Source organism: Phyllobates terribilis, unplaced genomic scaffold (assembly GCF_046119375.1).
Source record: "Phyllobates terribilis strain yellow unplaced genomic scaffold, ASM4611937v1 Scaffold_2__4_contigs__length_985480577, whole genome shotgun sequence".
Lineage (NCBI taxonomy): Eukaryota > Metazoa > Chordata > Amphibia > Anura > Dendrobatidae > Phyllobates > Phyllobates terribilis.
The window spans coordinates 854735925-854808013 of record NW_027362762.1 but is presented as its reverse complement, the minus strand read 5'-3'; the positions used below and the strand labels follow the sequence as shown (position 1 = coordinate 854808013).

The following is a 72089-nucleotide window of genomic DNA, read 5'->3' as shown; positions in this document are numbered from 1 at the left end:
CTCCATATTGGAGGAGGTGCTTTAAATAGGGGAAGGGAATGGCCAGGGACTTTTTAGGACGGCACGCGCGGCCCCTTTAAGAGGGAGGGAGCGCGCGCGCACCCTAAGCACAGTGCCCGGGAAGCTGCGCGCAGTGCGTGCCACAGTAGCTGCAGGACGGGAGCCGGAAGACGCCGGACCAGGGCCGTGGCGGTAAGGGGAACGGCGACTCTGCCCGGCAGGAGGCAGAGACGCTGATGCTACAGTAATCATGGAATCAATGGCTTATTTTTTAAGTTGTGACATGACAAAGTTTTTGGCAGCACAATAGAGTTGAGCAAAAAGATTTGCAAGAATCTGGTCCAGTGGCCAATTGTTTTGTCTTTGATTGCCAGAACTAAGCACTGTGAATCTTCTGCTCTTCTGCTACCTGCTGGCATATGTGTGTTGTGCTACAATGATGATATTGTGCCAAACCTACTAATCAAAAGAGATCAAATGTAGGAAGAAGTTTACGTGGCTCTGGTACAGCATCCACAGACTACCGATATCTTTTTGTTAAACTCTACAATGCAGCAATAAAATACTTCCATCCCATCCCAAAGAAAGCCCCAAGATAGTATTCATGATGTTTTATAACAATGTGAAACAACACGGGGCTCCAACAGACCCAGACCAGTGAGTAAAATTTTTAAGTTTTTATTCCTCTTTCCCTTGTTGCAGCCTTGTAAGCATTTTTTTCAATCAAATTATTATAGGAATGGCATAGTTGATGCCACAGTTGTCGCATCTAACAAATTTGAAAGTCTCTGCGAAGCACCTCAGTTGGTGTCACGCATCTCTCATCACCTGCCAATTGCATATCTCAAGGTAACACAAGCTCCAGTTTCACTGTTGCATGACATAGTCAGTCACTACCTTATGTTGCTTGTACAGATGCTCCAACATGTGCAGAGTTGAATTCCATCACGTTGCAAAATTGCAAATCAGCAAATCCTAGAGACTGTTCTTTGCCATGTAAGAATGGTTGAAATGATCACACATTCTCCTGACCATAGACACCACTTTGTTGAAGTGGGTATATTTGTTTAAAAAGTTTGCATATTGCGCAATTCATTAGAGAATGTGTGTGTTATGCACTACAAAGAGGGACCCAAAAAGACTGGCACCAAACCAGCAAAGGCTCAGTCACACACGCAGTTGGCAAAAGCTGCCCAGCTAGGCGAGCCTTTGAGGGCCGGGAATACTTCACCCATTAAATGGAAGGGGAACTTTGGCAGAGCCCTTCCCAGGCCCACTGTCGCCGGAGAGCTGGCAGTAGACATGGAACGCTGTCTCTTTAAGTTTTGGATTGGTTTATTAAAAAAACTGCATAAACCAATCTAGAGTTAAAAAAATAAACACAGCCCATCCGGCAAAACGGCAAAACAAAATAAAAAGATACAGCACAGTCCTTATGTCGGCTGGGTCCGGCCACTCAGGGTTGACCACACACAGTTCAGGTTTAGCACACAAATGCACGCTCCTCTCTCTGGAGCTAGCCTTTCCAGATACTGAACACTACATGACTCAACAGACTGGGTATTTATATCCCAGACCACACCCCGAGGTGGAGATATGATGAACAGCCTCCCACCCACTCTACAGCTGTTCACATAAAAACTGGCCCATTAAAAATGGCTGATTAACCCTCTCAGCACATAACATGCAGGAGAAGACTTCCAGGTTTGACATCACTGAAGCTAATAGCCTGAGTGAAATATATCTCTCCTCCAGCACTCTGCCAGTGACCTTGTCACAATATATATGGCTGTTTATTCTGTTATGCGCTGGCACCAAACCAGCAAAGGTGCAGCCACAGACTCACTTGGCACAAGCTGCCCAGCTAGGCGAACCCTTAAGGGCCAGGAATACTCTTCACCCAGCTCCCATTAAATGGAAGGGGGACTTTGGCAGAGCCCTTCCCAGGCTCACTGTCGCCGGACAGCTGGCGTCTGGTGACGTGGCTGGCGCCAAGTCTAGGACCAGGTGAGTACCTCTGCTTGAACCCCAGAAAGTGTAACCAGAAGAGAAAATGAGAAAACCCTGTTGCAATAGCAAAACCTAATGCTAGCATCACAAACCACCAAACACATGGGAAACTGCAATAAACAGCAAAGGACTTAGCAGGGAGCAGGATTATATAGCCCGCCTAAAGATCAGGTGCTGACTACCTCCCAATCATCCCCAGACAGCTACTCCCTGCTATTTTCAACAACAGGCTTGACAAAATCCCACCATTGCTTATTGCCAAACAAAACGGTGTCGCACCCCCAGGGCAATGGGGTACTCGGAGTCCATGCCGATAGATACTGGGGGAAAGGGATATGTCACAGTGGCTGGCCCGGTCTGTGGCCCATGGCGGTCAACTAAAAGGGGGAAAATTTATATGGGGCTTATAGTTCGTTCATGACGCCACCTGTGGTTTCTGGTAATTTGTACCAGCGCTGCTGCAGACCTCTGAGGCAGTTGATAAGGCAGCTGGGATGGAACAGCTCCCCACAGGTGGAGCGGACCTCAGGGCAGGGTAGAGTTTGATGGTGGGTGGTGATGCTGGGACCTGTAGTGCAGGCGGAATGGCGCAGCAGGAGTAACTGACAGAGACAGGGGATTCGCTTCAATACCTTTACTGGTGCGGATGTCAGGTACGGTCCAGGGTACTCAGTAGGATGGGTGCACTTCAGGACTTCTCCCTAGTGAGCGGGTATAAGGCCTCCTGGCCCGTGTCTGCCTCTCTGTATGCTCCAGGTCAGCCTGCAACTGGGCCTAGCTTATGTGTCATGCTGTTCCTTCACCTGTCGCTTGGTAGTAGGACCTTGTGCTGGCAACCACTATCCCTGGTAACGCTGGGGCCTTCGTGGTTCCTGATCCTGTTAAGGGTTTAGCTTCAGGTCGGCCAGGGACTTGTAGTTCTCCTGGTATGCCGGTAATCCCTACTGGGTATAAAGGACCCTGTAGGTGTGGACCCGGTGTCCGGTTTGTATATTCGGGGTGAGCCTATGATGCCCCTTGGCCCCCTCAACTCCTCTCTCCTCTCCTCCTCACCATCGGCCACACTCGGGGCCCTCAGAACACAGCAGCAGACGTGCTGCATCTTCACTGCTCTCAGTGGCAGCACACTCTTTCTAAACACTCTGACTGAACTGCCTGGTTCCACCCTCCATATATATCCCTAACGGGCTCCCTCTGGTGGTATGAGGTGGAAGGGTGGAGGTGTTTGTATGTAATGAGGGCCTCTTGTGGAGAAGTCCATCCATGCACCCTGGGTCCTGTGGTACCTGTGAACAGCAGGGTGCCACAACAGCATCCTGCGTTGCTTGGCAACCAGGAAAGACATAGTCCCATCTTGCCTGGGCAGAGAAATCAGTGAGGGACACGGAGTCCACTTGATTGGGACAATTTCCCTGCACATGTGGTAACTCCGCCTCTCAGGTCAGGACAATGGTGGTGCCTGCGACCAGAGTAGTACCGCATCGGACACGTTCCATTACCAGGTGGGAGCACAGAACTACGATTCATAACAGTGTGCCATTTATGGAATATGTGTTACTTTGCCCAAATGCCAGTGCACCTGCAATGTTTCTAGCATTCTTTCTTACTAATTTGTTACACGCACGCCGCTAGGTTCAGATAGGGCGAGACGGGTTTCATGAATTAGTTGGAATCCTGGGGGAACCGTTACCCAGGGTGACCATAGGCTGCAGCTTCTCTCACGCACACGATAGATTCAATTGCTGACTAGACACATCTGACAAGAATCTTCATAAACAGTTGAACAGTGGAGTTTAATCAAGTATGGCCAGTACTATTTAACTCTTTGAAGCAACAGGCTTCGCCACAGTACAGTCTATTAAAGCAGGCCCAGTAACGTCAGTCTCTTCAGTCGCATAATTCAGCACAGATTAGATCTCTTTGAAGCACACTTCTATGCATACACAACCATAGGTTTTTCCTTCACAAGGACTCAATAATGCACAGCATTCTTTATCCTGCATGGAGATGGAGGGGGGGAGGGGTTGATGAGGGAGATGATCCCCGTGATCCCTGTGTGAAGATGATTCCTTCCAGTCCTTATCTTTCTACCCGATAATACTCTGCACTGTTAGTTCAGGGAGTCTATCTGACCCATGTTTAGCTTCCCTCCTGACCTGAATTCTGTTCACTTGCCTTCTGTGAGATACAGATCACACACCACCTTTCTCTTAGGTTCCAGCCAGACTAATAAACAAGTTTCCCATAATCCCCCTGGGGCTCTGCTAAATACTCCCTGTCTCCTGTGACTGTGTTAACCCCTCTAGCTGCTGGATGCTTCTGAAGCACTACACTTCCTGTCTTCCTGTCAACAGCACTACGTCGGCATGTCACAAATTGCCCTATTGTAGTTGACATCCAGCCATCCAGTGTGACACTTGCTACTCAATGCAGAGAAGCTGCTCCACCGCCACATGGCTTTTGTCGCCCATGCTCATAAGATGAACAAAAAGACATTAGGGAATGGATGCAACATATTTGGCTAGCACACTGAAGACAATCGGTTAGGACTCGAGCGTGCTAGGATGACGCCTTATCCGAGCACGTTCGTGCAACACTATTCAAGAAATAATGGTGGCTGGGTATCATTCATCAAGGCTGAGCACATGCCATCACTCATCAAAAGGGCGTAATAAATAGGTGATATTTCAGCAACTGTGGTGAACTTGGATATGTGTGAATTGAGTTTCTACACAAACGGATGAATTGACAAATCTCCTCATTTATCTCTTTTTGCTTCTATTTCCAAATGTTTCTAAAATACTTATACAGCTTAATGACTTTTCACCTAAAAATTTAAATACACTGTATGTTTCCCAGAGCAACATCTTATTATCCTTATGTCTCTGAGACTCTGAGGTAGTTAAATCTTGAGCATTTCCACATTTTAGTTTGGTTTTAGACTACACAAATAGCTGTAAAAGTCACTCTGACCTACAAACAGTGTTTGCTCTAATTATTATCTATTATGGAGTGGTTTATTATTATTTTATAGTGTATTTTATTCATTAATATTTACAAGCAAACCATTAAAAACACCAATATACTTCTAGTTTGCAAGATGTACAGTAGGTTTATGTGCAAGCCTATAGTGTGTGTGTGTGTGTGTGTGTGTGTGTGTGTGTGTGTGTGTGTGTGTGTGTGTGTGTGTGTGTGAATTTTATGACAATGTTGCATATTAATGTTGTATATAATCTTAAGTAAATAGTCTGTGTAGAGCTATGTGCACATAAATACCTGATTCATCTAGACTGCAGATTATCTAGCTGCTCTTGATGAATTGGGGCCCTTATGTGCACAAAGCTCTACACTGACTGTTTGCTTGTGATTATATGTAACACAAATTAATGCAGAATGCCCAACATTGTCATGTGTTAGGAATTGTGATTCTGTGCTCCCACCTGGGATTGGAGCAGGTCTGATGGTGCGCTACTCCGGTCGCAGGCTCCGCCATTGAACTGATCCTGGAGGCAGAGCTACTACGTGTGCACGGAGACTGTCCCAATCTTTTTGAGCATTTGGTGTTATGGGATGTGTGAGGACACGGGACAACGTGTCTGTCATTGATTTGCCTGGTTGCCAGGCAGCGCAGGACGCTGCTTTGTCTGGTACTAAGCTATGGTGGAATTGTGTTAATTTTGCTGTGCGGGCTAGCAGGGAGTGGCTGTCTGGGGCTGATTGGGAGGTATTCAACACCTGATCATTAGGCGGGCTATATAATCCTGCTCCCTGCTCAGTGCCTTGCTGTTTATTACAGTTCCATGTGCTGTAGTGCTGAGTGGTGCTAGTGACGCGCCCCTGGGCCTGTGTCGCGCTGCGTTGCGCACGCGGGAGCTTACCCGGAGCCGGATCTCTTGAGGGTTGTAGTCTCGTGGTGGTGACCCGGTCCGTGCCCAGGGAGTCAAACTGAGCGGCGATGTAACAGCGGTAGATGCAGGACGACTACGCCACCCGTTGAATGCAGCTATGGAGCTGCCGCTGCCCGACAGTCCGCTGAGGCCGGTGGATGGATGGTGCAGCGTAGATGGTATAACCCCCAACGGGAGGGGTATGGCCTCAGGGCAGCAGATGTGGATGATGGGGGTAGCAGGAACCACTCAGAGACGGTGCGGTGTAATTCAGGGTCTTTACTGGTAACAACGATAGACCCTCCCGGAGTACTTGCTAGTGAACGGGGCCTGGTCAGTCCTTGAGCAGATGGGATCTCCCCTGGCCAGGCGGAGTTGTAGGCCTCCCAAACTGACTGTACTCTTCTGGCTACCTTGCTAGAAGCGGATATAAGTAGCCCACGTCCCTGAGTGTACCGTGTGGTGCTCACCCGTATGGCCGGTGACTCGGGGCCTTCTAATGGCTTCCGCTCCACGATGGCGGTGCTGGTCCCACGCGTGTGACCGTGCCTTCGGGTTTCTGGGCCTGAGGACCTGAAATCCCCTGCCGGTCGGCTTCTGCTGCTGGGTAAGAGTTAGTCCCCACAGCCTCGGACGCCGGGTCCGGTAAGAAAGCTTCTCAGTCAGGGCGAGCTCTGCAGCTGCCAGCCCCTGACTCCTTGTAACACTGCTCCCACAGAGCTCCTGTTGTTTCTTCCTATGCTGCTTCTCTGTCTCTACTTCTGGCAGGGCCCAGGAGCTGGGCCCAGCCGGAGCCACAGCTCCCTGCCAGCCCTCCTGGCTGAACTCTCCCTCTCAACTCTCTAACCCTGCCTCAGCCCCAGGTTTATATAGGGGAAGTTCTTCCCCTCCCAGGACTGGGCAGGAGGTGTGGCATGCATAGGATTCCTGACCAAGAGACCTCCCACCTGCTCTCAGACATAACACTGCTGTTACTGTGGAAACCAGACCCCTGGGGTGCCACATTCTCCCCTAGTGAAATTTAGTACTCCGGGACTAAACATATTTTAGAAAAACATAACAAGATATAACAATAACAATACAATAAAGAAACACATAAAGGTGGTCACGGCATGTCCGTAACCGGGTGCAGTCTTTGAAGAAACAAAGGTGTCCATTTCACCAAAACAGGGAGACGTAACCAGGTAGGGGTCTGTCCTGCCCCGAGTCCTTAACAGTCTTTTAGTCCATCCTGGGTTACGCTCCACTAACTGTACAAAGGATTCCCGGTAAATCCACCAAGGACTCCTATAAATTACTAGAAACACATAATTATTTACAGGATATGGCCGCTCTCAGTCCTCGGCCAGTGGGGATAAGGAATGGCTGCTCACAGTCCTCAGCCTGGTAAGGGATAGGGGATGGCTGCTCACAGTCCTCAGCCTGGTAAGGGATAGGGACACACGGGGAACAATTCACTAATCCCAACGGGGACCATATTTTAATTAGCAGCAGTCCTTGTACCCTTACGGGTAACTATTTACAGCTCTTTATTCACGCTACTTCCCTTCAGTAGCTATGTCCTCTTTGTGCTCCCTCCTGAGGGTAGTCCTCAGACCCGTCCGGGTCCTTTTGGCTTTCCTCGTATTGGTAGTACTGCAGCTCCTCCTCGGTTAGCTGGGTTAGTATCTCTGCGACAGTCCTCCTCCCAGGTGGCCAGGACTTTACCTCCCTTTGGGCTGCCCCGGTTAATTGGGCCACCAGGATGCTCACTTTTTGCTCCTCTGTGAGGGGGTACACCTGGAAGAGGCTATCCAGCTTTTCTCTAAAGTCATGCAGGGTATGTGACTCCCCTGAGTACTGGGGTAGCCAGGCTGCCCCCGGGATATAGGGCATGGTGAAAGGCATGACCGCAACAGCGGTGGCGCTGGCGGGGGTTGAAGCGGTGAAGCTCTCCTCCGTATCCGACATCCTTCTCCCCCCTAGTGGACCGTGGCCTACCTTGCGATGATCCTCTTCCGTAGGCCGCGGCTCCGCAGTGGATCGTCAGGGTTGAGGACCTTCCGTCGCGCTCCTGTGATGTCGGCGTCTGCTGGGCTCCTTCCAGGACCTTACGCAACGTCCAGACGTGAGGCGGGGCTTCAGTTCTCGCGCGCTTTCGGAGTCCACGCCCCTCTTCTTCCCGCGCGGCGTCCTCAAGATGGCGTCCAATGGTGGGAAAACTCCACGTATGGCGGGAAGAAGGCCGAAGATGGCGCCGGATGGCGGGAAAACTCCACCGATGGCGGGAAGGAAGCGGAAGATGGCGCCGGATGGCGGGAATCTTCACCACAGGTAAGTTTGAACAGTCTTTTTCAGGCACGCAGTACCCGGTGGTTGCGGGCACGAGATCCTGCCGACTACGCCAAAAGTTGACGCGCCCCTGGGCCTGTGTCGCGCTGCGTTGCGCACGCGAGAGCTTACCCGGAGCCGGATCTCTTGAGGGTTGTAGTCTCGTGGCGGTGACCCGGTCCGTGCCCAGGGAGTCAAACTGAGCGGCGATGTAACAGCGGTAGATGCAGGACGACTACGCCACCCGTTGAATGCAGCTATGGAGCTGCCGCTGCAGGACAGTCCGCTGAGGCCGGTGGATGGATGGTGCAGCGTAGATGGTATAACCCCCAACGGGAGGGGTATGGCCTCAGGGCAGCAGATGTGGATGATGGGGGTAGCAGGAACCACTCAGAGACGGTGCGGTGTAATTCAGGGTCTTTACTGGTAACAACGATAGACCCTCCCGGAGTACTTGCTAGTGAACGGGGCCTGGTCAGTCCTTGAGCAGATGGGATCTCCCCTGGCCAGGCGGAGTTGTAGGCCTCCCAAACTGACTGTACTCTTCTGGCTACCTTGCTAGAAGCGGATATAAGTAGCCCACGTCCCTGAGTGTACCGTGTGGTGCTCACCCGTATGGCCGGTGACTCGGGGCCTTCTAATGGCTTCCGCTCCACGATGGCGGTGCTGGTCCCACGCGTGTGACCGTGCCTTCGGGTTTCTGGGCCTGAGGACCTGAAATCCCCTGCCGGTCGGCTTCTGCTGCTGGGTAAGAGTTAGTCCCCACAGCCTCGGACGCCGGGTCCGGTAAGAAAGCTTCTCAGTCAGGGCGAGCTCTGCAGCTGCCAGCCCCTGACTCCTTGTAACACTGCTCCCACAGAGCTCCTGTTGTTTCTTCCTATGCTGCTTCTCTGTCAGCTCCCTGCCAGCCCTCCTGGCTGAACTCTCCCTCTCAACTCTCTAACCCTGCCTCAGCCCCAGGTTTATATATGGGAAGTTCTTCCCCTCCCAGGACTGGGCAGGAGGTGTGGCATGCATAGGATTCCTGACCAAGAGACCTCCCACCTGCTCTCAGACATAACACTGCTGTTACTGTGGAAACCAGACCCCTGGGGTGCCACACTAGCATTAGGTTGCTATCTTTTCAGGAGTTTTCTCATTTTATCTTCTGGTTTTCACTTCCTGGGATTTTTGCAGAGGTTCTCACCTGGTTCCTGAGCAAGTACCAGACGCCAGCTGTCCGGTGACAGTGAGCCAGGGAAGGGCTCTGCCATAGTCCCCCTTCCATTTATCTGGGAGCAGGGTGAAGAGTATTCCTGGCCTTCAAGTGCTCGCCTAGCTGGGCATCTTGCGCCAAGTGCGTCTGTGGCAGTGCTTTTGCTGGTTTGGTGCCAGTCTTGCTGGGTCCCTCTGCAAAATGCATAACATCATGAAATTAATCTTCATGAATCTAGAGTATCTGATGAGTGGCATGCGACCACATGTACCATGTAATATACAGGGTGGTCCAAAAGTAGGTGGACAGAAAGTGTAATAAGGTTATGAAGGGGGAGATTTATCAAACACTAAATTGCAGCCGCCTGTCTGGATCATCCTCCAATAAACCATGAATTAGACGTGAACAATAAGCTTTCCACCCAATAGATTTCAGGATTCGCATGATAGAAGCTCATGAAATTCCCAATTCCAAAGAGGCTCTTCTGGTGGACTTTTTTGGACTCTGAACAAATGTTTCCGCAACAAGTTGTTTATTATCTTCTGTACAGACTGTTTTGGGTCGACCAGTTTTTGGAGCATTAAGGATTGAGCCAGTGGCATTGAATTTGTCACAAATGCGGTAAATGGTTTGTCTCTTTGGGGCTTGAGTACCAAATATTTCAACCCAATTTGCTCTAACAGTTTCAGCATTTTGAGATTTCCAATACTCTGTTAAAATCAATTTTCTTTGATCTGTATTTAAATTATTTGCCATTATGTGTTATCTGAATTATCTAAAAAGAAAACAGATTTGGGGGAGATCTATCTGTGAAAACTAGATCTGTGAAACTGGCTCAGTTGCCCTTAGCAACCAATCAGATTCCACCTTTCATTTTCCAAAGAGTCTGTGAGGAATGAAAAGTGGAATCTGATTGGTTGCTAAGGGCAACTGAGCCAGTTTCACTTTACAGCATGTTTGATAAATCTCCCCCTTCATAACCTTATTACACTTTCTGCCCACCTACTTTTGGACCACCCTGTATATTACACCAGTACCAGACTGGAGTAAGATTTCTGGTGTAAGGAATGACACATCTCGTCATGAATTAGACAAGTATTGGCGCTATGCCTCCACTGCATCCCTGTCCAACCTCAGCTTTACCTATGTTGGCGGAGCAGGGAGAAACTGGCATGAAAACACCAAAAGTTGTAAGATTTTTGTTCAACTCTGAGTTGCTCCAAAATTTAGTGACTTTTCAAAGTAATTTTCCGGCAAAATTCTGGCGAAATTGCTTGGAGAATCGAGGCCACTTTCTTTTAAATTGCGGTGCTTTTTGTGATATTTTTAAAACACTACGAAAGACGTCAGGCATCTTATATCTGTCTTTTTGGGCTTTTCGTATTCTTCTTTATTTAGTATGTGGCATCTTCCAAGTGGAATGGACATGTAAGTTCTTTTAACTGCTGCTTGCCTTTTTAAATCTGAATCATTTAACAAACCGTAAAATGACTAAGCATACTGGTAAACAGCAAGTTATTTTGACATAGAAATGCATATGTTCAACCTTTTATTAGGTCTCTTTTGCAGATTTCAGAGTGGACCACCCCACCACCGCCTGATAAGACACAGGACCTAATTCATCCTAGAATACTAGTGTAAAAAGCTTTGTAAAATTGCATAATTTTGGTGCAACTCGAAGTTGTGCTAACACTTTGCAGCTTTTAGCTTTCTCGCTCCATTTTTGCCCAGTTCTGACAAAGTGGGACAGGGGTGTGGCAGTCGCTGCTTGTCCAAATCATGACAGGCAGCAGTATTCACTACGCCACAAATATTGTTCCAGCAGGGACGGGAGTAGGATTTGTGGCAGGACGCACACTTAGGTGTACGCCACTTGTCCAACTCACCTTAATTAAAGAGGCATCAGATCTCCTCATTAAGACTGGTGTGAACAATGCCGGTCTTGATGAATTGGCCCATAGTATGAATATACCCTAAGGAGACTGAATACCCCACCTCTATATCCTGAGTTACTTCAATGCTTACCTGCAATACCTGAGAATGGCCACTAAATTGAGTATGGAACTATGATGCCTAGGGCTATACTCTTAGCTGCACAGGGCTCTGTGTTAAGGAGAATGTGTCATAAAAAAACTTTTTCCGTTGTTTTTCTGCATGTGGGCTTTTTTTTCTTTGTGCGGGGGGCGGTATATACAAACTTTTGATCGCTTTTATTGAATTTCTTTATAGAGGGTGAGGTGATGGAAAAAATGCAATTTTCGCATTTTTGATGATTTTTCTGTGTATGCCATAGGGAATGTAACATACCTGGCGGCGTCCTTGCATAGTGGTCCATCTCCCACTGTGCAAGAGCACGCACTTGATCTCCAGTCCAGAATGTCTCTCTGGCTTCCCTCCATGCTGTCTGTTTGCTTCTGTGTGCTGCTGCTTAAGGGCGGCACCCGATCACTTCCTGCTTTTTGTACCTGCTGCAGGCACACCCCTTGTGCGTCCTCAGCCTATTGCTGTCTGTCACCTGGTATTTAAACCAGCTGCTCCAATTAACCCATGCCTGAGCATTGTGTTTCATTCAGTGTGGTCTTTCACTCTGAATGTGCCAGGTCCCCTTCTGTGTTCTCTTGTCTGCCTATCCTGGAGGCTGTATTTCCAGGCCTGTCTGAACACGCTCCTAGCCTGTTCCTCCCGCCTTCTAGGGGCTGCATTCCTAGACCCGCTCCTGTATCTATTCTATCCTGTCTGAACACGCTCCTGGCCTGTTCCTCCCGCCTTCTAGGGGCTGCATTCCTAGACCCGCTCCTGTATCTTGCTACTGTGTCTGTTCTTGTCTGTATACTCTTCTAGCCTGTTTTCCCATGTTTCTCTATGTCCGTACCTTTCCTTTTTCTGCAGAGTCTGAACTCGTACCTAACTCCTGCCCGTTGTCACTGTACTCCTGTTTGTGAGTTTGTGGTCCACTCGCTACTTCACTGCAAGTACCCTGTGGGTATCTGGTTCTGCCTTTCCCTTCCTGTCTGTTCCGTGTGAACAGAGCCCTGTCCCCCCTGCTCTGCCTTTGCTCACCGCTCCGGCGGTTCTAGCTTGCTCTGCCTTTGCTCACCGCTCCGGCGGTTCTAGCCTGCTCTGCCTTAGCTCACCGCTCCGGCGGTTCTAGCCTGCTCTGCCTTTGCTCACCGCTCCGGCGGTTCTAGCCTGCTCTGCCTTTGCTCACCGCTCCGGCGGTTCTAGCCTGCTCTGCCTTTGCTCACCGCTCCGGCGGTTCTAGCCTGCTCTGCCTTTGCTCACCGCTCCGGCGGTTCTAGCCTGCTCTGCCTTTGCTCACCGCTCCGGCGGTTCTAGCCTGCTCTGCCTTTGCTCACGGCTCCGGCGGTTCTAGCCTGCTCTGCCTTTGCTCACGGCTCCAGCGGTTCTAGCCTGCTCTGCCTTTGCTCACGGCTCCGGCGGTTCTAGCCTGCTCTGCCTTTGCTCACCGCTCCGGCGGTTCTAGCCTGCTCTGCCTTTGCTCACCGCTCTGGCGGTTCTAGCCTGCTCTGCCTTTGCTCACCGCTCCGGCGGTTCTAGCCTGCTCTGCCTTTGCTCACCGCTCCGGCGGTTCTAGCCTGCTCTGCCTTTGCTCACCGCTCCAGCGGTTCTAGCCTGCTCTGCTCTTGCTCGTCCTGCTCGCCGCTCCGGGCGGCCTCGTCCTGCTCTGCTCTTGCTCGCCGATCCGGGCGGCCTCGTCCTGCTCTGCTCTTGTTCGCCGCTCCGGGCGGCCTCGTCCTGCTCTGCTCTTGCTCGCCGCTCCGGGCGGCCTCGTCCTGCTCTGCTCTTGCTCGCCGCTCCGGGCGGCCTCGTCCTGCTCTGCTCTCGCTCGCCGCTCTATGCGGTCTCGTCCTGCCCTGCTCTTGCTCGCCTCTCTGGGCGGCCTCACTCTGCTGTGTTTGTCCGCCACATCTGTGGTTCTGTTCCTGAGTCCCTGTGTGTACTGGGTCCTATCCCGCCTGTGTTCCTACCTGCTAGCGCCTCCCTGTCTGCACTCTAGCCGTGCTTGCCTGTACCCCCCTGCCTGCATACCCGCCTGCCTGCATACCAGTCGTGCCTGCCTATACCCACCAGTCTGTGTGCCAGCCTAACCTGTCTGTTCCTGTATTCCCCTGTGTGGGTCAACAGCCGTGTCTGGGGTCTGTCCTGGAGTAGCACCTGGTCCCTCTGCTCGGTTCCTCCTTGGTGCACTGGCGTCGTATGCCGTCGTGCGACCCTGGTCGGATCGGGTGAATACCTAGTTACACCCCTCCTGGCATTCACTCTCCGGCACGGTCCAGTGGAATCACATGCACACGCCGCTCAGCCCGGGCGTGTGCATTACAGGGAAGACTTAATTTTTTATTTTGATAGATTGGGGTTTTAAAGGTGTGGCATTGCCACATGTGTTTATTTTTTATAGACATATTTTGTAGTAATATATATTCCTAGGAAAGCTGTATACTGGGGAAAGCTGGTCCCAGGAACAGAGACTTGGGCTTTCAACTGCCGTAACAGAAAGGAAAAACATTAGGGAGGCGCTGGGCTGCTCACTGTGCTTTACAGAGATCTCCATGGGGTAGTCAGATTATTGCGGCTGCAGCACTCGGTACACAGTATTTACACAGTTCAGCAGTCAGTAATACATACAATAGGATTAGATACATAGCTCAGTGACTGTATTACACATTAAACGATTAGATACACACCTCAGTGGACGGTATCACACATTACAGGATTAGATATATGGTTCTGCATATTGCATCACACACGATACAATTAGACACAATGCTCAGTGGATAATTACTATGATCTGAGAGGAGCAGTCATGCCATTGCATCGCTCAGATCATAATAATTACTGGTGAGAGCTTACAAGGTCTGGGCATCAACATCAGAGTATGACACTTACACACAGCAAATGTGGCAGCCTCAAGCCATAGAATACTGTGGTTGGTGACTGACCGTCATGTCCCATGATTTGGGAATCATACAGTATTGTATTGTTGTGTTGCTATGCAATAAGGTTTGCCTCCCTAGCTCTGACGTCAGCAGCACTCCTTCTTCTTCCTCATTGTGAGTTTGGTAGCCATCTTATGAAGCCATATGTCTTGCAGCTCTGGTTCAGAATAGTCTTTTTCACCTACTGCAGCTTTTACAACTACTGTTATTGTAAGGCTATGTGCCCACAATACGAGTTTAATGCGTTTCCATGGCTGCATTTCCGCTGCGGAAACGCATTAAAAACGCTTGTTAAGTTGTCTGCCATGTTTCCCAATGATAATCCGCGTGTGCTGTGCACATGCTGCGGAAATTTCCGCTGAGGAAAAATCCGCAGCACAACCATTAATTGTGCGGAATCGCGGCGAAATCGCCGCTATTGACTTGCATTGGACTGCATAACATCCGCATGACTACATTTACACATTATGCAATTCAATGCGCGGATGGTACCCGGGTCTGGAGAAGAGGAGACTCTCCTCCAGACCCGGGTACCATTGTACCTGTAGTTAAAAAATAATTTAAAAAAAAAAAAAAAAACATATACTCACCTTCTGATGGCCCCCTGTCTACTCCCGGTGGCGCTGTTGGCTCTTCAGCTGCTAGCGGTGGTGTAAAGGGACCTTCCATGACGTCATTTAGTCATGTGACAGGTCACGCGACCTCTGACATCGGCGGTCGCGTGACCTGTCATGGAAGGTCCTTTTTAGAGGACCGCGAGCCGCCGAAGACACTGAACGCACCGTAGAGGAGACTAGGGGCCATCGGAAGGTGAGTATAGTGTTTTTTTTAATATTTTTCAACATTTTTATTCTTTTTTTGCAGCATCGTAACTTGGTCACACAACATAAATCCATGCCGGTTGCATGGATTTATATAGTGTGACCAAGTTGTCAAGCACTTTCCAAGTGATGCTAAAATCGCTTGGAAAAGCGCTTGACAACCCACATGCTTAATCGCATGTTAAAAACGCTTCACAAACGCTTCTACCTGGCATAAAAAACGCATGTAAAATCCGCATACGTTTTTTTCTGCCAGGGAGATGCAGAAACGCTCAGGAAAAATCCGCAGCATTTCTGCACCATGGGCACTTAGCCTTATTGTGCATATTACAAGAATTCAGTTTGAAAGTAAACCTTCTTCTGGAATCTTCATACGTGCCTCTTGCTGTCGAGTCAAGCTATCTGATGGAATCTCTTCATGTGAGTTATTGAACATAGAGACAGCCATATTAACTGTGTCTCAAGCACCATACACTTGCAGTCTAGTAATGGAGTCAGAATAGTAAGAAAGACTTCTGCCAGATACACCTGTCAAGCCTGATTGCAACTTCTATAAAGATACTGCACAGACATCAGAATGTCTGCTCACAGCACACAAGAAATCATCAGTGTGTGCGTGTGTGCGTGCGTGCGTGCGTGCACGTGTAAAGCAATCACAGATCAATCTCAGCATTCACCCTGCTAGAATCCAGCAGCCCACATTACTATACAGATCCATTCTGCCTGTGAAGCATAATGGTTGAGGAAAAAACTACATGGTCTTTGCAAGATCTACAGTCAGATGAAGTGTAGAGTTTAATCCTGAGTACAGTGAGAAAGCTAAAGGCTCTACAAAGCTCACATGGAAAGTTAAAGAACACCTTGAAACCATTAAACATGAACTCTCTTGTACATATCAGACTTATGGCAAAAATTGCTGAGTCACATCATCATCATCTCAGCCTGCTTCTCATGAACTACCATTAGAGTGAGCTCTAGGATAACTGTGTTCAGTTTATGAGCTTTATAACAGAAAGGCTCATAAATATGTTACGACTCTGAAGAAGATTAATACACATGATTCTCTTGAGGAACTGCAAAGTTTCCAGCAACTTAATTCTGAGAGAGACTGCACAGTATGTAATATTAAGTCCAAGACAGATGAAAGAATTGCACAAATACCATAGACGTCATCTTGCATTTCTGGGTTCACCAAGCAATCGAAACTATAATCTAAGACACACTCTTCGATATATTCAACTCTCAGTGAGCAGCTTATAAGGACACATGGAGAAGCTGAGGCTACTAAGATACAATCCGCCTTTACGCAAAAGAAAACTGAGTTGGAAGTGGAAGCAGGTTGAAAGAAGGCAGAAATGGAAGCGAAAGCAGCACACGAGAAGGCAGAAATGGAAGCTGAAGCAGCACACGAGAAGGCAGAAATGGATGCATAGGAAGAGAGTTCAGCAGCAGAAGCAGCGTGCAAGAAAGCGGAAATAGAAGTGAGTGCAATACGATGAGGGCAGAAATAGAGGCCATAAAGAAGGAATGCGAGCATGGCACAGCCATGGCAAGGTTAAAGGTCCTGGAACAAGTTATCAATGGGAGTCAAAGAAACAGCATCGGTTTAAGTGATCTTGATACAGAAGACCCTCTTAAGCCCATAAAAGACTATGTACTAAGCCAAAATAGTACACTCCTGACTCCGAAAATTGTTCCTGACGAAAGTGCAGACATTCCTCCAAAGCAACAGAACGCAGATTATCCCCCAACACTCTGCATTCAAGGTCAGTACAATGCATAGCCAAACCCTCATCCTGAACCTCTTTTGTGCACCAAAACATACCAGGCCCCTGCACCTCAGGAAACCCAAATGAATAACATTACTCAGCCAGAAATTGTCTTTCCAAAATCAGAGAAAACTGACATGTCTGACTTTGCAGGGTACATGGTTTGCTATGTACTTACTAAGACCTGTCTCACAAGGTTCAATGATCAACCTGAGAATTATAGAGGTTGGAAATGTGCCTTTAGAACCATAATTAGTTACCTAGGCATTACTATTGCTAAAGAGCTAGATCTGCTGATCAGGTGGCTCAGGCCACAATCCACAGAGCAGGTCAAGAGACTCCTTGACCCAGCGGCCCTGGTTTATCGCATCTTAAGTATGAGAGTCCATGTTCTAACAAAAGAAGCCGCAGAGGTCCAGTGTCAGTGAAAAAGACTGATATTCTTCCCACACCTACATGAGCTCCAGACAAGAGCAACAAAGGTAAAAAGGTTGAAAACCCTAATCAACTGTGTTCCATTTATAAGTAGCCACATCCCCTAAAGAACTGAACTGAATACTTTGCTAAAGACGGTAAAATTACTATAAAGTGTTTGGAGTGTGACAATGAGGACCATGCCCAAGCGCTCCATCCATCCCAACCTAACTCTGTACAGCTTACACCTGCCTTACCCACCAAGAGTCATGGTGGGGAGGCTTCAGAACAAGTAACAAGTCCTACCACAGTATTTTCTTCATGCACAGAAGTCTGTGAAGAATACCTTTGTGACAAGTCCTGTGTGAAGATATGTTTGGTGAACATGCATCCCAAGGGTCAAGCAGAGAAAACCGCAAAGGTGTAAGCCATGCTGGACGATCAGAGCAACCAATCACTTGCAAGGTCAGAACTCTTTGATCTGTTCAACTTAAAGGGAAATGCTTACCTTTATACCTTAGGCACCTGTAGTGGTGTTACAAAAGTCTCTGGGAGAAGAGGCAATGGACTTATAGTAGCCTCTCTTGAGAACACTGTGGAGATACCCCTACCCACTCTGCAACCAGATACCATCCAATGGGAAAGAGATCTTAATACCAGAGACTGCTCTTTATCACCCTCATCTAAAGACTATAGCCAACAAGATACCATCCCTTCACAACAGTGTAGATATCCTGATTCTGCTTGTCAAACTTTCTCTGGCTGCACAAGGTACATCAGCAAATCAACTGACCATACGCTTTTGTGATGACACAGCATTTAATCTTAATTATGCAGACGTTTATTTTCAGTAAGCCAGGAGATATAGGCTATTGTCTGAACGTTGACTATTGAATTTATGTGTTTTTCTTCGGTTGGTCAAAAAACGTGGACTATTATCATATGAGTCTGAATGTTGACACTAGAATTGATGTTTGTGAAATTTCTGAATGGCTGCTGTTTACCTCTTATATCAGCTCCTACAGGTTATTGTCTGCAATCTTTGCAAGACAGGGATGCAAAGTCATTGAACAATTGATGTTTGCTAATATGTTGATTACATATTGTACCAGGCCTATGAAAATTGATTGAATATTCGAACAATGAGAGTTGACCTCATTCAACCTTCCCTCTGACCTGTGCATGATGGCCTGAATGACAGTTGTGAACTATAAAAGGAGGATCTGCCTCTGCTCCCAGGGAGACTCTGCAAAACAACAGCCAGGACACCATGGCTCCATCAAGGGGAACTTTACAAAACCACAGCCAGGAACACGCTACAGGACAGCTGCCAGGACACAATGGCTCCATCAAGAGGAACACAGATTTGACATTCTACAGTATGCCAGCCTACGGGACCACGGCCCTAGCTGGAAGAATACAGATCTGCTCTATTGACCATCACTTAACCCATGGAGATGTTTTGGATGCCAGGATTGGGACCCACCGGTCACCTGCTCCCATGGAGATGTTTGGAGAAGACAGGTTGTGACCCTCCAGTCACCTGGCCCTTGGATACGTTCAGGGAAGCCAAGATTGGGACCCACCGGTCACCTGGCTCCATGGAGACGTTTGGAGAAGCTAGGTTGCGACCCTCCAGTTACCTGGCCACGTGCTTCAATGAACTGTAAGTTTCCTAACTTTGTCGTTACTTCCTCTCCGTGGGTGCTCACCAAAAGCAGGGTGGCACTGGATGGGGTAGTCGGCCATCGAAGCCCCGAAGTTGCAGCTGCTCTAATCCTGGCGAGTCAGTGAAAAGGTGAGACTCTGTAATTTTCACCATCTTGGGTATTTGCTGGGACTGTTCTATATGTTATTGTCTGTTTGGTGGTTCAATAAAGTATTGCCACAGTGTTTTACATTCACCTGTGTTGTCTGAGTAGTATTATGACCAAGGTAAAGGAGAGCGGACGTTCAGTGGGATGAGCCCTGGTCCATGCGGTCTCGGGCCAGTGGACGAGAGCACCCACTGACCCCCGTGTCTCCATAGCTTTGATCTAGACTGGTTTATTAAAGGTAATAGCTGCATAGATAAGATGAAGAGGCCTACAAAGATTTCTTCATGTAAGACTCATATCTTAGCAAATGGTTGCAGCACTTACTTTTAGCCATGCCCACATCATTACTGGGTGAAGGAGAAGCTGAGTGACATTAAGGTGCGACAAGAACCCCTTGACAACATGAACAGGTTCCTGTCCTATGATGACAGCCTCGGGTCAACGGTGTTCAATTCTACAAATCAAGACAACAAGTTGACATCTGCAAGAAGGGCAAAGAATTCATAAAGGTTATGGAAAAGTAATTCACTCAGGATGATTCCAACAGCTGTCTAGCACCATTACCTTTTCGTTCTCCAAGAACAAAGTTGCCAAACAATCTGCAGCAAGCAAACTAAGCCCAAAATCTACATACTCTGTTGCAAGAGTTGAACTTTGTGCTGCTGTACTGACAGTGGAATTTGCCAAAGTGACTCCTGAGAAGAGGCACCACATCTCCACTGGCCTGGGCCAGATGATTGACCAGGGAACAAAACTCTTGGCTGCATCTAGGCTTTGCAACAACACATGGCTGTCGCTACAAAGATTCATGCATGAGGATCTTTGTTCTCTTGATTCCAGCAGAAAATATGAGGTGGAAGAACAGGATGCTGATGGGGAGATCAGACCAGCCGTCTCTACATGCCAAACTTCTGTAGCACCAAGGTTGAAGCTGAGGCTTCAATGCTTTGGACGCTTCTCGAGTTGGTCATCTGCCTTGCAGGCTGTTGCTCATCTAACTCTCATGACAAAAGGCATCTCAATGAAGGAAGACATTAGTACAGGACACAGCTAATGGTGGGGAGCATACCTCCAGCTGTGTTACAACATGGAACATTCACCATTGGATTACTGGGTTGGTGGAAATTTTGCATGTTGCGACTTCCCAAATCCGAAGATGGGTTTCCAACGGAACTTGGACTTATCTTACTGTTGAGGACTACAAACCACCAACCATATATTTGGATTTTACAGTTGTTATAGTTTTATAGTTGCATGTGTATGTGTTATGTGTTTATGTGTTTCTTTCTTGTCATTCAGGTTCTTTGAAGGACATTCTGTCAAGTTGGATTATTGTGAAATCTATAGATTTCAGACAGGGAGTGTCATGTCCCACAACTTGGGAATCATGCAGTATTGTTTTGTTTTGTTGCTGTTGTGTTACTATTCAATAAGGTTTGCCCTTCATAAGTTTGTCCACCCTCTCTCCCTGACTGCCTCTCTAGCTCTGATGTCAGCAGCTCCCCTTCTTCTTCCTCATTGTGAGTTTGGCACCCATCTTATGAAGCCACATTTCTTGCAGCTCTGGTTCAGAATAATTTTTTTACCAACTGCAGCTGTTACAGCTACTGCTGCTGTAATTGTGCATACTTCATACTACAAGAATGCAGATTGAAAATAAACTTTCTTCTGGAATCTTGATACGTGCCTCATGCAGTCGAATCAAGCTATTGTCAGGACAATTGATTGACAAGGGACGGACATAGTGGCGGCTTCTTCTACTACTAGGCCAGTTATTGGGGGAACTCATTGTGAGCGTATGGTATATACATCTCCAATTCCAATGCATAGAATATACAGGTGCATCTCACTAAATTAGAATATCATCAAAAAGTTAATTTATTTCAGTTCTTTAATACAAAAAGTGAAACTCATATATTATATAGAGTCGTTACAAACAGAATGATCTATTTCAAGTGTTTATTTCTGTTAATGTTGATGATTATGGCTTACAGCCAATGAAAACACAAAAGTCATTATCTCAGTAAATTAGAATACTTTATAACAACAGCTTGAAAAATGTTTTTAAAATCCGAAATGTTGGCCTACTGAAATGTATGTTCAGTAAATGCACTCAAAACTTGGTCGGGGCTCCTTTTGCATCAATTACTGCATCAGTGCGGCGTGGCATGGAGGCAATCAGCCTGTGGCACTGCTGAGGTGTTATGGAAGCCCAGGTTGCTTTGATAGCAGCCTTCAGCTCGTCTGCGTTGTTGGGTCTGGTGTCTCTCATCTTCCTGTTGACAATACCTCATAGATTCTCTATGGGGTTAAGGTCAGGCGAGTTTGCTGGCCAACCAAGCACAGTGACACTGTTGCTTTTAAACCAGATATTGGTACTTTTGGCAGTGTGGACAGGTGCCAAGTCATGCTGGAGAATGAAATTTCCATCTCCAAAAAGCTTGTCAGCAGAGGGAAGCAAAAAGTGCTCTAAAATTTCCTGGAAGACGGTTGCGCTGACTTTGGTCTTGATAAAACACAGTGGACCTACACCAGCAGATGACATGGCTCCCCAAACCATCACTGATTGTGGAAACTTCACACTAGACCTCAAGCAGTTTGTATTGTGGCCCCTCCACTCTTCCTCCAGACTCTGGGACCTTGATTTCCAAATGACAATTTGAACTTTGGGACCTTGTGGAGTGTGTCAATGACTGCCTTCTGGACATCTGTCAAGTCAGCAGTCTTCCCCATGATTGTGGAGCCTACTGAAACAAACTAAGGGACCTTTTAAAATGCTTAGGAAGCCCTTGCGGGTGTTTTTTGTTAATTATTTTAATTTACTGAGATAATGAGTTTTGTGTTTTCATTGGCTGTAAGCCATAATCATCAACATTAACAGAAATAAACACTTGAAATAGATCATTCTGTTTGTAATAACTCTACATAATATATGAGTTTCACTTTTTGTATTGAAGAACTGAAATAAATTAACTTTTTGATGATATTCTAATATAGTGAGCTGCACGTGTATATATACAGTATACCCGGTACGATCACTGCCAGTTCCAAAATAACAAAAAAATGAACCACTACTAGCTACCACCACCAATTGTTTATACAGGCCAATTGGACACTCGTTATAGGTAGCGCATGGCTTCAGGGTGCGGTTTACAGAGCAAGAGGAACAGGGCTATTAAATTTTATATATTTAATCCGGAAAGGTAGGCAGTGTTTATAAAAAATATTCAAAGATGGTACAAAATGGGAACAAAACAACACAGTATATACAAATACATGACATAAAAGGGATAACAAAAGAAAATTACTAAACCAGGTGTCATGGCTCAGAGATTAGCGGAGGGAGGTACTCCTTAGAAACATGGAAAGAACTACATCATGCTGTTAATTCCAGGACTGACATATGACCAAACCCAATTTCTGCTTTTTATTAGATAAATGTCACGCCCACATGCCTCCCCTTGGTGAGCTCATGTACGGGCTGGTTGTGGGATGTGCTGGATCTTTCAGAATTTTATGAGATCTCCAACTTACAGGATATCTTCACCCCTTGAGGTCCCAGGCAGTAGATATTGTCATCATGTTTCTTATCACAATTTTACCTTTATATCGAGATGAAACATGGTCTGAATAGCATCATCCATTGGGCCGTTATTATGTTGGAGGAGTTCTGCTGGCCATACGGTGATGTAAGTGAATGCGTTATGTTCATCCCTTCTCTACAATGTAGAAAATATACCTCCCATAAATATTTGATCGATGCAGACCTCAATATTCATCACTGACCACTGGCTCCAAAAGGTCTAGGAAGATTCTTTGATCTGAGGAAGCTCTTTGGTTTGGAAGTGTACTCCCTCGTCTCTGCGTACACAAATCTCAGGCTTGGTGTCTTTTCCCCCGGCAAATCTCACTGCTGTAATGACCTGATCACTACAGGAGGCCCCTACTTCAATGGAGGTGGAAGTGTCACCTCTCTTACCTCCCCTGTTTTAATTAGTTTCTTTCTTCCCTAGTTATAATTAATTCCATATGTTTAATGTGAGGGTGATATGTCTCCTCTTTGGACATGTCTTATGAATTTTTAATTTTTCTCCATGGCACTGTCTAATGAAATCTCTTTGTGTGAGAAATGGTACATACAGTGAAGGAAATAATTATTTGACCCCTTGCTGTTTTTGTAAGTTGGCCCACTGACAAAGACATGAACAGTGTATAATTTTAAGGGTAGATTAATTTTAACATTGAGAGATAGAATATCCCAAAAAAATCAAGAAAATCACATTGTAGAAATTAGATAAATTTATTTGCATTTCGAAGTAAGAAATAAGTATTTGATCCCTCTGACAAACAACACTTAATACTTGGTGGCAAAACCCTTGTTGGCAAGCACAGCAGTCAGATGTTTTTTGTAGTTGATGAGGGCTGTGCACATGTCAGGAGGAATTTTGGTCCACTCCTCTTCACAGATCATCTATAAATCATTCAGATTTTGAGGCTCTCGCTTGGCAACTCAGAGCTTCAACTCTCTCCATAAGTTTTCTATGGGATTAAGATCTGGAGACTGGCTAGGCCATTCCATGACCTTAATGTGCTTCTTTTTGAGCCACTCCTTTGTTGCCTTGGCTGTATGTTTTGAGTCATTGTCTTGTTGGAAGACCCAGCAACGACCCATTTTAAATGTCTTGGCGGAGGGAAGGAGGTTGTCACTCAGGATTTTACGGTATATGGCTCCATCCATTCTCCCATTGATGCGGTGAAGTAGTCCTGTGCCCTTAGCAGAGAAACACCCCCAAAACAAAATGTTTCCACCTCCATGCTTGACAGTGGGGACGGTGTCCTTTGGGTCATAGGCAGCATTTCTCTTCCTCCAAACACGGCGAGTTGAGATAATGCCAAGGAGCTCAATTTTTGTCTCATCTGACCACAGCATCTTCTCCCAATAACTCACAGAATCATCCATGTGTTCATTGGCAAACTTCAGACAGGCCTGCACATGTGCCTTCTTGAGCAGGGAGACCTTGCGGGCACTGCAGGATTTTAAACCTTTAAGGTGTAATGTGTTACCAATGGTTTTCTTGGTGACTGTGGTCCCAGCTGCCTTAAGATCATTAACAAGTTCCCCCTGTGTAGTTTTAGGCTGATCTCTCACCTTCCTTATGATCAAGGATACCCCACGAGGTGAGATTTTGCATGGTGTCCCAGATCGATGTCGATTGACAGTCATTTTGTATTTCTTCCATTTTCTTACTATTGCACCAACAGTTGTCTCCTTCTCACCCAGTTTCTTACTTATGGTTTTGTAGCCCATTCCACCTTTGTGCAGGTCTATGATCTTGTCCCTGACATCCTTAGAAAGCTCTTTGGTCTTGCCCATGTTGTAGAGGTTAGAGTCTGACTGATTAATTGAGTCTGTGGACAGGAGTCTTTTATACAGGTGACTATGTAAAACATCCGTCTTTAATGCAGGTAATGAGTGTCTAACTGGTCTGTAGGAGACAGAACTCATAATGGTTTGTAGGGGATCAAATACTTATTTCTCACTGCAAAATTCAAATTAATTTATCTAATTTATACAATGTGATTTTCTTGATTTTTTTTTTGGATATTCTGTCTCTCAATGTTAAAATTAACCTAACCTTAAAATTATAGACTGTTCATGTCTTTGTCAGAGGGCAAACTTACAAAAACAGCAAGGGATCAAATCATTTTTTCCTTCAGTCTATAGACAGTATAGAAAAGGTATTTCAAGTGCCCTACAATCACAGCCTAGTTGTGGAGTCAGAATATTGACTCTATCTCCTATGCTGTGGCTGCCTCCTCAACTGTGAACTGAGCAAACCCCCTGTTGTGGCCAGTTCTAACCTGTAGGAGTAGTATGGCACCATTTTTTTGTAGCCTAGCGCAATGGCTGTGGCACAGTGAACCCAGGACAAAAAGGGGAAGTAATTGCTGCTGCTGGACACAAACTTGTACAATGAGCTGTGTTTCTGTATGAAAATGGATGTGGACACATGTCAGGGGATGCAACTGTTAGAACCCTCCTGTTTGTTTTTTTCCATCTTGTGTTTTGCGATCACGTGACCATCTGCCTTTATATTCCAGCTCCGCCCTTTTGGTTGTGCTGGACTTCAGTGTTTGACTGTTTCTCTAGCCAGGTGCTTCGGTGCCTTTCTCTGTCAGTTCGCTTGGTCCATCTGGGACCTCTAGTACCTTTTTGTCAGTTTGTCTTTTTGTGTTCTGCAACTACTTCTCTGTTTAGGAGGTGTTCCATTTTTGTCCCAGTCCTTAGTTCTTTTAGGGACCCCTCCCCTTATGCTATAGGTCTTTGTTCAGACTAGCCGAGGACTCAGGCGGGTCTGTTCGCTAGGAACAGGCAGCCCGCTACATCGTAGGGATTCAGCTTAGTCTGGTAGGGACAGCTTTCCCCTATCTTTCCTTAGTACTTGTTGCAGATCATAACAGCAACTCCGCTGCCTCCAATCATCAGGACAATTACACAGTTGACTGACGAGGCCATTTTCCCTACTAGGCCAGTTATTGGGGAGCTCACAGTGAGGGTATGGTATATACACCGCATGGAATATATATACCCTGGTAGGATCGCTGTCTACTCCACAATAACAAAAGGAACTAGCTGCCACCACCAATCGTTTATACAAGTCGATTGGACACCTGCTGGTATAGCGTATTGCTTCATGGGTGCGGTTTCCAGAGCAAGAGGAACCAAGCTATTACATTTTATATATTAATCTTGAAAAGTAGGCAGTGTTTATTAAAAATATATAAACATGTTATAAAATGGGAACAAAACAATACGGTATATACAATCACATAGGTTAAAAGTGATAACAAAAGAAAAGTACCAAACCTGTGTAACGGAAATGGCTCAGAGCTTAGCAAAAGGAAGCATTCCTTAGAGCAACTTCTTAGAGCAATGGACAGAACAACAGAGCACTGTGTCTTCCAGAACTGGCAAAAGACAAAAACCCAAACTCTGAGTTTATTAGATCAAGGTTACGCCACATACCTCCCCTTGGTGAGCTCATATGGGGGGCTGTTCGTGGGATGTGCTAGATCTTTAGAAGATCATGAGATTCCCAACTTTCAGGATATCGTCACACCTGGAAGTCCCAGGTGGGAGATATTGTTGTCATGTTTCCTATTAGTATTTTATTTTCTATAGAGATGAAACATGGCATGGAAATCATCCTGACCAATATTAAGTAGGAGGTGTTAGGCAACCTTACAGTGATGTGAGTGAATGCGTTTTGCTCATCAGTTCGCCCTGACGCCAAAAATATATCTCCCATAAATATCGGATAGATGCAAACCCCAATATTCCTCACTGACTACAGGCTTCAGAGTGTCTGAGATAATTCCTTTGAACAGAGGAAGCTCTTACCTCGGGAATTGCACTTCTCTGAGTATACAAATCCTAGACTTGGTGTCTGGCTCGCCACAGATCCCCTATTGTAATTACATGGCATGAGGTCCTACTTCAATGGAGGTTCACGTGTCAGCTCTTTCTCACTTCCCCAGTTAAATTAATCCCATATGTTCAATGTGATGGTGATCTCTCCGAAGATGTCACAAATTTTCTGTATGACAACACAGTCTTCTGAGTCTTCTTTTGTCTCAGACAATGCCATGGGAGGTTGACAATTTCAGATTTTCCAAAATTAAAGAAGTTTATCTAAAATTATAGCTCCGTTTTTTAAAGTGAATCTGACAGCTGATATATGCTGCCCAATCCACAGGCAGTGTGTACAGTGGGTATGGAAAGTATTCAGACCCCTCTAAATTTTTCACTCTTTGTTTCATTGCAGCCTTTTGGTAAATTCTAAAACGTTCATTTTTTTTCTCATTAAAGTACACTCTGCACCCCATCTTGACTGAAAAAAACAGACATGTAGAAATTTTTGCAAATGTAGAAATTTTTGCAAATTTATTAAAAAAGAATAACTGAGATATCATATGGTCATAAGTATTCAGACCCTTTGCTCAGTATTGAGTAGAAGCACCCTTTTGAGCTAGTACAGCCATGAGTCCATGAGTCTTCTTGGGAATGATGCAACAAGTTTTTCACACCTGGATTTTGGAATCCTCTGCCATTCTTCCTTGCAGATCCTCTCCAGTTCCATCAGGTTGGATGGTGAACGTTGGTGGACAGCCATTTTCAGGTCTCTCCAGAGATGCTCAATTGAGTTTAGGTCAGGGCCCTGGCTGGTCAAGTCAAGAATGGTCACAGAGTTGTTCTGAAGCCACTCCTTTGTTATTTTAGCTGTGTGCTTAGGGTCATTGTCTTGTTGGAAGGTGAACCTTCGGCCAAGTCTGAGGTCCAGAGCACTCTGGAAGAGGTTTTCATCCAGGATATCTCTGTACTTGGCTGCATTCATGTTTTCCTCAATTGCAACCAGTTGTCCTGTCCCTGCAGCTGTAAAACACCCCCATAGCCTGATGCTGCCACCACCATGTTTCACTGTTGGGATTGTATTGGGCAGGTGATGAGCAGTGCCTGGTTTTCTCCACACATACCGCTTAGAATTATCACCAAAAACTTCTATCTTCATCTCATCAGAGCAGAGAATCTTATTTCTCATAGTCTGGGAGTCCTTCATGTGTTTTTGAGCAAACTCTATGCGGAATTTCATTTGTCTTGCACTGAGGAGAGGCCTCTGTCGGGCCACTCTGCCATAAAGTCCTGACTGGTGGAGGGCTGCAGTGATAGTTGAATTTGTGGAATATTCTCCCATCTCCCTACTGCATCTCTGGAGCTCAGCCACAGTGATCTTGGGGTTCTTCTTTACCTCTCTTACCAAGGTTCTTCTCCCACGATTGCGCAGTTTGGATGGACAGCCGGGTCTAGGATGACTTCTGGTGGTCCCAAACTTCTTCCATTTAAGGATTATGAAGGCCGCTGTGCTCTTAGGAACCTTGAGTAATGCAGAAATTCTTTTGTAACCTTGATCAGATCTGTGCCTTGCCACAATTCTGTCTCTGAGCTCCTTGGGCAGTTCCTTTGAGCTCATGATTCTCATTTGGTCTGAGATGCACTGTGAGCTGTGAGGTCTTATATAGACAGGTGTGTGCCTTTCCAATTCAAGTCCTATAAGTTTAATTAAACAAAAATAAGCATTTGCTACACTGCCAATTTTGCAAGTTTTCCCACCTACAAAGAATTGAGAGGTCTGTAATTTTTATCGTCGGTACACTTCAGTGACAGAATCTAAAAAAAATCCAGGGTCGGTACACTTCAGAGACCGAATCTAAAAAAAATCCAGAAAATCACATTGTATGATTTATACATACTTAATTTGCAATATATTGCATGAAATAAGCATTTGATACAATAGAAAAACAGAACTTAATATTTGGTACAGAAACCCTTGTTTGCAATTACAGAGGTCAGACATTTCCTGTAGCTCTTGACCAAGTTTGCACACACTGCAGCAGGGATTTTGTCCCACTCTTCCATATAGAAATTCTCCAGATCTTTCAGGATTCAGGGCTGTTGCTGGGCATCATCAAGATGGTCATTGGCGAACTTCAAACGGGCCTGGACATGTGCTGGCATTAGCAGGGGGACCTTGTGTGCCCTGCAGGATTTTAATCCATGACGACGTAGTATGTTACTAATGGTAATGTTTGAGACTGCGGTCCTAGCTCTCTTCAGGTCATTGACCAGGTCCTCCCGTGTAGTACTGGCCTGATTCCTGACGTTTCTCAGAATCATCCTTACCAACACAATTAGTAGAAACTAGGTGGTAGTGGAGCAGGATATTGGATAGCACTCAGGAGCAGCTGAGTAGATAATCAGGCACTTGGATATAGTAAAGCTAAGGGGGAAGTGTGGCATGACTCCTGAAAAACACATTAAAGCAGGGTGCACTACTAACAGAATACAGCCTAATGTCATGGCCCCACTATCAGTATTTGATCAGTATTTTTTCTCAGGAGTGGGAATCAAAACCAGGAGTGGGTGATAAATGCAGAATTGGTGACTTGTTTCTATTATACCTTTTTTTCTGATTGTTCCTCATCTGGTTTTGGCTCCCACTACTGAGAAAAAATGCAGACCGAATACGGACCCAATACTGATAGTGGGGCCAAGGACTTAAAGGGAATCTGTCAGTAGAATCAACCCTCCTAAACCGTCTATATGGGAATGTAGGTCATAAGAAGCTGAATAAAATGATACCTTGATATCTGTAATTCAATGTCTTATTCCAGCGATATTCACATTTTTCGTCTCTCTAAATGAGCTGTCCCAGGCTATGGGCAGGACACTGATTTGCATTAGAATCTGTCTCGAGAGCTTATTTTAAATAAGGAGGCGTTACAATTGTGAGACATGTAACTAACACAGAACAGTACAAGTTAACTTTGTCTTCTTACAAACACATTTGCTGCAGCTCTCACAGCTCTGCTGTATTGCAACCCTGTCTGTTTGTGAGATGGAAACAGAGGAACCTGCAGGTGTGTCAGGTATAATAACACACAGCTCTGCAATGAGATCAGGAGAACAAAGAGCGGCCATTACACATCACACTGGTAACTCCCCCTTTTATTCAGGATCCAAAATAATAATTTTTCAACTCATTATATGTATCCTACCTAATCCGCCCAAAAAACCCTCATATGTCTACATCTGCTTAAAAATTAAACAGGTATATATAAAGTAAAGACGCATACACAAAAGCTGTAATTCACAGCTAGCCAAAATTAGAGAGAATTCAGATCTTGGACGTTTAACTATTTAATTGTCATCACCAACAATGATGGTAGATGAACGACAAATTGATCACACACAGGAGCATGGTTTTTTTTGTTTGTGTTTTTTTCACAATACTTCAATTATGAAAAAAATAAAGTGAAATAGCCAATAAAGGGACTCTGTCAACACAGGATGACTGTTCAAACTAAGTCCCGCCGCTTGGTGCTTAATGGTGGAGCCAATCATTTATATACACCTTCCAACCCGCTTGCTTTCCCTCAAACTCTATCCCATTTTTCTTTGATTGACAGCTCTGGCTTCATAGAGCCAGAGAAGGGCGGAGATAGATGGAAACCAAGCAGGTGGTAAGGTGCATTTAAATGATTGGCCCCATTGTGAAGCACCGAGTGTCTGTACTTGGTTTGAACAGTCATTCAGTGCTGTCAGTCCCTTTAAATCCTACTAATATTATAAATGCGAAAGTTTGTGAGTATGTATGTTTGTTACTCTTTCACGAAAAAACTACTGGACGGATTTGCATGAAACTTTACAGTAATATAGATTATACATCGGAATAACATATAGGCTACTATTTGTAATGATTTTATGTAATTTTGGTCGTAATATAACGATACATGTCAATTAAGTCGGAAAAAAATCTGGCCTCTGAGAGCTCTCTTATATACACACATACACAGGTGATATTTAAATGGCTGATTTACAGCAGTCAGAAGAGATTGATAATACAATAATTTGCCCATAGTGGATCATTGTATAGTGAGGTCACAGTTGCCGCCTGTCCACAGACAGAATACAGGGGTGATCATATACCGTGGCCAGGTACAAGTGTGGCACAGGGGGTTCACACACGACCCCCAGGGACTGACATTTCCTAGAAACTTTGGCAGCTGTCAGTCATGAGCTCACCCTGATACATTACACTCTGGAAACAGCTGAAGGGAGAAGGATAATTTATGACATTTTCTCAGACTTAAAAAGAAAAAAAAAAAACACAGAAAACAGCCCATATGTCAGGAACAGGTTACTAGGGAACTACACGTCCCAGCACGGCCTGCCCGCGCCCACAGCCCGGGGGGGAGTGTGAGGCTTCCTCCTGCAGGTTGCCCGAGGGCACCGGGCCGTCCTTGTCCTCACACAGGGGATTCCCGCCGCCATTGTCCCTCTACATAACACCGTATAATAAAACATGCGCTCACCTGCGCCAGCTGCTGCAGCCGGGAAAGTTCTGAGTGCCTCACCTGGGCGGAGGGGAAGTGACTCACACACGGGGAGGGGCAGTAACCTGAGCGCGGCTCCATGGAGGATGCACACACTGCAGCCTGACAGCACCGGCAGCAGCGCTACACAAATGGCGTCCTCCCCTCCTGTGTGCAGCACAGCCCTGTGTGTGTGCAGCGCAGCATGTCACCCACAGCACCAGCAGGCTGCTCTCAGCTCCCACAGAGCACTGGGAATGGTTGCTATGGGTAACCGCGCCACAGCTGCTCCTCATAGACCAGTCATATACAACTGATATCGTCTGTACAGCGATCGTAATATAACTAATTAGATTGTTTTAGTATTTTGTTTGAACTTTACTAAGTACCTATTTTGTAATTAGTACTTATAAAAATGCCGCAAAAGAGTAAGTCTAACATTTCGCAAAGCTCTAATAAAGCCCGAGCTATGAAAATAATTAGACGTGATGAGACGTCTCAACAAGCCGAGCAACGAAGGCTTGAGCAGGCGGTGCGTTGTGCGGCACATAGAGCTGCCGAGACTCCAGAACAATCCCAAGCCCGACGTGAACGGAATGCGGAGTTTTGGGCATCTCAACGGGCTGCTGAAACTCAAGAACAGTCCCAAGCCCGACGTGAACAGCATGCGGACTATCTGGCGTCTCAACGGGCTGCTGAAACTCCAGAACAGTCCCAAGCTCGACGTCAGCAGCAAGCGACTTACATGGCGTCCCAAAGAGCCACTGAAACTTATGAAATGGCCGAATCTCGCAGACACACTGTTGCTGAAAGGGCAGCACAGCGACGTCAAACATTTACAAGAAATACATGGATATTGTTTAATAAAACTGCATTTGAGTATGACGAGACTCTTGATTATGAAACTCACAAGCTTATAAAAATAGAAGCAATGACCATAGATTGCAAATATTGCGGAGCTCTTAAGTGGAAAGAGGAAGCAGCAGGTATGTGTTGTTTGGGCGGGAAAGTAGCTCTTCCTTATATAGACGAGCCAGTTCAACCTTTAAAAGAGCTTTTCTCTAATGAAACTGATGAATCTCGCCTTTTTCTAAATAATATAAGAAAATACAACATGTGCTTTCATATGACGTCTTTTGGAGCAGATCAAATTGTCTCAATGCCAGGGTTTTGCCCGACCTTTACAATACAAGGACAAGTATACCACCGTATTGGTTCTTTAATTCCTACGTCCATTTCGCAACCACAATTTTTACAAGTTTATTTCATAGGTGACGAAGAAGAACAAATCAACAGGCGTACTGAGTGCGTGCAAAGCGTAGATAGAAACATAGTTAAAAAATTACAACGAGTACTTCACGGCCACAACATTTTGGTACATGAATTTAAAACGGCTAGAGACAGAATGATCAATGACGATCATTTCAAAGTAGTGATTCACCCAGACCGTGTACCACGCGGTCAACATGAGAGACGATTCAATGCCCCTACTACAAATGAAATAGCTGCTGTAATAGTTAGTCGCGAACAAACTATGTCTCGGGACATCGTTGTGCAGCCGCGCGATGGCATGCTCACTAGGGTTCCCGATACACATAGATTCTATGACGCTCTCGAGTACCCAATAATTTTTTGGAAAGGACAAGAGGGGTACAGCATTGATATTCCTCAGATAAATTCAATTACCAAAAAAGCAATGCCAAGCAAAAAGGTGTCCTGCAAAGATTTTTATGCCTTTCACTTGATGGTCCGTCGCAGCGATTTTAATTTGATGCTTAAGTGTAGGCTCCTACTTCATCAGTTTCTGGTCGACATGTATGTAAAGATGGAAAGTGAGCGCTTAAGGTTCATTTCTTTAAATAAAAAAAAAACTGCGCGCAGAAAATTATATTCACTTGCAAGATGCAATAAGAAATGATGCGGATTTGGATCCAAATAACTTAGGTCAGATGGTGATTCTCCCGTCATCATTTGTAAATAGCCCGAGATACCTACACGAATACACACAAGATGCGTTCACATACGTACGTAATTATGGGAGGCCTGATTTATTTATTACAATGACTTGCAACTCCGCTTGGCCAGAAATCACCAAAGAGCTTATGGCTGGTCAAAATTCAACGGACAGACATGACTTAACAGCTCGAGTATTTAGAATAAAAGTACAGAAGTTGGTAGATCTACTTACAAAAGGTAACATATTTGGTGATATGCAATGCTTCATGTACTCGATCGAGTGGCAAAAGCGAGGTTTGCCTCATGTGCACTTACTGCTGTGGTTAAAGGAAAAATTGCATCCGAACCAAATTGACGAAATCATATGTGCTGAGATACCAAACCCAGAAACTGATCAAAAGCTCTATGATACAGTGACAAAGAATATGATTCACGGGCCATGTGGTACATTCAATTCTTCATCGCCATGCATGAAGGAAGGAAAATGTACCAAAAAATATCCGAGGAAGCTTTTAAAAGATACTCAAACCAATGACAAAGGTTATCCTTTGTACAGGCGCAGAGCACCAGAGAATGGTGGACGCACGACGATTATAAAAACCCGTAGAGGAACACAGGAAATATTGGTGGACAATAGCTGGGTGGTCCCATATTCTCCACTCTTATCAAAAAATTTTAATTCTCATTTAAATGTAGAGTTCTGTAATACGGTACAGGCGATAAAATATATTTGTAAATATATTAATAAGGGTAGCGACCAGGCTATTTTTAACATCCGCCAGCAAGGGAATGTTAACATTGACCCAAGTGATGAGGTGCAGACCTTTAGAACCGGCCGATATGTTAGTAGTAACGAAGCAGCGTGGCGGATCTTAGGTCTGCCTCTGCACGAGAGACACCCAACCGTCACTCATCTCGCGATTCATTTACCCAATGGCGAGAGGGTTTACTTTACGGAAAATAATTTTAGAGAGAGATTAGAAGCACCACCTAAAACTACACTAACTGCATTTTTCCTGTTGTGCCAAAGTGATACGTTTGCAAAAACATTACTTTACATTGACGTGTCTCGCTACTATACTTGGAATGTGGCACGGAAGCAATGGAAACGGTGTTTACAAGGAACACCTGTCGATGGCTGGCCAGGTGTGAAGGCAGGAGACGCTCTAGGTCGCATTTACACGGTGCACGTTAGCAATTTTGAATGTTATTGCTTGCGTATGCTGCTGAATGTAATAAGGGGTCCAACCAACTTCTCGGATTTAAAAACATTTGAAGGTCAAGAACATGCAACTTCAGGTGTGTGAGAAGATGGGGTTGTTGGAAGATGATAACCACTGGGATACCACCTTAGAAGAGGCCGTGCTATGTCGCTCCCCGGCGCAAATAAGAGAGCTGTTTGCCATATTGAGATGCACTTGCGGTTTATCCAATCCTCTACAACTCTGGCACAAGTATAAAACTGCATTATCAGAGGATATCATGCACAGATTTGAAAGAATGGATCACGTTAACGATGATCTCTGTTTCAATGAGGCGTTGGGGCTTATCGAGGACAAAATATTAATAATTTCTGGAAAGAAATTGTCCGATTTTGGAGGAGAGCTGTCGAACGAGTTGATAAAAGAGCTAAGCTATGATACCAACCAGTTAGACGCTCACGTTTGCGAAACTGAGCCACGTTTGCTACCTGATCAAAGAGAGATTTATCACAAAATAGTAGGATGAGTTGAGAATGGTGAAGGCGGACTTTTTTTCCTTGATGCCCCGGGTGGTACAGGAAAAACTTTCTTGCTTAATTTACTTTTAGCAAAAATTCGTAGCGGTCATAACGTTGCATTAGCTGTGGCTTCCTCTGGAATTGCTGCAACATTGCTAAGCGGTGGATGGACGGCACATTCAGTCTTTAAATTACCTCTTAATCTGGTGAACGAAGAAACCCCATCGTGTAATATCAGCAAGAGCAGCGCCCGTGGCCTCCTGTTGCAACAGTGCAAACTAATCGTGTGGGACGAGTGCACAATGTCACACAATTGTGCCATCGAAGCTCTTGATCGTTGTCTACAAGACTTACACAGTAAACAAACAATAATGGGTGGTGTAGTTGTTTTATTGGCTGGGGACTTTAGGCAAACTTTGCCTGTCATCGAGCGAGGCACTGCAGCAGACGAAATTAACGCATGTCTGAAATCCTCATATTTATGGACCAAAGTTGAAAAGCTGCACCTCACCACCAACATGCATGTCCAGTTATTCAGTGATCTAGAGTCGGGCGCGTACGCTGAGAAACTGCTCGAGATCGGTGAAGGTCGAATCGAAACTGACGAAGAAGGTATGGTTCTATTCACTAACCAATTTTGTCATGTTGTGGATTCGGAAGACGCACTTATTGCTCAAGTTTTTCCAAATTTGCAACAAAACATCCACGATGAAAATTGGCTATGTGAAAGAACTATACTAGCACCAAGAAATGAAACAGTTGCGAAAATCAATAAAATTATCTTGGACCAAGTAACCAGCGATGCAACAACCTACAACTCCATCGACACAGTCATGTCATCTGAAGACTGTACGAGCTACCCCATGGAGTTTCTTAACTCTTTGGAGCTATCTGGGGTCCCATCTCATAAGCTCGAGTTAAAGGTCGGTATACCCGTTTTGTTAATGCGCAACTTGAACGCCCCGAGATTATGTAATGGCACTAGATTGCGAGTCACTGAACTAGGCAGGCACATTGTAAAGGCCACAATTTTAACTGGAGAAGCTAAGGGTGAAAATATTCTTATACCACGCATCCCAATAATACCCAATAACTTACCCTTTAATTTCAAACGTTTGCAGTTCCCACTTAAAGTTGCATTTTCAATGACCATCAATAAATCGCAAGGGCAAACTTTGAAGGTAGCGGGGATACATTTAGGCACGCCCTGTTTTTCCCACGGTCAGCTATACGTAGCTTGCTCACGTGTTTCTAAATCGCAAAATCTACATATTTTCGCTGAACGAAAGAAATCAAATAACATAGTTTACAGGAGTATATTGCAGTAAAAACACATAGATAAATTACCTGCAGATGTCCATTATTCCAATTACATACTAATTCTTTACTAACACGAACAATATTAAACGCAAGTAACTTCAGTCCGTCCTGTTTATTAATCAGTGTTTAGTAATCCGTTTGTGATGAAATTTGATATGGATAATTTCAAGCCTGGGGAAGGACATAGGGCTACTTTTTATAAACACACCATACAGGCGAAGATTATATAAAACTGTAAACCTGATTGACTGACACACCTAGCGGTCAACGCACAGCTGAACCCACTGAACTTAGCATCTTGAAATTTGCAGATAGGTTCTATTATAGCTTAAATGAGCACTAAGAAAGGAATTTTGATAATTCCACCCTCAAGAGTTTCCCTCTTCATATTATAGGGGTTCAAAGATTGTATGGAATCCGTCAGTTTTGAAGTTAGACATCTGAAATTTTGGATGTATGAGTAACTAAATAAGATTATTTTTTTTTTACTATTAAGATTATTTTTTTTTACTATTAAAATGATGTGTCACGAAACTTAATGTGGCAGACCAAATTCCACGCGAGCGAAGCCGCGGGTAAAAGCTAGTATTATAATAATATGACTGCACCATGAACTACAGCAATAAGTCAATACGACCCTCAGCCATGAAAAGTGTGTGCAGTAAAAGAACAGTTATGTAGCTGCCAACCTGAACCTCTTGCTCCCAAGTCACTGTTCAGGGAACATTGGTAGTACAGATCAACACAATTCTGTGCCCAGTAATACAGTAATAACACAGCAGCCAGTAACTTCTAGCAGTGCGTAATCTTGATTTTTCCAGAGGTAATATAAATAAATTGCATTCAAGGTGTAAATACAATAATAGACTTGTCCAACTATTGTCCATGAATTTCATTGATAACTCTACCTGTGTAAAGGACCTATGATCAGGGTGGACCAGGATCAGGGGGGGCGCTGCATATAGAAAGCTTGGCAGCGTCACACGCCTTAGTTTACTTAGCCCTTAAATCTCTTGAACAAGTGAGGTAATGAAGCTGCAGACACCACAGTCAATATGGTCAGCAGTTTTGTCCCACTGACTCCAAGGCAAAAAATGTGTCGTTCATTGAGACCTTTGTTTTTTGCTGAGCTCCTGTGTTTAGACAAAACAATGAGCAGCGTTAGCTCATAACCCCCTTTATGTTCCCCGGCCCCCACAAAAATTCTAATTTGGTTTTGCAGATGATATAGGCTCTGGGCTGTGATACTCTATGTATACTCTATTCAAGTTAGACCACACCTAAAAAAGTTTAAAAAGAAAGTTTTGTGCAAGCATATTTATGGAGCATATATTAGTGGGGAGGGGGTCTGGCTCAACACCAACCATTTCCCTCGGTGGCTTAGTCACAGCGTTCATGTGAGTACTTGTGGGATGCTTTTTACGTTTGTTTAAACTAGAATTTATACAATCATATCTATTTACATATATATAGATATAGATAGATAGATAGATAGATAGATAGATAGATAGATTGTATAACTTTATGTTTGTAAAATTCCATTTATGTATAATCTGTATATTTGGTTTTCTTGCAATGTTATGTTGGACTGAATTCTTGTCATTATATGTATTCCTTGTATTACAGAATACCTCTTTCATATTGGTCATTTGAACCAGAGGACATATAACATCTAGGGAAGCTGAGTACATGGTATAGGCACAGATGAAAACAAAAATCAAAAATTATTGAGATCGACATTATGTCAATATTTACAAGATGAAACAATTGCTCAGAGAAACGCTATCAAAGCTCTGGTTAATTATTAAGGCAATGTGTATATGAAAAATATAGCACTTTAACCTTTAAATGTATTGAAAACCAGGGCAGAAATAAATAACTTGAGATTTAATTGCTACTTGGCATTGTCTGTGATAGTCCATGATGTTTAGTGTAATATAAAAAATTGCAATAGTCTGCAATTGTTCCTTATTGTAACAATATACCACTGTCTTTAAAAAAAAAGTGCTATATCATAGGTGTGTTAGAACTTTTGATTGATTGGGTCCGTGTATTAAGTGTCTAGACAGGATTACAAATTCAGCTTCCCTTTAGTTTTTGCTTTCCTGCGAGAAGTGTGTATGGACTCTATACTTTGCTATGTATGTTCTACTGTCTTTACACATTTCTCCAACAGGAGCCAAAAAATACCAACTAGACCTAAAGGGGTGGATGTCTCATCACCCCATTCTCAACTGATCAAAACTTTTTTCTTTATGTCTCTATAACTTGACATTCTACAAAATAGCTCTAACCTAATCCTACATTGTTTATAACTTTGAGATACAAAACTGATCTATATAATAAGTTAAGAAACACTAAATAATATGTATCTCATACCGATAATAGTACCACTACAGATTAGCACTGAAATTCGGCTGCTTTTACAGCTGATCTACATATTTACTAAGACCCTGTAATATAATACTCCACATTTTCAAATGCAAATGAACACTATACAGACACTGAACCATCAGGGAGGATAAATGATGTGAACACAGAACTCAGTTTCATGCTATAGAAATCGGTTTGCACATAATGGATTTGTTGCAGAAAATTTTCACAGCAAATCTTCAGGGAAATCTGCTTCGATTATGCTTCAGTGCATATTTGCTGCTGATGTAGATTTGCCAATAGATTATGCAAACAAAAAGACAAAAGGGAACAATATTTGTAATATTTTTAAAATCTGCAATTGTGAATTTTTCTGCAGAATAAACACAATATCCAAAGTACACAATACAGTATCCAGAATAAAATCTGCAATGATTGAGTTTTGTTGTGGATTTTGAATTCTCATTAAACTCAATGGAAAAAATATGCAATCAATCCAAAACCCAAATTGACATGCAGGGGATTAAACAAAAAAACCTGTACAACAGATCAATTTCTGTATGGAAATTTTCTGTCACGTATGGATGACATTTGTTAAGATCTTATCCAATCTGCTGTAGTTGTAGCCTAGCTTTATATATTTACGTTTAATTAGTATATTAAAATAACAGTTAGATATATTGATGGGAGTATTAATGGTGACGAACCTATAAGAATGCAAATATAATTTTTCTTTAGCAGTGGAAACATTAGAAAAAATACATCAGGATTGCATGCTGAGCAAACCCAAATTCATTTTTTCCAGAACTCTTTATCCTGTGTGTCCTATTCACAGTCTTTCTATTTCACGTTGCTTTTATTGCCCCAACATACAGTATGTTCACCGTGTAGAGATTCAGATCAGTCCCTGTTCCCAATGGGTCTTACAGACTAAATAGGGAACAACATATATTATCTTGACACAATTTCAGCTACAGCTGGAAATACATAATTCACCAAAGCCCTGCATTGCATGTAGTGGACATTTCAGGGTTACTACATCAGCCTGTCCTAAATGTAACACGTATATACAGAACCTTTTCATATATTAATTGCTATTTATGATACATTCTCATCTGGCCAAAACAACTGGTATTGAACAGGGATATAGAATATTATAGAGGATGTTATTGGATGTTGCAAAGTGATCAAATGAAATCATTGCAGATTTCCTAAAGATTTTCAAGATGTCTCACACCGGAGCTCAAGGAAGCAGTGGTAGCCATTCAGCCCTGGGTCTGCACAACTACAGGGTATGTACAAAAGTATATCCTATCCCCTTAGGCAGAAAGACAAATTTTTCAAATCTGACCACTGTCACTTTATGCCGAAATAACTCTGAAATGTTTCTATATATTCCATTCTGTTGTTTTCATGACACAATGTACTTTATGTTAATGATAAATTTAGGTTAATATATTTTACATTTATCTATAAATATCTTGGCAATTTGACAAAAATTTTGAAAAATTTCCAATTTTTAAAATTGGAGTGTTTATACCATAAAGGCCACGTTCACACGTTCAGTATTTGGTAAGTATTTTACATCACTATAAGAAATTTTGTAATACATCTTAAGAGAAATATTCTACTTCCTCAACTTATGATCCTCTTTCCCTTCCTTTCCCTGCCCCTTGCCTTTTCGTCAAGACAAGACACACTGCCATCTCAACAAAGGATCTGATTGTAGCTGCTTATTGACAGGAGTAAGGGGGGAGGGATGAAGAGGAGAGTGAGATAAGTAGAGAAATAGATCATGTTGCTGCTTTCTAGTAAGTATATTATCTAGTCTAGAGCTGGATTCACAGCTATATTACTCAGTACTGCTGTATAATGTCTCCCATGCTGCTGTTGCTTCTAACTATGTGCTGCATAGAAACATGAAAGAACGAAACATGTCTGTGTGCCTTTTTGGGAGACATTATAGCAGCTACTCATCACCCACTAGCTACAAGAAGCCTGAAAATTAGAGATAGAGCCTAAAGATGGGAAAACTGGTGAAAATGCAGGTTACAAATCATCTAATAATAGTCAAAAATTGTGTTATTCCTCATGTATATGTACACAGAACAGCTTTTACTTAAAAGCTGCATGAGACAAGGACACTTAAATATGATTTATACTATATTGATAAATTATGAATGCATATAAGAGGTACGCTCCGCATCCCTGCTCCAGCATAGTGTATAACTCTATTACTATAGAAAAGATATCAGTGAGTGCACTGGCGGACACAAACAGAAGAGGGCCCCTGTGCAAGAACAGTATTTGTGCCCATTGCAGTCCAAACCAACCAAGAAGTGGTATTATAGCCCCAGCACCCTGAGGAAGCCAGACATGGCGAAACTTGTTGGGGTGGTTATATATATGTTTTAGGTATCACTAGGGAATCTGTGCATGTCCTAGTAAAATATCTCACCAATTAATCTATGAACTGCAGTCATAGAGGAGACAGTAATGAATTAGCAATATCAGATATATTGTACGAGTTAGTCCCTAGAGACTCATCAATACAGAAATAGCGCCGAATAACTAGTGTAGTTTTAATTCTTTACCACGCTTTAATAGCAGAAATAAAATCATGTTTTAGTACACCCCTTAATCAGGGTTTATTTACCCTTCTTGTTAATTTGGTAACACATTGCAGTCCAGAAGCTCATCATAATGCACCTGTTTTGGAGTTGGAAATGGCCCCCCTTAACTTTTGGGCCCCTATGCGGTTGCACAGGTTGCACCAATGGCATGTCCGCGCCTGAATGAGTGTGAGCCCATGAAACTGTTTTACAGTTTCTAACATCTCCTACAGAACACTTTAAATATTAAATTGAAATCAAAATTAAAAAACAACAAAGATAGATGATTAAATAGGAAGTATAGAGGTCAGTAAGCATAACACATAATATCCTGACAAGTTCTGTTTCATTTTGCTTTCTGCGTACAGCTCATTTGCTATGAATATGAAAATTTCCAAGGCCGCAAGGTGGAGTTTAGCACTGAGTGCAGAAACTTGTGTGACCGAGGTTTCGACCATGTGAAGTCAATTCGAATTGAATCTGGACCGTAAGTTGCAAGCACATTTAGTCGCTGCAAAGGGACTGACATTGGATTATTGCATATATAATAGGTTTTGATAAATGCTTTTATTCCATCTGAGCTGACAATTTTCTCAAATCTTTGTAATTTACCATTCTTTTGTTATTGCTCTTGGGAATGTATGAATAAATTGACATCTGGATGTTACCATTCCCCTTGACATTAGGATAGGCCCTTGCACATTTTTTTTTACTGAAAAACACTTATTTAACCATTTTGGGGTGTGTAGGGACATGTCTCTTAGATAAGGGTCAATGGTAACACTCAGAAGTCATTTTATTTATACATTTCCAGGTGGAATAGTAGAGGAACAGTGTAAAAGATTTTTATAAAGAGATACTCCACAATAGATATTTTATAATGGGGTATTCACTAAAAAACAAATCAGGAGGGATGATATGTCCCCCTTAATAATATTTAGCTTTCATTAGCATTGCTCAGTTTTCTAATACCTTAGATTGCCTGCAATTTCTTGACATCTTATTAGCCATTATATTGTTGAAGTGTCACATATGTTTTAATGTCGATACCCCAAGTTATTATTTACCATGCTTATTTATATAGCGCCATTATACAGTACAGACCAAAAGTTTGGACACACCCTCTCATTTAAAGATTTTTCTGTATTTTCATGACTATGAAAATTGTACATTCACACTGAAGGCATCAAAACTATGAATTAACACATGTGGAATTATATACTTAACAAAAAAGTGTGAAACAACTGAAAATATGTCTTATATTCTAGGTTCTTCAAAGCAGGCACCTTTTGCTTTGATGACTGCTTTGCACACTCTTGGCATTCTCTTGATGAGCTTCAAGGGGTAGTCGCTGGAAATGGTTTTCACTTCACAGGTGTGCCCTGTCAGGTTTAATAAGTGGGATTTCTTGCCCTATAAATGGGGTTGGGACCATCAGTTGTGTTGTGCAGAAGTCAGGTGGATACACAGCTGATAGTCCTACTGAATAGACTGTTAGAATTTGTATTATGGCAAGAAAAAAAGCAGCTAAGTAAAGAAAAACGAGTGGCCATCATTGCTTTAAGAAATGAAGGTCAGTCAGTCCGAAAAATTGGGCAAACTTTGAAAGTGTCCCCAAGTGCAGTTGCAAAAACCATCAAGCGCTACAAAGAAACTGGCTCACATGAGGACCGCCCCAGGAAAGGAAGACCAAGAGTCACCTCTGCTTCTGAGGATAAGTTTATCCGAGTCACCAGCCTCAGAAATTGCAGGTTAACAGCAGCTCAGATTAGAGACCAGGTCAATGCCACACAGAGTTCTAGCAGCAGACACATCTCTACAACAACTGTTAAGAGGAGACTTTGTGCAGCAGGCCTTCATGGTAAAATAGCTGCTAGGAAACCACTGCTAAGGACAGGCAACAAGGAGAAGAGACTTGTTTGGGCTAAAGAACACAAGGAATGGACATTAGACCAGTGGAAATCTGTGCTTTGGTCTGATAAGTCCAAATTTGAGATCTTTGGTTCCAACCACCGTGTCTTTGTGCGACGCAGAAAAGGTGAACGGATGGACTCTACATGCCTGGTTCCCACGGTGAAGCATGGAGGAGGAGGTGTGATTGTGTGGGGGTGCTTTGCTGGTGACACTGTTGGGGATTTATTAAAAATTGAAGGCATACTGAACCAGCATGGCTACCACAGCATCTTGCAGCGGCATGCTATTCCATCCGGTTTGCATTTAGTTGGACCATCATTAATTTTTCAACAGGACAATGACCCCAAACACACCTCCAGGCTGTGTAAGGGCTATTTGACCAAGAAGGAGAGAAATGGGGTGCTACGCCAGATGACCTGGCCTCCACAGTCACCAGACCTGAACCCAATCGAGATGGTTTGGGGTGAGCTGGACCGCAGAGTGAAGGCAAAAGGGCCAACAAGTGCTAAGCATCTCTGGGAACTCCTTCAAGATTGTTGGAAGACCATTTCTGGTGACTACCTCTTGAAGCTCGTCAAGAGAATGCCAAGAGTGTGCAAAGCAGTCATCAAAGCAAAAGGTGGCTACTTTGAAGAACCTAGAATATAAGACATATTTTCAGTTGTTTCACACTTTTTTGTTAAGTATATAATTCCACATGTGTCAATTCATAGTTTTGATGCCTTCAGTGTGAATGTACAATTTTCATAGTCATGAAAATACAGAAAAATTTTTAAATGAGAAGGTGTGTCCAAACTTTTGGTCTGTACTGTATATAAAGCACTGCACTTTACAGACTCCATCATCACTGTCCCCATTGGAGCTCACAATCTACATTCCCTATCAGTATGTCTTTGGAGTGTGGGAGGAAACCGGAGAACCCGGAGGAAACCCACACAAACACGGGGAGAACATACAAACTCCTTGCAGATGTTGTCCTTGGTGGGATTTGAACCCAGGACCCCTAGGATACCGTGCTAACCACTGAGCCACCTTGCTGACCAAATTCTGGAATATATTTATAAAAATTCCATGAATCACCACAACATTTTTTTACATCATATAAATTAATAGTGATAATATTGCTATTTCAATGGTATGACACCGTGTGGTTCCTATTCACAGCTGGGTCGCTTATGAACAGAAAGATTTCGCCGGAGAGATGTTCATTCTGGAAAAAGGAGAATATCCACGTTGGGACTCATGGTCTAACTGCTTCCGGGCTGATAGGATCATGTCCTTGAGACCAGTCCGTATGGTAAGATGTAAACTAAAATTTAAAGAGTAACTAAAGTGTTTGTTTTTTTATAATTTTGTCCAGTATGGAAAGTTATGAAACTTTGCAAATCACTTGACCAACAATCCAAGAAAATAAAACTAGGATTGTTTTTTTTGTTGTTTAAAGACATTAAGAACACTTTCATAAAAATCTAACTAATAAATAAATTAACAGTATTTGTCAGATGATTTCTTATATTCTTACACAATGATTTAAAGACTAACTGAGCCTATTTTTTTAAAAATAATTTTGTCTTGCATGGATCATCATCCGTGCTTATTTGGAGCACAAATGATGGCAGTGAAAGAGTCAGCAACTCTCTCTTCCACTTAGTGTTGTGCTTATTAGGACAATCTCCTGCAGCAGCTTATCTCCTGAGTTATTGGCTCTTTCACTGCCATCATCTGTACTCCAAATGAGTATATTCTGATATCAATTCAGCTGAAGGCAAGAAAATAAACTGAGGAATAGCGGGCGTTTAGAAGCCACTTAAATGCAATTAATTTTACAGGAATGAAGACAAATCCACTAATAAAGTGAAACTAATAAGTTGAAATTGTTGAAATAAAATAACAAATCATATAGTAAATGCTTTTAATTGATTTTTTAGTTATGGTCATATGAAAGTTTCCCTAGTGCCTTCAAACAAAAAAAAATCCTACATTAATTTTCTTGTATTGTTGATTAGTGTACAAATTGTATGTTCAAGGTTCAAAAGTAAATGAACCATAGTGTCCCAACCATTGTCCTCATGGCCAAGATAGACATGTAGTTATTCCCCTTTCCATGGACATTAAATAGTACTACCATGCAAAGGAAGGGCCAAATATTCACATGGCACGTCTCACCTACAAGGAGTTATGAATACCAGAATGGTTGGATTGGTTGCACACAGATTGTCGAAATATAGTGCATGGATAATGCTGATCAGCATGAACTGGTGGTCACTGAAAAAGTACTGCTGCACAGGGATTGGAAGAGATGGAGGTAAAATATAGCTATGGAGTACATTACAAAATATTCAGAACTTTGGAGTGCCTGGAGAATAACTAAATAAAAAAAGGTTAGCTACTATTTTTTGCCACCTATTCTGAGAGCAGCATGATGTAGAGACAAAGACCCTGATTCCACTGACGTGTCACTTATTGGGCTGCTTGCTGGAGCTTTGATAAAATCAGTGTTTTATCAACATAAAATTATCACTAGAGGACTACTAATCCTGCTGCCATGTACTCCTCCATATTCATGAGTTCTGTATAACCCCACCCCCACCACTGTTTGGTAGCTTTCTGTCTATACACAGTGAATACAGAACGCTGCCAATCAGTGGTGTGGGCGTGGTTATAGAGAGCTCAGCATTCAGAGAATTCGTAGATCTGCAGCAAATAAAACAGGGATTTTATCATAAGTACAACAAGTTACTCAGTAAATTATACACCACTGGATTCAGGGTTTTTGACCCTACATCATGCTGCTCTTAGATGGGGTAGCAAAAACCTGATGACAGAGTCCCTTTAAATTATGCATTTCCAATAACAGTAAATAACTACCAATACCATTCTCCGTATGTTTTAGATCAGAAATTATTATATTATTGCTTTTTAAATTTGTTCAAATTACAATTTAATAATCATTCATCCATTTGTACCAATTCTAGTGTAAGACAAGGCAAATCTTTAAAAATAGCAAAATCAAAAGTCTTAACAATATAAATTATTTATTCTTATAATAACTTATTTATCATGATGATTTTTTACATTAAAGGACACTCAGGATTATAAGATCTCCCTCTTTGAATGTATCAATTTTGAGGGAAGGAAGATGGAAGTCTGTGATGAAGATATCCCCAGCTTATGGTCCTATGGATTCCAGGATAGAGTCGCTAGTGTCCAGGTCCTTGGAGGAACGTAAGTGCTTGGAGCTGGACAAAGGAATGTAAAGATTAAAAATGTACTAGTTTCTGTGTAAAGCGAACTTGACAGCTGATGCACGCTGCCCAATCCACAGCTGTATGATATGAGCAAGGAATGATTGACTCTGAAAAGCTGCAGCGTTAAAGAGTAAAGTATATTTTAAAAGCCGCCGTGGACCGAGCCGCGCTAGAGACGAGTCAGACAGGCGGGTCCCTGGCGACTTCTCCCTGCTCGCTGCCCTGGATTGACAGGTCTCTGTGTACATATACATATCGGCAGACAAATGCTTTTTAAAGAGAACCTGGAAGAATAAACTGGAAAGACAATAGTGCAATAGGATCTTATCCGAATAAAAGGTGACAAGAGATAGGGAGAGTTGCTCACCTAGGAAGGGTTGTGACACACAACCACTTAATGCACTTAAAGGAGTTTTCCCATGAACAAAAGTTGATTTTGTAATGCTGCTGTAATGTCTGTAAATCTTCTGTAAATGCTGTAAATCTTTTGCTTCCTCCCCTGCCCAGGAGCTGTGGTATGATCAGACCATGTCTTTGTACGGTCAGACACAGCCATCACACAGTACTCAGCAGGGACACATTTATAAGATTATCTCAGCACAGGAAAAAAATTTTTAAACACATTCAATTGTGGAAATTATTATTACTCCAAGATCAAATGGTTAAAATTAACTTTTGTTCATGGGAAACCCCCTTTAAGGTTGCTGCAGACCCACAGGTATGCCAGGAGGCCAATAATGGAGAACACTGGGTTAATCCTGCGCTGCCTGGACAAAAGCGCTAAGATTTGAATTGTACTGTTCATTTAAACCTGCACTTGTAATCCACTTGTCACTGTGGTTTGTCCTGAAGAAGAAGTGCGAAACTTTGAAATGCGTTGACAAATAAACCACAGCTATCTGCATTAGTCTCTGGCTTCAGCAACTCCTTTGTCCAGATAGTGCAGGATTAACCCATTCTTCTCCATTATTGGCATTTTAAAGAGAACCCGACAGCTGATACATGCTACCCAATCCACGGGCAGCGTGCGTCAGGCACTGGCTGTATCATCTCAGCCAGGTAATGTTTGACTCTGAAACGCTGTGCTACTGCCCTGGATTGATAGGTCTCTGCTTATATGCACACATAGGCAGAGACCTGTCACTAAAGGACTGCTGGCGGGGAGATGCCGCCGGGAACCCATCTGTCCAACTAGTCACTAGCGTGGCGGCTTTTAAAGTATGTTTTTCCCTTAGACGCCGCAGCATTTCAGAATCAAATATACCTGGCTGAGATCATACAGCCAGCGCCACGGATTGGGCAGCATGTATTAGCTGTCAGGTTCACATTAAGCTTTGGTCAAACTGGTGGAGTAATGCTAGGTAGTACCTTCTCTGTGATTTACAGCGAATAACTATATCGATAGGAAATTACATTGTGCATGTTAATATGTGAACTTACTTCCATAGATTTCTACACACTAATTTTAGGACTTATCTAATGACTGTTTTTTTTCCAATGTGTTTGTCTAGATGGGTTGGATACCAGTACCCTGGTTACAGAGGTTATCAATACTTAATGGAACATGGACCATACAAACACTGGAACAACTGGGGAGCCAACCAGCCCCAGATTCAGTCCATCCGCCGAGTAAAGGACATGCAGTGGTACAAAAGAGGAAATTTTGAAGTTGGAAAGTAATGAAGCAATGAGGATAAGACACATAACCTGACTGACAGAAGAAAGGCACTTGTTTCTTTTTAATCTCTGAATCGTTCTCTGTGTATTGGTGGGAGAGATAGCTGTTGCTTTATTCGTTTGTCTACATAGCCATTTAAAGGGAAAAGTGTGGATGTTGAACATGCCACCTTTTCCTTTCTGTGCTGGATTTGTGAGCGCTAGTTAAATGCTAGTAACTAAACTCATACATAGTTATATGGGATTATAGCTATTTTGATATGCCCCTGTACAACCAGGTCATACAGTGTGACCATATCTAGTGAGCTCTCAAAATAGGAGAAATATAAGGATATGCTAAGAAAAGAAAAGTACTAGACAATGCACTGTACCCACAGTGGGTGACCATTAAAATAGCATAACGAGCCCTCTCTCTCCCCAATAGTATAGAATATCCAGCACATCTGCTTTTATCGAGGGTGGGAACCTATGGGCACTGTGTCATCCTTCTCAGGGAGAAACAAGTCTTTTTTTTACTACACAAAAACCTCAGCAAATTAATGCACATCATGAAAGTGTTCAGTGTTTCTTACCACAGCACTGTCCATCCAGACGAAACCACCCATACGTGTGTCAAACTCTTTGCAGTTTAACAGAAATAAAAAATATAAAAACATGGCTGATGTTGATATTTCTTTATGCAAATTGTTTCCTATTTGGTGGAAAATGAAAGAGAATGTGCCTTCTGTAAGTGACATATTTTTAAATTTTTTTTTTTTTTTTTTAAAGCGAGTCTGTCACTTTCAAATGGGCTTTACAATGTTGTACGGGACTTAGTGTCACGCAAGGTGAGGGAACGAACAAGTGTACAACGACGCGAGAAGGGGGATGGAAGCCCAAAAACTAGGGAGAAGGGGAGTGGAGACCCCTAGGCAGATCTAATATCACCCTTACTACACTATCGTTCCTATATAGGTTCCGCACCTATCGCCGAGCAGGAACCATAATCCCTGAATGTCCCTAGAGCTAGGCCCTACATAGGGAGGGGATGAGGTGAACACTAGAGATGAGCGTTGTTCTACTCGAACTGTTCGCCAATCTCAAATTCGAGCTGTTTTGGGCGGTGTTCGAGCCGTTCGGCGAACACGAACGATTTGAGAAAAATTCGGCTGTTCGAGGTTATGTTCGATAACTGTTCGTGCACCAAAATCATAACTGGATTTTTTCTCAGTAATGATGAAAATTAATGTTAATACGCAGTTTGAGTGTACAGCGGGGTGGGGGGAGGGGCAGGGGATGGATCTCTGCAGGAATAATAAAGATCTCCATTTTTTTTTCTCTTTCCCGCATTTACAGTGGGTAGGTGCAATCTGTCAGCCTATCAGCAGCGCACACACGGAGCGAAGTGCTTTTTTTCACACAAGCAAGGGCATGTGTCATTGGCAGTGTATGTCACATGTCCTTGCCCTATAAGACCAAGCCATTTTCCCCGTCGCCACCATTTTCTCACTGCTGCAGCTGCGTGTTAGACGGCACCGCTGTTGCTGTGTGCGCTATACCTTGTTAATTTCAAGCCAATTTTCGCACAAATCTACAGATAGCTTGGGAGTAGGGAATAGTTGTGATTGCAGTCCTTTTAAGGACTAGGTTACAGCATTTCCTACGACTTTTATCAGGCAGGTCTGTGCTCTTAAATAGATAGATTGTGGGAGTAAAGACTAATTGTAATTGCAGTCCTTTTCAGGACTAGGTTACATCAGTTCCTATCAGTTTTTGCCAGGCAGGTCTGTGCCAGTGCTGTGCAAGTTTTTTTCACAGCATTTGGCTGAATCTAGCAAAGCTAATCCTTTTTGGCCTATTGCAGAGTGTGTTAGTCAGTGGAGTAGCCTATCTGTGTTGCAAGATATACCACCTGTGTATAGAATACCAATTTTTTTACTGCACCTAGTGAAGTAAAATCTTTTGGGCATAGCATCATTCTATTAGTCCATCTATACTGACCTCCATCAGGTTGCAAATTGAATATAATTTTTTTCTGCATCTAGCTCTGAAAAAATATTTGGGCTTCTAGCAGTGTGTGGGACTTGTTCTATTAGTCCATCTATACTGACCTCCATCAGGTTGCAAACTGAATATAATTTTTTTCTGCATCTAGCTCTGAAAAAATATTTGGCCTTCTAGCAGTGTGTGGGACTTTCTCTATTAGTCCATCTATACTGACATCCATCAGGTTGCAAACTGAATATATTTTTTTTCTCCATCTACCTCTGAAAAAATATTGGGCTTCTAGCTGTGTGTGGGACTTGTTCTATTAATCCATCTATACAGACCTCCATCAGGTTGCAAACTGAATATAATTTTTTTCTGCATCTACCTCTGAAAAAATATTTGGGCTTCTAGCTGTGTGTGGGACTTGTTCTATTAGTCCATCTATAATGACCTCCATCGGGTTGCAAATTAAAAATAATTTTTATCTGCATCTACCTCTGAAAAAATATTTGGGCTTCTAGCTGTGTGTGGGACTTGTTCTATTAGTCCATCTATACTGACCTCCATCAGGTTGCAAACTGAATATAATTTTTTTCTGCATCTAGCTCTGAAAAAATATTTGGCCTTCTAGCAGTGTGTGGGACTTTCTCTATTAGTCCATCTATACTGACCTCCATCAGGTTGCAAATTAAAAATAATTTTTATCTGCATCCAGCTCTGAAAAAATATTTGGCCTTCTAGCAGTGTGTGGGACTTTCTCTATTAGTCCATCTATACTGACCTCCATCAGGTTGCAAATTAAAAATAATTTTTTGTCTGCATCTAGCTCTGAAAAAATATTTGGCCTTCTAGCAGTGTGTGGGACTTTCTCTATTAGTCCATCTATACTGACCTCCATCAGGTTGCAAACTGAATATATTTTTTTTCTGCATCTACCTCTGAAAAAATATTGGGCTTCTAGCTGTGTGTGGGACTTGTTCTATTAATCCATCTATACAGACCTCCATCAGGTTGCAAACTGAATATAATTTTTTTCTGCATCTACCTCTGAAAAAATATTTGGGCTTCTAGCAGTGTGTGGGACTTGTTCTATTAGTCCATCTATACTGACCTCCATCAGGTTGCAAATTAAAAATAATTTTTTGTCTGCATCTAGCTCTGAAAAAATATTTGGCCTTCTAGCAGTGTGTGGGACTTTCTCTATTAGTCCATCTATACTGACCTCCATCAGGTTGCAAACTGAATATATTTTTTTTCTGCATCTACCTCTGAAAAAATATTGGGCTTCTAGCTGTGTGTGGGACTTGTTCTATTAATCCATCTATACAGACCTCCATCAGGTTGCAAACTGAATATAATTTTTTTCTGCATCTACCTCTGAAAAAATATTTGGGCTTCTAGCTGTGTGTAGGACTTTCTCTATTAGTCCATCTATACTGACCTCCATCAGGTTGCAAATTAAAAATAATTTTTATCTGCATCTACCTCTGAAAAAATATTTGGGCTTCTAGCTGTGTGTGGGACTTGTTCTATTAGTCCATCTATACTGACCTCCATCAGGTTGCAAACTGAATATAATTTTTTTCTGCATCTAGCTCTGAAAAAATATTTGGCCTTCTAGCAGTGTGTGGGACTTTCTCTATTAGTCCATCTATACTGACCTCCATCAGGTTGCAAATTAAAAATAATTTTTATCTGCATCCAGCTCTGAAAAAATATTTGGCCTTCTAGCAGTGTGTGGGACTTTCTCTATTAGTCCATCTATACTGACCTCCATCAGGTTGCAAATTAAAAATAATTTTTTGTCTGCATCTAGCTCTGAAAAAATATTTGGCCTTCTAGCAGTGTGTGGGACTTTCTCTATTAGTCCATCTATACTGACCTCCATCAGGTTGCAAACTGAATATATTTTTTTTCTGCATCTACCTCTGAAAAAAAATTTTGGGCTTCTAGCTGTGTGTGGGACTTGTTCTATTAATCTATCTATACAGACCTCCATCAGGTTGCAAACTGAATATAATTTTTTTCTGCATCTACCTCTGAAAAAATATTTGGCCTTCTAGCAGTGTGTGGGACTTTCTCTATTAGTCCATCTATACTGACCTCCATCAGGTTGCAAACTGAATATATTTTTTTTCTGCATCTACCTCTGAAAAAATATTTGGGCTTCTAGCTGTGTGTGGGACTTTCTCTATTAGTCCATCTATACTGACCTCCATCAGGTTGCAAATTGAATATAATTTTTTTCTGCATCTAACCCAGCCAATAGTTTTGGCCTAATACCACAGTTTGGCCACTCAGCTCTGCTCGGTTCCCATCCATTGTTTTTTTGTGCAAACAACTCCAGAGTTGTGAATTAGTTAACCACCAAAATGAGTGGAAAAAGGCCTGCTGCTGGTGGAAAGGGGAATAGGCGTGTTGGGAAGGGGAAAAAAGGTTGTGTCCGTGGGGTAGGTGTTAAAGCAACAGTAACATCTGCAGAAGAAAGACCATCTTCCAGCCAAACTAAAATGTCTACTTCTTTTAGCGGACAATGTGATAAGATCCCTTTCTTACGGCCACGCCAATCGCTACAAATTCCAGATGAGGCACAAAAACAGCTGGTGCTTCAACGGATATCAAGTGCTCCTTTAAGTGGGCTCTCCTCCACATCAACTTCAACATCACAAATACTCCAGTCCTCAAAGGTGTCACCCCAATCGCACTTGCTTCCTCACAGCTCCCAAATCTCCAGCTGCCCGTCTGAGTATGAGGTAGAACAGATGGTTGAGTCTGCAGAGCTGTTTACTCATACTATAGCCTGGGAATCAGAGGTCGACTCTAGCGCATCTGTGAATCCAGACGAGGAAATGATCTGCACTGATGCCCAGAATCTTTATGAATCGGATCCAGGACCAGACGCAGAAGGTTCTGACCATAATGTAGACCCTCATTCCCAAACTGTAACTCCTGTTGGTGGAGACAATGAGGAAGACGATGATGAGACTCAAATACCTGATTGGAGCGACAACTTTAGTTTTTTGTCAGGGCAGGAACAGGTTGGCTCTGAGGACGATGGGTGTGATAACGCACAGGGTGATGATGATGAGGTTGGAGATCCCACTTACTGTCAACCCACAGTCAGCCAAGAGATGAGGTCAGCAGAGGAGGTGGAGGAAGATGCTAGTGACGACGAGGTCAGGTTGCGCCTTCCTGGACAGAGACGTAGTACTGGAAGCACGTCAACAACTGCATCCTCAAACACAACTCTGCCTCTCACCACAAGTCGTGGTGGCTCTTCAGGTCGCATGGGTGCTAAGCCTTGCATAGCCTGGGCATTTTTTCAGATCGATAAAGATGACCCAACTCGTGTTATCTGTAACATTTGTCAGCAAAAGCTAAGTAGAGGCCAAAAAATACATAGTTTGAGTACTTCATGCATGAACCGGCACATGGACATGAAGCATAAGTTGCAGTGGGAAGCTCAGTGTGCTACAATGCGGCCTAGCCGGCCAGGCCAACCACCGTCTGCCATATCTTGTGCATCCGCGGCCTCTTCATCCTCTGTGACTGGGGGGACAGCAGTCACACCTGTTTTGGGGCGCAGACCTGCCACCTCTTTACCCGCAACAGCCAGCGTGATTGGCAGGTCATCATTTTCTTTGGAGGTGGTAACACCAGCTGGTGTTGAGCGCTGTCCGACATCGATAGCACCACCTTTGGATCAAGGCAACCTAACATGTCCGCCTGCATCTTCCTCACAGACCGGCAGTTTGCCGGGGACACCCTTATCAACCCCGTCTAAGCACAATAGCCAGCCCTCGGTCCCTCAGATGTGGACAAGTAAAAGACCATTTCCTCCTAGCCATGAGAAAGCTAAGAGGTTGAATTTCACCATCTGCAAGCTCTTGGCTACAGAAATGCTGCCTTTCCGCCTGGTGGACACATAGGATTTTCGAGACCTTATGTCCGTCGCAGTGCCTCAGTACCAGATGCCCAGTCGGCACTACTTCTCAAAGAAAGGTGTGCCTGCGCTCCACCAGCATGTCGCACACAACATCACCGCTTCTTTGAGAAACTCTGTGTGTGACAGGGTGCATTTCACCACAGACATTTGGACGAGTAGGCATGGACAGGGGCATTACATGTCGCTGACTGGGCACTGGGTAACTATGGTGACAGCAGGACAAGGGGCTGCTGTCCAAGTCTTGCCGTCCCCACGAGTTGTGCGTCAATCCTCTTTATGTCAAAGTTCCTCCACTGCTTCTGCCTCCTCAACCTCCTCTCGGTCTTCCACCTGCACCCAAAGCCTGTCTGGTCATGCCACAAGCTTTCTAACTGCGCAGAAGGGATCCTGCACACCTCCTTACTATGCTGGCAGTAGGGCTCAACGTCATCAGGCGGTTTTTACTTTGAAATGTCTGGGAAATGTGAGTCACACAGCTGAGGAGTTGTGGTCAGCTCTGGAGAACCAATTTCATGAATGGTTGTCTCCACTGGACCTGAAACCAGGGAAGGCCGTGTGCGACAATGCTGCAAACCTGGGTGCGGCCCTTCGCCGGGGCAATGTCACACACGTGCCTTGTATGGCTCACGTGTTGAACCTGGTTGTCCAGCAATTTTTAGCCCACTATCCCAGACTAGATGGCCTTCTGCAGAGGGCACGGTCGCTGTGTGCTCACTTCCGCCGTTCGCATCCCGCAGCTCAGCGACTTACATCTCTACAGAAGTCGTTGGGCCTGCCACTTCACCGGCTAAAATGCGATGTGCCTACCCGGTGGAATTCAACTCTGCACATGTTGCAGCGACTGTGGCAGCACCGACAAGCCCTGGTGCAATACGCTCTGACGTATAGCCTGGGCCAACGAGATCCGGAGGTGGGGCAAATCACGCTGGAGGAGTGGTCTCAGATCAGGGACCTATGCACCCTTCTGCACAGTTTTGAAATGGCGACGAAGATGTTTAGTGCTGACGATGCCATTATCAGCATGACTATTCCGGTGATTTACATGCTGGAGCACATGTTAAACAGAATTCGGAGTCAGGTGGTGGCACAAGAGGAGGTGGAGGAAGTAGAGGAGGAGGAGTTGTATGCGGAAGGGCTAACATCTGCAAGGTCCAGACGGTCGGCAGCACCAAGGCGGCAGGCATGTGAGGGTGGGGGAGATGGTTTTACCAGGGCGCATGGTAGCAGCCAAACTAGTGAGGAAGGTGCAGAAGCCCAGGAAGAAGTGGAGGACGAACTGATGGAAGACTCATCAGATGAGGGAGACCTTGATTACATTTCTGTTGTGCGAGGTTGGGGGGAGAGGACAGAGGAAGGAAGCATGATTGTTACCTCGCCACCAACACAACAGGGACTTGGGGCTCCTGGATGCGCAACACACATGAGTGCCTTCTTGCTGCACTACCTGCAACATGACCCTCGAATTGTGAGAATTAGAAATAATCCTGACTACTGGGTTGCCACACTGTTAGATCCCCGGTACAAAAGTAAATTTGCAGAAATTATTCCTGCCATAGAAAGGGATGCACGCATGCAGGAGTATCAGCAGAGACTGTTGCAGAATCTTACATGTGCTTTTCCACAAAACACCAGTGGTGCACGTAGTGAATCTCACAGTTCCAACTTGCCAACCGTGGGACCGTCAAGTGTTCAGCACTCAAACCGTAACAGAAACACAGTATCTGCTGGTAACATCAATTTTGCGGAATCATTTCACCACTTTTTTAGCCCATCCTTTGCAAGGCCACAGGAGACAAGAAGTCTGACACATAGTCAACGCCTAGAGACGATGGTACAGGAGTATCTCCAAGTAAACATTGAAGCCATGACTGTGTCACTGGACCCTTGCTCTTTTTGGGCTTCCAATCTGGATAAATGGCCGGAGCTAGCCACTTACGCCTTGGAGATCTTATCATGCCCCACAGCCAGCGTTCTGTCTGAACGTGTGTTCAGCGCTGCTGGTGGTGTGCTGACAGATAAGCGCACGCGGCTCTCCACTGATAATGTAGACAGACTCACGTTCATAAAGATGAACAAATCATGGATCCGAAACGACTTTTCTACCCCTGTGTCATCCTGGGGAGAGTAAAAGCTTGATGATTGGTTAAAATCACCCTACCAACCGTTTTAAGCTTTCAAATTACTAATCATGTTTATCTGTATCTTGACTGGAAAATAATTTGGGCTTTGTAGCAGTGTGCAGCACTGATCCTATTAGCCCATCTATACTAAGCTCCACCAGATTTAAAATTAATAATAATTTGTAGCTGCATCTAGCCCGGAAAATAATTTTGAGGCTCCGAGATGCGCAAGACACATAAGTGCCTTCTTGCTGCACTACCTGCAACATGACCCTCATATTGTCAGAATTCGAAGTAATCATGACTACTGGGTTGCCACACTCTTAGATCCCCCAAACTTTTCGATCAACCTTTTCATTTTAATAAAGACCAAAAAAATGGTCATTTTTGAAATTATAAGTATTAGCAGGTTATTAGAAACTGAAATCAAACAGTTTTCAACTCAAAACTTTATTCTAGGTGATGTTACATTTTCACATAGGACCCCTTGTTCGAAAGGAGCTTCTGAACTCTCTCGTCCATTGAATTTGTCAGGTTTTGGATGGTTTCTGCTTCAATTGTTTTGCATGAGGACAGAATACCCTCCCAGAGCTGTTGCTTAGATGTGAACTGCCTCCCGCTATCATAGACACTCCTTTTGATGATGCTCCAGAGGTTCTGAATGGGGTAGAGGTCAGGGGAGCATGGGGGTCACACCATAAGTTTGTCCCCTTTTATGCCCATATCAGCCAGAGATGCAGATGTTTTATGTGCAGCATGAGATGGTGCATTATCATGGAAAAAAATGATCTTGCTGTGAAATACATGGTTCTTCTTCTTGAACCATGGCAGGAAGTGCTGTTGAGAAAATCCACATACATTATGGAGTTCATCTTTAGCGCCTTCAGGGATCCTAAAGGGGCCGACAATCTATCTCCCCATGATTCCAGCCCAAAACATTACTCCACCTCCTCCTTGTTGGTGCTGTAGCCGTGTTTGCGTGGGGTGTCCATCAACCAGCCATCCTCCACTCCATCCATCTGGACCATCGAGCGCTGCACGGCACTCATCCGTGAACAAAACAGTTTTGAAATCAGTCTTCATGTAATGTTTGGCCCACTGGAGCCGTTTCTGCTTGTGTGAAGTGGATAGAGGAGGTCGACAGGATGGCATATGCACAGCTGCAAACCTCTGAAGGACCCTGCATCTTGTTGTTCGGGGGACGTTGGAGGCACCAGCAGCTTCAAAAACTTGTCTGCTGCTATGACAAGGCTTTTTTTGCCGCTGCTCTTTTAACCTGACGTAATTGCCTGTAGGAAAGAGTCCTCAATTTGCCCTTATCAGCACGCACACGTGTGTACTGTGAATCAGCTACATACTTCTTGATTGCCAAGACACTTCATCCTGATCATCGCACAATGTTGATTGTAGTCATGCCTTGACCTAAACACTCCACAATTTGTTGCTTCTCAGCAGCCGACACATCCTTTTTCTTTCCCATTTTGGCAGAAAATGTAGGCTGCTTAATAATGTGAGACAGCCTTCTTAAGTAGTCTTGCCTTTCATTGGACACACCTGCCAAACTAATTAGCACAGGTGTCTGCAATTGCTTACAGTGATATAAAGAGCCCTGACACACATCACCATCAATGAGTTTAACTGACAAACAAACAAATTCTTCCCTTATCACTCCTAAACACTTTTTGCATAATAATGTGGAACACAGTGTACATGTGCTTTTCCACAAAACACCAGTGGTTCACGTAGTGAATCTTACAGTTCTAACTTGCCAACCGTGGTCTGTATGGTGTTGTTCAATAAAGGGCCCAAAATTAAGATAACATAGATGGGAGAGGTCTCTATGAATAGGAATTCCTAAGTATTTGATACCCTGTGAGGGACAGGCAAAGGGAAAGTTGGACTGGATGGAATCCTATATGGATTTGGAGAGGGAGACATCGAGGGCCTCAGACTTCGCTGCATTGATTTTAAAATTTGACCATGTAACAAAGTGATCTATTTCAGCCATAACAGCATGGATGGATATATGTGATTGAGTGATATATACTAGTACATCATCAGCAAATAGAGAGCACTTGTACTCGGTGCCTCCCACCTCAATCCACCTAATATTGGGGTTATGGCGAATTGATGAGAGCAGGTGCTCCGTCACTAGGATGTATAAGAGAGGGGACAGAGGACATCCCTGCCTTGTCCCATTGGTGATTGTGAAAGGTGATGAAAATGTTCTGATGCACCCCCTGGGCCTTGGGACACCCGGAGCCGGACCCTTTTTGGTGGATGCTGGTGGTTGTAGTCTTCGTGGCGGCGACCCGGTTCCGTGGCTCAGGGTGGTCAAACCAGTGGCGGAACTATTTATGTGGTTTTGATGTTTAAATGTCCGACTGCGCCACCCGTGGATTGCGGTCAGAGTGAACCGCCGCTGCAGGGCAGACCGCTGAGGCTGGTGTTGTGGGTGCAGCAGAGCGTAGCATAACTCCCCACGGGAGGAGTATAGTCTCAGGGTAGTGTATGCGGAGGATGGGGGTGATGGTGCAGGGCAGCAGCAGTAACGACACGGAGTCAGTGATGCAGTCCAGGGCCTTTACTCACAGTTCTTATTATCCAGACCACGTCTGCAGGTAACGGCTGCCCACGTCGTACTGTGCTCACCAGGTGAGGGGCTCAGACAACTCCCAGATAACTTTGGAGCGCTTCACAGGACCCCCTTTGTGTGTCCTTTGTCTGGCCTTTCTTACCAACCCTTCTGTCCGGCTGCCTCGGGCCTCCTCTTGGTAAACTTGGCGCCAGTTTCCCTGACCCTATGTGCTGCCCTCCTAGCGGGTGTAGCGAGGGGCTGCGCCATATAAAATGTCACAGCCTCCGGTTTCTAGCTGAGGGTCGTTTCCTGCCTCCACTAGTTTCGGGGACCGGTCTCCCCCTTTGGCCTGACCCCTCCATGCAGGTGGATTCGGGCGTGCGGTGGCGACTCGCCCGTCCGCACCCCTGGGATCCCTTCGTTCCTCGTTCCTGGAGCCTTCTCCGCTCCTCTTCCTTCCTTCTCCCTCTTCCAGGCCTGGGCCTCTGTTACTAGGCCCGCCTCCGGAGCATAGCTCATGCAGAGCCCCTGCTCCCTGCCACTTCTGCTCAGACTTCTCTGCACTGAACTAAGATGGTGCCCACCTTTTATACTCCCTTCTCAATGCACCCAGGAACTGCTTCCTCCCTGCTCCTGCACTACAGGGTTCCCCTTCCTCAGTGTTCCCTCCCCCCACTCCAGCCAGGGACAGGGACTGTCGTGCCCATTTCAGGGGCATATTGGTCGCCCTGCCCCACGGCAATGTGGTGTAATGCATGCAGGTGTCGGGTCCTGATCCACACTCCATCCTTACCTGAGAGTGAGATATCACACCTCTGGGTGAGGTGCAATACCTCTGTAGTAACCGAGCCCTCATGGTGCTACATTTCCTTTTATCTTCAGCCTAGGTGACGTATTGCGATACAGGCCCGTGATTTTGGCTATAAAAGGGTCCCCTAGACCACTACCCCAAGATTTTTAAGAGAATCATATATGGCGTGCCAGGAGACTCTATGGAATGCTTTCTCAGCATCCAACGAGAGTATCTAATTACAAATTTTTAACTGCATCTAGCCCAGGAAATACTTTGTGCCTAGTAGCAGTGTCTGCTAGTCAGCGGATTATCCCGGCTGTTAAGCAAGCTACACCACCTGTAGTTTGGACACTTAATTTTTTCAAAGGAAATGCTTCGGGACCACAGGATACTCAGTGAAGAGCATCAGGAGGCACCCCAAGGCATAGGGGCTGGGACTGGCAGTAGGATGCCTTGCGGTGGACAGCCGAGCTCGATCCTTATAAAAGCTTTTTAACTGCAGCAGCTTTAGTGGACGCTACTGGAGCTGGAATTACGCGGCTGCTGGCATGAGACTTGCCCTCCAATAGATCCTTGTAAATGGATTTAAAGTGTATTCATTCAAATTAAAGAGACAATTTAAATTAAAAAGCTTAGAGCTGCCTCCACCACAGGGGGGCTCGCTCGACCCACCAGCGGACAGGCACCAGTATTGGGAGAGGGGGGCTGGCCGTCAGGGTTCACCGCGGCTCTGGCACAAACCCGGCGACACGGAGGTGGCACGGGCAGGAACGGACTGAACGTGTCGGCTTCTCACTTTTTGGATTTTAGAAGGGCATGACATGCCTATATCTGTGTCTCCCCCTCCTTTTACTCCTCCACCTCTTTTCTTTTCTCATGACTATATGTACTTGTCACTTTTCCATGTGTTAGTTGTGTCTTCTGAGCAGTTTGTCAGCTTTTGGACACCTTTGAAGGTGTTTTCTATGTGTTTCTATGTGTTTTTGTTTGCCTGCCATTGGTTTTAACGGTGTTCGAAGGTGTTCGACGAACAGTTCGACGAACAGTTCGGCGAACACACGGGTGTTCGACGAACCGAACCGAACTCGAACACTACGGGGGTGGCTCAACACTAGTGAACACTAGTCAGGCCCCACTGTAACTAAAGACAACAAGGTAAACAAGCAAAGGGGAAACACTTAGCTTGAGGAGACAATGCCAACTGTCCTCCAAGGGACGTCCAAGAAGAAACTAGCTGACTACTAGTACTCCAGGCATGGACAGAGGAACATAGAACTATCACTGATGACTCTCTGAAGAAACTGAGAGTTTTTAACTAACAAGCAAGGGTGTGTCAATTAGCAGCATAAGATGGAGGTCCCTGCTGGGTCCTAAAGGAAGGAAGATATCACTACACTACAGAGATGAGAGGATCAAGAAGGCATCTGCAATGCCAAGTGAAGTGACCTTCTACAGCCGGAATCCAGAGCGACTGTCTGTTGCACTTGATACACCCGTGACAGTTCTGATTGACAGTGCTCGATCTGGGAAGTGAGCATTGCTTGAATGCTACCGGTGTGCATGCAGTCATGTACTCATTTAGTGGCCACTCACGTCCTCCCTGTCTGCTTTCTTCTGATGACACTCTCTGTACTTCCGGGTCTATTAGTGTACCGAGCAGCATAAAAACAAAAGAGGCAAGGGTGAGAAACTGGTGTAAAAAACTTTGAAGAGTCACAAATTTTTTTACAAGGCTGAGTTGGTCAAAATGTTGCAATTTTTGGGGCTTAAATGGGCGAAGTTGGAGAGTAGCTGGGGTGCGATTGGACGTGGCTATGACCACTTGTCAAATTCATCACTAATGGCAGCATTTTTCACATCAGAAATGTTAATCCAGTTCCTGACGGGAATATAATTTTTGGTGAGGTTCACAGAGGCGCATATCACTGATAGGATGTGCCAAATTTATTAAGTGGCCTGCGTTTACATGCCCCTCATTAAGACTGGCATGCAAAATACCAGTCTTAATGAATCATGGCCTAAATCTTCCCTTTGCGGTCATTGAAGGGTACAAACTGAGGTAAATTTGTCACTTTACTTCATTAGTGGGGGACCTCAGATAGACGCATTTCTTCCACACCCCAAAAAGTAAACATCATTTCCAGTAAAAGAGTAAAGCCGCATTTAGACTACATAACCTGCATCCGAAAACAACCACTGGTTGGCTACATATTGGCTGATCAGTAGTCATTTAGTAACCTGTTCAGAATGGCTCTCCTAGGCCTCATTCTCTGTCTCATAGACTTATATTGAGAAAATGACCAGAGGGCCACATTATATGAACTAGCAGGTCACAAACGCAACCAAATGATCCATGAGAGGACCAGCGTTGGAAACAGCTGAAGACAGTGACCGGTATTATTATTCTACTTAGCGCGCCATCATATTCTGCAGCGCTTTATCATCACTGTCCCCATTGGGGCTCACTATCTAAATTTTCTCCACCACACAAGCTCAGAAAGAACATACATACCCCTTGTAGACAGTGCCAGACTGGGGTGTCAGGCTCCCACCCCTAACATTGATACTGGGGGCCCACTGATCAGCTACATGCAATATTACCTGACCCTCATTCATATATTCACCAGTGCTTCTTTATAATAAACTAGGTAGTTTGTTAAATGAATAATGAGATGCTTATTTTATCTCTACATCATGCATTAAGTGTACTGTGTCAAGCACTGCTCATGTGGGAGGGTCACACCTCCTGTGCAGGGGGCCTACCAGAGGATTCATCTGTTCCCCCGTGGCCAGTCCGAGCAAGCTTGAGGTTGTTGTCCTTGGTAGGATTTGAATACAAGACTTCATTGCTGCAAAGCAAGAGTGCTAACCACTGAGCCACCATGCTGCCCTATTTTCATATACATAACTGATTGTTATCAGAGGAAATAATGAAATAAATCACTGGAGTAGCTGATACAGATGAGCAAATTGATCCACGGGGGATTGAGCGCTCTCTCTTCTCTCCTCTCCCTCTGCCTCTCCTCTCCTCTCTCCTCATTCCGTCTTGCCCCCTCCTTCCAGTCGAGTACTGAAATTGACATAAATATATTTATCACAAAACAAATTAAAATTTGCTGAAGCCGGCAAATTTTAATTTTAACCTCACATCTCTATCATGCAACCATTAGCCCTGGAACCAATCTAAAAGCACCACTGCTCTTTTATAGTACACCAGAGAAAAACTATAAATATGACACCCACTCAAATGTAATAATATTGTTCATTTTGACAAGTAGTAATTCGCGCTTGTGGGGAGGGATACAGACACAGAGAGAGGTGTTGGAAGTTAAAAAGTGGGTCTTTATTAGGATATCAAGGCATAAAATATAAATACAAAATATATAGAGAATATATAAGGAGGGGGGTTTTACGAGTAAGGGCTTAAAAATGGATAAAAATAGGGGGTCTAGAGTCTAAAAAGCACACACTGGGGTGTGTATAGCGAAGCAGTGATCCTGAGGAAACAATATTGCTGGGTTCAAATAGATCCTCTGTGTAGCTCAGAGTAGGAGGACCTGTAGGGAGAAGGAGTGGGTGGTTAGGATATTTGAAGAAGTGGTGATGGGGGAATTTTTGAGGTGGTGTGAATGCAATATTACCTGATCAGATGGGTAGAGATGATCAGGTGGGTCGTCTCAGGCGGTCCTCAGGTAAATACCTATGGTTAGTGTATCATATATCATGAGAAGCTGGTATGATACAGTATTATGGTACAATGTAGAGGCCTTAGTACCTGTGTATGGGGTGGTGCTCCTGGGTCCAATTGGTCGATCAAGAAGTAGGGATGCGACCTGTTGGGGGGTTAGTTAAACTACTCGATGGTATGGTTCCAATGAAGGTGGTACCTATGAAGGATAACAGGTGGATAGGTGAGACCAGTGAGAGGGTGGTGGGTTGGGTATACTGGTCTGAAATAGGGGGGAGATGGAGGTTACCTTACTTCCGTCGTGCTCAGGTATGTTGAGGTTTGGTTGTAAGTGGCCCAGAAGAGTCTGGTATTAAAATTGCCGTAGGGTTCCACAGGTAGTATTAATGCATTAGTGTTCACCTGTAAATGGGAGTACAGTATTAAGAATTGGGCAGAGATGAGGCTCAGGAGGAATAAGTGGTTGTTGATTACCTGGGTCGCTTGGTATTTGGTGTTATCCTAATGTATTCCTGATGAAATAGTAGTGAGCTGGTGGTGGCTTAAAGCCTCTGGTCCAGTATATCCAGTGGGGCACGGAAGTGGATGGTACCGTCTTAGAGAAATCGCCCCTGGTAGAGGTAGGTAGTTCTGGGGGGAGGTCAAGGAGTATAGTTAATGGTCAGAGGGAGACGGTGTGACGTACAGTATACTCACAGTATACTCCAGTATTTTCAATGATTCCCTGGTAGCTTTTATTGTTTCTGGGTCAGTATTGGGGGTATGACAGGAAAGAATGCATAGAGAATATCCAGCAATTCTTTCATAGTACCCAAAAAAAATCCCTCAATACTGACCCAAAAACAATAAAAGCTACCAGGGAATCATTGAAAATACTGGAACAACTACTACTGAAAGAGATGAGGGACCTTTGGGAGGTCGCCACTCTCGAACACTACTTGGCCTTTAACATTGTTCCCCCGGGCCTAGTAGTTACAAAAGCTTTATCAGGGGACATTGGTGACCCAAATACCTTAGAGGAATGGAACGACATGTTCAAAGAGTTTTCCAAACAAGCAATGCGCTTCATTATCAATAAGAGAAAAAGAACACTCCTAGAAAACAAAAACAAAATAAACTCACTATTTAATGAAATTAAACCCCACCAGAACCACCCCGATATTGTGGGCCTCACAAATAATATAAAAAGTAGAATTAATCAGAAAGAATTAGAAATAGTGCAAAGAAAAAGGACCAAATTCGGGAGAGACGCTGTACCGCTACCCGACCAACGTTGCGAGAGCCCACAACGCAACTTCTTTGAAATCCTTGATGAGGTGGTGGGCAGTCCCACTACTTCTTTAGAAGAAATTTCAATCCACCCCACCCCTGACATCGAATCCTCTCCTATCTGTGACCTCAATTGTGGAATAACTACTAGTAACCCAAACCCTTTACAACAGCAACCACAATCCCCAGTCATAACCCAAAACAGGTTTCTACCACTAAGGGATACTCAGGAAGCAGCCGGAAACCCACCGACCCCCTTTCACCCAGAACATATCCCCCTCCACCTACCAGTAAATCCCCCACTCCCTTCCCCTCTCGACCAATACTCACCCCACCTGAAACCACTACTTCATACCCCCTAGTTAGGAAGCGTATGAGTAACTCAAATTTTTTTCAGAAGGCCACCCGAAAAAACGCCAAAGAGGCTGTCGGGGAGGGAAACTCACCCAAAAGAAAAAGAACAAATCAAAATAAATAATCAATACACAATCCATATTCAATCTTAGTCAACATACCCTAACACAGAATGAGACCACCCTACTAGCCAAAGGCCATAAGTACGCCCCTTCATCCAAATTAAACAAATTTCAGGCATTCATAGGGGTAAAGAAATTCATGAGACAGCTGGCCCTAAAAAAGTATTACATCAAAAAAGAAGGGGAAACCAGACCAGCGACAATAAATAATCCACCAATCACCCCGCCTGCTACCCTACACACCCTTCTAAAAAACAAATCACACTTTCACCCCATCCAAGAATATTCAGAGGCCCTCAATACTTTTGAAAAAAATGTTATTGACGACATCCGTCAACTCAATGATAAGAAGTGTGCTAGATACAAGAAAAATCTCACCATAGCTGAACTAACCGCCATGAAAAATTTGCAACAAAACAATGACATAGTCATTCGCCCAGCAGACAAGGGAGGTGGCCTAGTCATCCTAGACTATGAATACTACCACAGAGAGTCACTAAGACTCCTGAGTGACCCACAGACATACCAAATCATTCCCCACGACCCAACCAACACCTACCTACAGGAATTGAAAACTCTAACGAATAAAGGACTGGAGGCAGGTTTCCTTACGAAGGACGAGTATGAGTATGTCAATATTCCACATCCAAGATTAGCTGCTTTTTACCACCTACCAAAAATTCATAAGGACCAAAAAAAACCACCAGGGAGACCTATCATCTCAGGAATACAATGCCTTACTGCGAACCTCTCTAGACTAGTGGATCACCACCTCCAGGACCTGGTGCCCGTATTACCATCCCACCTTAAGGACAGCAAACATACTATCCAAATATTAAATCAAATCTCATGGCAAAAAAACTATATCTTAGGAACATTAGATATCACCTCGCTATACACTAACATCCAGCACAAAAAGGGATGCGAGGCCTCCCACCGTTTTCTACTAGAAAAAATGTCAACCGAACAAAGTCTATTCATCACGGAATGTATGGCCTTCATCCTCACCCATAACTACTTTGTTTATCAGGGGAACTACTACTCCCAGCAGTGGGGCACCGCCATGGGAACCAGGTTCGCGCCTAGCTACGCTAACCTTTATGTAGGTGAGTGGGAAGCCACAGCCATCCACCCAGGTGGAGTCCTACACGCGGGCCTGGTCCTATGGCGGCGCTTCATAGATGACATACTCTTCATATGGTCAGGTGACCAACCCTCCCTTGACCAATTTTTATTAAATATAAATACTAATGACTGCTTCCTACATTTTACATCAACTACCAGCACCCAAACGGTGAACTTTCTGGACCTAAAAATTTATATTGAGGATAACCATATCCGCACCCGCACATACTGTAAACCAACAGATACTAACGGATACATACCACTGGACAGCTGCCACCTTCCAAATTGGCTACTCAATGTTCCCCGTAGCCAATTTATACGACTACATAGGAACTGTTCTAAGGGTCCAGACTTTGAAGAAGAGGCCGACCAACTAACTAAGAAGTTCATTGAAAAAGGATATAACACAAAATTCCTGAAAGAAACGGTAAATTTGGTAGCCAAAATACCACGAGAAAACCTCTTGGGGATACCTAATGAAAATAAAAAAACCCTATATGAAAAATCGGTGAAACACCAGTTAAATATTCCAATAATCACACCATACTGCTCCAATACTCACCTGTTCAGTAAAATTGTCACTAAACACTGGCACATACTTAGGGATGATAAAATAATCGGAGAACTACTTACTGACAAACCAAAATTCATATACAAAAGAGCACGGAACCTAGGAAACATCATAGCCCCAACTATAAGCAATTGCCAACAACCCAACCAACCACACACCCCCTTTCAACAAAAAATTAAAGGTTTTTTTCCGTGCAAAAAATGTAAAATGTGCAAACCATTAAAAATACCCAAACAAGGTACTGTCAGTCACGGACCTGAGACATACCCCATTGAGGACTTTATCACATGTACCACTACAGGGGTGATATATAGTATACTATGCCCATGCAAAAAAATGTATGTGGGGAGAACGAAACGACCTATGAACGTCAGAATTAATGAACATCTAAGAAATATAAAAAACAAATATATCGGACACCCACTATCCAAACACTATATGGAGAAACATAAAGGATGCCCCAATGGGACCCAGATCACAGGGATCCAAATTGTGCCGAAACATTGGAGATCGGGTGATTTTATCAAAACTATGTCTAGAACAGAAAGTAAATGGATTTTTCAATTAAACACCCTCAAACCCAGAGGACTCAACAGCGAAATCTAATTATTTGCATTTACTGACTGACAGACGCACTCATGATTGACAGGCACCTATAGGACTACGCCCCCATCATGCTATATAAAGGTGCCATAGCGCTGTGTGGGACTATCCCTGAAGAAGAAAGCCGAGTCTTTCGAAACGCGTTGGAGACTGCCCCACTACAGCCACCGTATCCTGAGCGTCACGTGGCTTCACGTGACCCAGGTCCTCAAGCGCTCTCTGCAGGGAGCATACTTGTATCTGTATCCGGAAGACGCGGGAAGCGGTAGTCACCGGCCGGGACTCCGCTCTCGCTCCGGATCCAGGAAACTCCTGCCCGCCTCACCAGACAGCGGTACACCCTGGACGACCGATCGCCACAACACCCACGTAAGGCCACCTAACTGTGAGTATACTGTACGTCACACCGTCTCCCTCTGACCATTAACTATACTCCTTGACCTCCCCCCAGAACTACCTACCTCTACCAGGGGCGATTTCTCTAAGACGGTACCATCCACTTCCGTGCCCCACTGGACATACTGGACCAGAGGCTTTAAGCCACCACCAGCTCACTACTATTTCATCAGGAATACATTAGGATAACACCAAATACCAAGCGACCCAGGTAATCAACAACCACTTATTCCTCCTGAGCCTCATCTCTGCCCAATTCTTAATACTGTACTCCCATTTACAGGTGAACACTAATGCATTAATACTACCTGTGGAACCCTACGGCAATTTTAATACCAGACTCTTCTGGGCCACTTACAACCAAACCTCAACATACCTGAGCACGACGGAAGTAAGGTAACCTCCATCTCCCCCCTATTTCAGACCAGTATACCCAACCCACCACCCTCTCACTGGTCTCACCTATCCACCTGTTATCCTAAATAGGTACCACGTTCATTGGAACCAAACCATCGAGTAGTTTAACTAACCCCCCAACAGGTCGCATCCCTACTACTTGATCGACCAATTGGACCCAGGAGCACGACCCCATACACAGGTACTAAGGCCTCTACATTGTACCATAATACTGTATCATACCAGCTTCTCATGATATATGATATATGATACACTAACCATAGGTATTTACCTGAGGACCGCCTGAGACGACCCACCCGATCATCTCTACCCATCTGATCAGGTAATATTGCATTCACACCACCTCAAAAATTCCCCCATCACCACTTCTTCAAATATCCTAACCACCCACTCCTTCTCCCTACAGGTCCTCCTACTCTGAGCTACACAGAGGATCTATTTGAACCCAGCAATATTGTTTCCTCAGGATCACTGCTTCGCTATACACACCCCAGTGTGTGCTTTTTAGACTCTAGACCCCCTATGTTTATCCATTTTTAAGCCCTTACTCGTAAAACCCCCCCTCCTTATATATTCTCTATATATTTTTTATTTATATTTTATGCCTTGATATCCTAATAAAGACCCACTTTTTAACTTCCAACACCTCTCTCTGTGTCTGTATCCCTCCCCCCAAGCGCGAATTACTACTTGTCATATTGATATCTTTACTCATTGACACATAGTGGTTTGTGTCTCCCAAATTCGCTGCTGCAAATTGACTAGCCTGCTAGCGCCTCCTTACTCGTACCAATATTGTTCATTTTATTAAAGAAAATTAAAACACCAAAAAAATTATATATAGAGCGCCCCCTCTTACGCCAATCTGTTCCTGGGGCTGTGGGAGAGGGAGATCTTTATGACCAACCACCCAGTGCAGAATGTTGACAAGATTCTGTACTGGGGCCGTTTCATTGACATCTTTTTTCTGTGGCAGGGCTCCGACGAAGAGGTCGCATCTCTCATCTCCACTTTGAACCTGAACAATTTTAATATTAAGCTCACTTTCAAAACTGGGAGACAAAATATTGACTTTTTGGACGTTCTGCTCAAGATTGACTCAGATGGATCAATTCAAACAGATGTTTTCCGCAAACCTGCGGCAGTGAACACTCTTCTTCACGCTAACTCTTCTAATCCGAGGTGTTTGATAAATAGCATCCCAACAGGACAATTTTTTATGGATGCGTCGAATCTGCTCCGACAATACAACCTTTGAAACACAAGCAACGGAACTCAAAGAAAGGTTTAGAAGTAGGGGATACAATGAACAGATAATACAGAGGAACTATCGTAGAGCCAAATTTGCAAAAAGAAAAGATCTATTATATTGTGTCACCCAGGGGGAATATAGGGGACTCAGTACCCGGGCCTTTTACCTTGCTTAGGATGTCACGGCAGTCGGCTCCCGGGTCCGTACTCTGGGGTCTCTCTTGAAAAAGGGTTTTTTAGTGTACAGTTTGTTTTGTGACGCCACCTGTGATTTACGGTAATGGTTACCGGTGCTGCTGCAGACCTCCGGGGGTGATGGGATGGCAGCTGGGATGTTTCCGCTCCCCACAGGTGGAGCGAGCCCCCGGGGCAGAGTTGATGGAAGGGATGCAGGTGAGAGATGGCCAGGTCCGGGGGAATGACGGACACTCACACAGGGGATTCGCTTCAGTACCTTTACTGGTGTAACGGCAGGTATGGTCCAGGGTACTTGCTAGGAAGGGTGCACTTCAGGACTTCTCCCCAGTGAGCGGGTATAAGGCCTCCTGATCTGTGTCTCCCTCTCTCTAAGCTTCTAGCCAGCCTGGAACTTGGCCTAGGTTCTGTGTCGTGTTGCTCTCTCACCTGACCGCTTGGTAGTAGGACCTTTCTTTGGCAACCACTATCCCTGGACGCTGGGGCCTTCGTGGTTCCTGGTCCGGTTGTTGCTGGTAGCTTCAGGATGACCAGGGGTCTGGAAGCCTCCTGGTATGCCGGTAGTCCCTACTGGGTATAGAGAACCCTGTAGGTGCGGACCCGGTGTCCGGTTTGTATCTTGGGGTGAGCCTATGATGCTCCTCTGCCCCCTCAACTCCTCTCTCCTCTCCGCCTCCGGCCACACTCGGGGCCCTCAATACAGCAACAGACGTGCTGCGTCTTCACTGCTCTCAGTGGCAGCACACTCTCTCTCAGACTGAGAGACTTTCTGACTGAACTGCCTGACTCCACCCTCCATATATATATCCCTAACAGGCTCCCTCTGGTGGTCTGAGGTGGAAGGGTGGAGGTGTTTGTTTGTAATGAGGGCCTCTTGTGGAGAAGTCCATCCATGCACCCTTTTGGGTCCTGTGGTACCTGTAGTATAGCAGGGTGCCACAATATCAATCACGAAAAACTGAAGAGACGGACGTAGTGAGATTCATCTCAACATACAATGTCAGGAATGGTGAGATGTGGGATGCTTTGAAAAAGCACTGGCAAATCCTGCAATTAGACAAAACACTTGTGTCCCATATCCCTCAAAATCCGTAATTTACAGGCGGTCACAAAACCTGAGAGATGCACTGGTTCACAGTCATCTTGAAGGACCTAAAAAGAAATATATTTTTGGCTCAAGAGGCCCTCAATGGGGGTGTCGACCCTGCGGCTCCTGTGTTGCATGTCCAAACATAACTTCCACTAGAGAATTCACAAATATAGATCAAACTAAAAGCTACAAGATAACCCACACCATCTCCTGCAACACGATAGGTGTTATTTATAGTGCAAGATGCCCATGCGATAAAATATATATTGGCATGACAACCAGGGAACTCCGCAGACGAACGAGAGAACACGTCCTGGATATAAAAACAGCAATGGACAGTAATGACTTGGAAGAGCTGAAAACACTGCCCCGCCACCTTAAGAAGTTCCATGGATGTGATGCTTCCCTCTTAAAGGTTAGTGGGGTAGATCGAGGGATACGTGGTGGGAATTGGAGAAAGGCATTGGCTTAGAAAGAAGTCAAATGGATAACAATTCTCAGTACGATGGTCCCTAATGGACTAAATGAGTCAAATAGCTTTGCTCCATTCCTGTAACTCCAAATTCTCTCTGTCTGATACGGATTTGCTTTTACTGGTCTATCTACCATGTTCTTTTTAATGTTTTAATTTTTTAGCTTTTTGTATTTATTGTATTTCTTTTATCCTCTTTCTATAGTTCTTTCGCCTGATTCTATATGGGACCTATGCATGGGACATTTGGAGTCTTCATCTATATTGCGGTTGGACATTTTAGCGAGTCATCTGTTCAGGCTTTATCATCAGCGTCAGTTCATTCATGACATATGCGTCCGTGTCTGCTATTTTAATTTTATTATTTTTTATTGTGTAATTTCACAATGTACTATATAGCTCTATGTCACCTTCTGACCTCATGTTTCTGTAGAGTATATTCGGCTCCAATATTGGGCTGATGTACCAGATCTATACACTAGATCTGTCATGCTGAGCTATGTGTACATTGTGGATATTTGGTGTCACATAATGTTTAAATAATAATGTCTTATACACATCATATATTAATTATGAGTCATATATTTTTATTATTTATTCACCCCTTCTTTTATTTTGACTGTGCACTTTAGTATATATGAAATGAAATATTCATCACTTTATCTATTTATCTGTCTGATACAGATGTTGTGTATGTCACTTTTCATAATATCTTCACATATGGCATCTTTGTACTTGTTGTGTTCTATAGATTTGCGTTTCATTGTGACACGCAATTGGCACTGCTTCACCGGATACATCATTCACGTCACTTCCGCTTTTGCGGTCCAACCTGATATCGGATATACCACATACGTCACTTCCGTTGTTTGCGTTCCAACATGACACGCACGCCGACGCCGTCACTTCCGGGTGGACCATGCTCTGTGGAGACGCGATCCTCCTGATGTGACCGCGGTGGGTCTATTCAAGCATGGCGCCATGCACATACACGTGCGTTCCACCAATTAATCATGATAACAGTCCCCCTATTGGCTGATCCCTCTTTATATACTTCCCCTCTACATCTGACACTATATCCTTGTTAAAGCCATCGGCGAAACGCGCGTCGGATGCTTGTGGATTCTGTGGGATTGACAGGTACTTTATTGCAGCATTACTGTTTCATGATGACACTCAGACTCATGTGACACATTGAG

At 44.2% G+C, this 72089-nt stretch overlaps 1 protein-coding gene across 1 annotated transcript; it reads left to right on the top strand.

Annotated features, from left to right (window-relative positions):
- Positions 1 to 39690: 39690 nt before the first annotated feature.
- Positions 39691 to 48014, top strand: LOC141253022 (beta-crystallin B1-like). The gene is made up of 5 exons (XM_073670781.1): positions 39691 to 39773; positions 41462 to 41580; positions 44172 to 44304; positions 46090 to 46232; positions 47767 to 48014. The coding sequence occupies exons 1-5, from the start codon at positions 39708 to 39710 to the stop codon at positions 47933 to 47935; spliced, it is 630 nt and encodes a 209-aa protein (XP_073526882.1). The 5' UTR covers positions 39691 to 39707; the 3' UTR covers positions 47936 to 48014.
- The last annotated feature ends 24075 nt before the right edge of the window (positions 48015 to 72089 follow it).

What these genes read in the sequence shown, in the direction of transcription:
- LOC141253022 (XM_073670781.1), top strand. Translation starts at nt 39,708, where the DNA reads ATGTCTCACACCGGAGCTCAAGGAAGCAGTGGTAGCCATTCAGCCCTG. An exon ending in TGGGTCTGCACAACTACAGG is followed by an intron (nt 39,774 to 41,461) that starts GTATGTACAAAA and finishes TTCTGCGTACAG; the next exon opens with CTCATTTGCTATGAATATGA. An exon ending in CCTTGAGACCAGTCCGTATG is followed by an intron (nt 44,305 to 46,089) that starts GTAAGATGTAAA and finishes TTTACATTAAAG; the next exon opens with GACACTCAGGATTATAAGAT.